This window comes from Periplaneta americana, chromosome 1 (genome assembly GCF_040183065.1).
Source record: "Periplaneta americana isolate PAMFEO1 chromosome 1, P.americana_PAMFEO1_priV1, whole genome shotgun sequence".
NCBI classification, from domain to species: Eukaryota; Metazoa; Arthropoda; class Insecta; order Blattodea; family Blattidae; genus Periplaneta; species Periplaneta americana.
This window is the reverse complement of record NC_091117.1, coordinates 72036562-72108650: the sequence shown is the minus strand read 5'-3', so window position 1 is coordinate 72108650 and position 72089 is coordinate 72036562. Positions and strand designations below refer to the sequence as shown.

Here is a 72089-nt window from a genome sequence, read left to right as displayed (position 1 = left end):
AAAGCAAAAAGATGGTGCATTCAATTGTAAACTGTGTATCTTCGATTAAAAAGTGAAAGAGAATAAAGATGACATATTCCATTGAAGAACGTGGAGCAACAATTAAAAGTCAAAGAAAATAAAGATGGCGTATTGAAATGAAGAGCGTGTACCAACAATTAAAAAGTCGAATACGATAAAAAATAATATGAATTTTTCACTGAAGGAAATTCACACAAGTCTATACGTCGATTATTCCATAAAATAGTGCAACTGAAGGGTTCAGAACCATAGTGGGCCAAGCGCCATTTACTAAAACCGTACAAAACAAAGGTTAAAGTGGAGTTATTACCATAATTCAGTGGAAACATATAGCAAGTAATATAAAGTATACACATTAAAACTAAATGATATATAAATCTTCAATAAACTACGGTATTCACTTAACTTTAACCCTTGCTTTCTCCGTTTTTAATAAATGACACTTCTCCCACTATGGCTCTGAACCCTTCAATTATGGTCCTTCATATCTAGTTCAAAGATTAACAGGCAAGATTTCATTCTCCGAGCGGAGATTGACAATAATGAATACAAGAAAATACTCACAGAGTCCACAGTGGAGAATGTTGGTGGATTGATAGAGAGAAAAAGGAGTACCTCGAGAAAAACTTCAACGTCTTTGTCCATCACGAATTCAATCACGATCTGGCAGGAATCGCCTGAATGGAAGACAAGCACTTTGAGCCATAGAGCGGTGGACCAAACAGACTCGAACCCGTGACCTAGCACAACCTTGAATCACCAGCCAAGTTCGTTACCCAGAGGTTGAATGACCCCATTTTACAATTTAAATTTATAAAAAGTCTACCTCCTGTTTATTACATGTCGGAAGAAATTAACGTCACTCACAATTTTATGGAAAAAGACTTCGCTTCAAAATTAAATTAGTATTTGTGTTATAAATTAGATTGCTATCGGGAAGCGTGCAGAATTAGCTAAATTCATGTAACTAATAACTAGTATGTTTTCAGTTCATTCTGTCATCACTACATTAACTTAAAAGCAAAATAGACATTTTTTTTTTCTGTGTTCAAGGAATTCATGTGTAACGTTCGCCTGAGGTCCCACAAGCTGTTTCTCATCATATCGTCACAACTACCACATTATGTCATACACAACGCGTTTCATAACATATGGGGCTCAATTCATCGATGGACAGCAGGCACAAAAGTAAGGTGACCAGATTCACATTGTTAAAAAAGGACACATAGCTTCAAAAAGGAGGACATCCTTCGAAAAAAGCAGACAAAAACTATGTACTTACATTTAGGCTTAACCCTATACTTACTTACTGGCTTTTAAGGAACCCGGAGGTTCATTGCCGCTCTCACATAAACCCGCCATTGGTCCCTATCCTGAGCGAGATTAATCCAGTCTCTATCATCATATCCCACCTCCCTCAAATACATTTTAATATTATCTTCCCATCTACGTCTCGGCCTCCCTAAAGGTCTTTTTCCCTCCGGCCTCCAAACTAACACTCTACATGCATTTCTGCATTCGTCCGTACATGCTACATGCCCTGCCCATCTCAAACGTCTGGATGTAATCTTCCTAATTATGTAAGGGGAAGAATACAATATGTGCAGTTCTGTGTTGTGTAACTTTCTCCATTCTCCTGTAACTTCATCCCTCTTAGTCCCAAATATTTTCCTAAGAACCTTATTCTCAAACACCCTTAACCTATGTTCCTCTCTTTAACGTGAGAGTCCAAGTTTCACAACCATAAAGAACAACCGGTAATATTACTGCTTTAATTCTAACTTTCAGATTTTTTGACAGCAGACTGGATGACAAAATCTTCTCAACCGAATAATAACAGGCATTTCCCATATTTATTCTGTGTTTAATTTCCTCCCAAGTGTCATTTATATTTGTTACTATTGCTCCAAGGTATTTGATTTTTTCCACCTCTTCAAAGGATAAATTTCCAATTTTTATATTTCCATTTTGTACAGTATTCTCGTCACGAGATATAATCATATACTTAGTCTTTTCGGGATTTACTTCCAAACCTATCTCTTTTTTTTTTTTTTTTGCTTTAAGAAAAATTCCCCTATTTTCCCTAATCGTTTGTGATTTTCTGCTAACATATTCACGTCACCCGCATAGACAAACAGCTGATGTAACCCGTTCAATTCTAAACCCTGTCTGTTATCCTGGACTTTCCTAATGGCATACTCTAGAGCAAATAGCTATTTCATTACAAAATAATTACGATGAAACTTAATAATAATGATTTTACAGTTAGCATGAAAGTCACCGGAACTATAATAATTATTTAACAGGGCAGAAAATGTGCAGAATAGACTGATGTGAGAATGCGGAAAAGGATTTACACTCGTAACCCGATGACTCGATCCCTCGATTCACTAGGTGCCTATGATGAACGACCATAACAAGAAGGTGCGAAAATAATTATGATGTTGGCAAAGATTATTGTGACAAAGCAATGCATAAAATCCATATAAATATTTGTCCCGTTTGATTTGGTTTCAAGTTATAGTCATGCTTTTTACAGGAGACACAAAAATAACATTTGTCCCATTTTATTTTCGTTCCAAGTTATAGTCACATTTTTACGCCTTAGTATCATTATAGGAAGTGCTCACAATGGCCACCTTCAGCCTGAATGCAAATCTACAGTGGTCGTAATGTACACTGCCGAATTCGTTAATAAAATACCAGGTGTTTCTCGGATAAATTGTCAGACGTCTGGGATACGTTGACGAAGTATTTAAATTTTCGGAATGGGTTTTGGAAAAAGAATTGTTTTCAAGTGTATCCACAAAGAACTCCAATGGATTTAGATGTCAGGAAAACCAAAAGGCACAACCCATAGCATACCTAGTAAACAGATAGATAGATAGCGTGTAGGTATGTACACTTCAATTAGCTTTAACTTGTTAACAAAGAAATTCGTCAAAATATGCATTACCCGACCATTCTGTTAGGGGAACGGCAGTCGCTTGTACTACATAGCGCGCCGGTGCTACGTCATCCGTGCAGTGTCATCGCTCTCTTATTCCAGACATAGACTATATCTTTCTCTCTCAAACCGAGCTAACAATACAAGAGCTGAGCGTCGCTGTTTACATTCCACATACAAAATCGTCACCAAGTATATGAATTGTTTTCAATGATTTTGTCTCTCATGTCCACCGATGAGGTGGATCCCACATATTACGAAATACCCTGTATATTGTATTATATATGATAAATCAATGATAATAATCATAATCCTAGAAGCGTTTGAAATGTGAATATGGAGAAGAGGGGGCGTGTGAAATGGCTAGACAGAATGAGAAAAGAAGTTCTGTTGGAAAGTGTTTTTGAAGAAAGAATGATGCTGTTCTGATCGGGAAGAGGAAGGGGAAGAGAAATTGATAGGGTCACTGGCTGAGAAGAAACTGCCTAGTGAAGGATGCACTGGAAGGAATGGTAAATGGGAGAAGAGTTCGGGACAGAAGAAGATATCAGATGATAAACGACATTAAGATGTGTGGATCATATGCGGAGACAAAGATTAGGCCTAAGGCAAATAATAGGAAAGGTTGGAGAAAGCTAAGTTTGCAGTGAAAGACCTGCCTTTGGGCAGAACAATGTGAATCAATGAATCATAATTATCATCATCATCATCATAATCATTTTCTATACAACATTCCTCTTTGCGTCATAACCTCTTCATGAATCCCTATTCAGTTTTTTTTTCTTCTAAGAACTTGTGTTTTACATTAATCCAGGAATTTTTGTGTCTTTAATTACGATATTTCATCTTTCCATCAAGCCTTACCTGTTCCTTTTGATCTTCTGTTCTCAACTACAGCAATTAGATTTATACTAGTAGGCTACTCGTTGTCCCGACGAAAGCCATCCGATAAGAGCTTTCCACCTCCACGGTCATTTACAAAAGGGTAAGTTTCGCTACTTTCCCTTTCTAAAGAGCTGGAGAAGGCTTGATGAGCTCGTTTGTTTCCTACTGAGCAATGGAGACCTTCAATTCCAAGTGTTTCAGAAATTTCAGATCGACAAGCAAATTTAACTATGGCAGGTATGATTTATACTTTTCGTAATTAAAGACTAAAAATCTCGATGAGTAACAAAATAAGTTTTCTCTTTCCATGAAACTTTCGTTAAACCAGACGTTGTGCCAACTCGTTTGCAATTTGAGATCGTTTATTTAATATTACATCTGATTGTGGTTCTGAGTGATTTGTATTATGTTTTTCAAATGTAGGTTCTCATTTTGAAACAGCTGTATATTCTGTACATATCAACAGTTTGATTCCATATAGGTACCATTACTGTTTAGAAGGTTTGAGTTTTTTTTTATCGATGCGTGTTTCGTTGCTATGGTAACTGTCACGCTTGTATAAATAATAATTTGTTGTACAGAATGCAGACGGCAGTTGGAGAGTAATTAATAATAATTTTTACAATGGTTTTACGAGAGATCTCGGGAAATACGGGAGGGTTGACAATCCTGGTTAGCATACAGAGTACAAAATTAATATTATACACAACGTGTAGAAACGCACTAATTTTAACAGTTACCCATTTCTTGATATTTTCAATATTATGAACATTAAAATATATAAGTAAAATCTTATCTTAAAAGTAAGACTAATTCCAATCATTGCCTAATATCAGTCAACACATATTTAGAAAAAACACTGAAAAATACCCTGACCAATCCACAAACTGGGCGAGTTTAATCTCATCCAAAGCAGAAAATCTTACATCGGTTTACAGCACTTAACTATCCTGCTATTGAATACACAGTATGTTGGCTGAGAATAGTTTCAACATTTGAACACAAGAGAACAGATAAAATATCTTTATATGCCGAAAAACCTCTCTCATTATTAATGTTTGAACATTCATCTGATTCAAATTAGCTTGTAAACTCTCCGGTGTTTGCAAAGATGTTTTAGGATCATTGTTTACAGCTGATGTAAATTTTCAAAAGGCAATCAAATTCTATTTTTTATTTTGTCTGAAATCATTATCTGTTTATTTCCGAGAGTACTTCGTGAAAAAAAAATAGTTTTACAAGTACTAATTTCGTGACTATGATGCTATATCGTTGAAATCATTAGCTTTCGCAATATTTCCCGGTAAACTTTCATTCATTTTCTAGACTACTTTTGTGAGATTTGTATGTTTTTGCGAAAGTGTTCAAACACTTTGTGCATTTCTTTAATACCAAAGAATCACATCCGTACTTATACCGTATAATATCATGATGAGTAACATTTCATACTTATTATAAACCTAGCATAGACTATGTACAGTCTTAGAAAATGCACTGAATAATAAAAAAAATGTATGGACATTTCACAGGTTACTAATCTTTCAATTTCATAAAATATCAAAAGTGTGTAACATTTTTGTAGTAACATTCTCCTTTCCTTTTCTTTCTTTCTCTTTTTTTAAATAATATTAATATCAGTGTTATAATATTACTGTTGACTTCTTCTTCTTCTTCTTCCTAATAATTTTTTTCCTGTCATACTCTTATTGACATGAATTAAAATAAATTGTATTAAAATAAAGTACACTAAAATATAAATAAATAGATGGATGAATAAAATGAAATAGATATAAATATATGTGTTATAATTTTAATCTAGTGTTTAAAAAGCTGAATTTTATTTACACCATGATAAGCTTTTAATGTTTCTACTTATTTTAGACAAAATGTATGGCAGTAAAGTTGTTACAAAGTAATTGTAGCGTTTCTGGGCAATGGTGGCAATTACCAACTGCTAAATTAAAATACACGTCAATATAAAAAAATTCGTATTACGTAAATGTAGAATAAATTCCACAACCGGAATTATATTAAATTTCTTGGATTATAAATCAAACTATTTACAATAAATGCTTGCCAATTGTATTGCCACTATTTTGAATAATTTCCTTCCATAAATACAATTTATTGCGCCGCACTAAAAAAACGTGTAAAATTAGCTTTACGCGACTTAAATTACTTATAATTAACGTAAAATATTTCTGTATTATGTAATTTACACGGCCAACCCCGATCATGTTACATGTCATACAATATAGTACTGTGAATAACAACAACAGTGACTGAAAAAGGCAGGTTCAATAGAAAATTATCGGTTGTGGACGCAGTATTTATAAAGTTGAAACAATACAATAAATGCGAAACAAGTTAGTATAAAAATTGACGTCGAATTAGCACAATCATCGAACTGGTTCTTCTCTTTGAATTCCCTTTTTCACAGCTGCTAACACAGGGCGAGGAGTGAGTGTTCCACTCTATTTTAAAACCTTTCTATCAAGTTCATTATCACTCTTGATGGATGAGGTACACAAAGGAATGGAGAACGGTCAGATAAAGTGTCAACGCGTTGCTATGTACTCTGTGTTCACCTGGCTTGAAAAAATTACACCTGCGTACTAGAACTGGTACTGCTCTGTATATGATTAGAACACGCGACTGACAATAAAGACTTTTTGGTCTAATTTCATTATATTCAATACAAAGAGCATTATTCAGTTGAGTTTTTTTTTTTTTTGCTTTTTTTTTTTCTTTTAAAAATTATTTGATGTATACGTGTCATAATATAATATAATATAATGTAATATAATATAATATAATATAATATAATATAATATAATATAATATAATATAATATAATATAATATAATATAATATAATATGCTAGCTTATCTAATAATCATTGTCTTACTGAAATAGAATCAATTTCATTTTACTAAAATAATTCTACATTGAACAATTAATTTATATTTCTTGACTAGGTGACATCTGCGACATTGTCAATGACGGCAAGATCCACCGTGCGTAATGATTCTAAGAATCGTACGGTTCGTAATATAGGAAGTCCAAATGAAGTATTATTTATAAAATTATTCGTACTATAGCAGTTACATAGTATATTACTGGTTGTTCTGTATGGTTGTGAAATTTGGACACTCAATTTGAGAGAGGAAGATATGTTAAGAATGTTTGAGAATAAGGTGTTTAGAAAAATATCTGGGGCTAAGAGGGATGAAGCTACAGGAGAATGGAGAAAGTTACACAATGCAGAACTTCATGCATTGTATTCTTCATATATCATAATTAGGAACATTAAATCCATGCGTTTGAAATGGTCAGGCCACGTAGCACGTATCGGTGAATCCAAAAATGAATATAGAGTATAAGGTGGACGATCTGAGGAGAATAGACCTTTGGGGAGGCAAACAAGTAGAAGGGAAGATAATATTAAAATGGATTTGAGAGAGGTGGGATATGATGTACGGATTGGATTAATCTTGCTCAGGATAGGACCCGATGGCGGGATTAAGTAAGGGCGACAATGCACCTTTGGGTTTCTTAAAAACCATTTGTAAGTAACTTTTATTTATTGAAATATTTGTAAGAAGATTTGTCTTTTTTTTTCTTGTGAAAATCATATAATGCGCATACTTATTTTCTCTTTGTTTCACTATATGTTTCTTTGATATCTTACATTTACGTTTATTATATGGATTACTTATTAAAAATTTCATATTGAATTGGATTTTATTATTATTATTATTATTATTATTATTATTATTATTATTAAGTTTTTATTATTATCATTATTAATTCATTTGCATTTGGAGACAACTGCTACAACTAAATTTAGAGTGTGGTAATCTAATCTAATTTAATCTAATCCAATCTACTGTAACTTCGCCAATTACATAGATATTAGGTAATCAATACGTTACATTTTCTTAATATAACTAAGAAGAACAAAAACATTGATAGTGAAAATAATGGTACATTTTTAAGGACACATAGATTAGTGTCCTGCAATGTTCGAACATGAGAGAGACAACCAATACATTACAAACTTCGTCTTATTTCATTTGAAAAACTAATCGCAAGATCTGTGCTAAGATCCTTAAACAGTTAAAACAGGAAGAGGTGGAAGTGGAGGACAGCAAATATTTTATAACAAACTGGAAGAAACACGACAGACCTACTCCTGCAGAGCGAAGAACAGCGAATATCGAACTTCATCATACTCGACAAACTTCAACCGAAAATAGTGGCTGTAATAATATATAACACTAATACAGTGTACTGTAGGAGTCATCACTTTACCAAATACTATTTCGCTACCACGTACTCCATGGACACTAAATAGTGGCGTAAACGCTTCAGCATCGTTAAATAACAATTTAAAAATGTGCCGTTGGTAATGCAACTGGCTGTGTCATCTCTTGTATATATCCGAAACTGAAAGTCCAACAGTCTCACATCTCTCGAGTGGGTGTCATGCACACAATGAATCAACTATGATCAGAGGACAGGAGGACTTCCGTCCGCCTCTCCTTAAACACATACACAAACTTGATATATTTTCTTTCAGTCAATCTAAAGACATTTAAACAGGAAAAGTCTATGAAGAAAATAGAAACACTTCTTATTCTTAGTCACTACCGATTCACCCATCCCTGACTGGTTCTCTAATTAAACAAACAGTTTTCCCTACAGATGTATTCTTTGTGTAAGCAAACGTCATTACAAGCTTACGCTCTGTTGTCAGCTGGCACGACTTGGTGACAGTCTCTTAAACACTGCAACGGGATTCTGTGAACTCCTTGTGTGTTATGGAAAGTATTAAATTCGACATTGCCTTTGTTAGAGAATAGGAGAAAAAGATACGCAAGATTTACACATATCGTCGTTGTTCCTGCAATAACTCCTATGTGACATATTTACCGATTTTTAGATTTTTGCTCTATTAAATAACTTAAATAGTGATACAGCGAATAATAAAATCTCCTATATTTTATTTTTATTGCTAGTAAGTTTGAAATTAATACAAATTAATAAGTACAATGAAAGATAAACTAGCCCACTCCTGAATGAGTAAGACTCGTGCTCACGAGGGGATTCCAATACAGACAAAAATAACATTAAAATTGAGAGTGAATACAGATTAAATAGTGTTTAATATGTTTCAACCCAAAACTATAAATCCAATACAATTTTTTTTATTAATTTGGAGAGGATTCGTGGTTGAAATATTATTGGAATAAAATTTGTTTAATAATGTGGGACCTTGACTCATGCCATGATAAAAAGCTGAATTGGTTTTACATTTTGGTTCAGACAAACGCAGAGAATTCATATTTTTATTTCTATATTTATGTATATACCTTTCAAAGTTATTAAAATTTCTATGAAAATATTTTAATAAAATAAAATAATACATTTGTTTAATGTTGAAAACTGTTAAATGTTTATACAACAATTCAGTTGGGTAATCTTTCTGCTTTTTTAAACAAAATTTTAATACTTTTTTCTGTAGTAAAATTAACGGATAAATGTTGGATTTATAAGTTCCACCCCAACTTATAATACCGTACATAAATATAGATTGAAATAATGCTAAATAAATTACACGTAAACAGTTAATTTACAAAATACTTCTTAGATATGTAATATGTAATGTATATGTATATGTATAATGTATTATATTTCTTTGTTTCGAAAATGTAAGAATTCATAGTCTCCTATGTACGGATGAATCAATGTGTTTTTTCTTCCTAGTCAAAAATTTAATATTTTGAACACAGGAGTTACAGTATTGCAGGAACAACGACGATATTATATAATCTAGATTAGCAAAGAAATACACTGCACGACAATAGCTAATAAAATACAATAAAACACACGTAACAAACTGAATATGTTTGGATACAGACTTAAGGCATGGCCATAATTTTATTGAACGCGTATATGTGAAATTTTCTCTAATCATTGGGTAGTCCCTACTACACAGAGTGATTGACGAAGTTCTCCCCCGGTTTATGGAGATGATTCCTGAGGTTATGGAACAAAAATATGAATAAATTAATGAGATCACATTCATATTATTATGGAGGAACTGTAATTTAAAATAGTAACAAAAATGTATTTCACTATCAAAAATGCATAACATAATTAAAATGCAAACCATTGATTGTTATATATCAGTCTCTTTCATTTATAGTGGATTTAAATCACATCGAAAATGCCTACCTAAATCTCAACGCAACGGTCGGCACCGGTGTGAACCGCACGTGTAGCTTTTCGCAGCTTCACAAGTTTATTCCTATTGTCACCGCGGCATCCAGAATGCGTTCAAGGTGGTGTTGGTTGAAGCACCTCTTCGCGCGTTTGTACGTTAACTTGAAAGACGATGTCCTTCATCCACCAACACCACCCCAAGATGCGACTATCAACAACGTGCACGTAGTTATGGCAACAAACATGCCTAGCACCCCATTCACTATGACGCGTTTCGAAAATGTGTTGTGACCCTGTAATTATGAACCCACTAATTTATTTACATGTCTTGTTATCTATTTTTGGTATAAATAAATTTCTTTCTGTATTTATTTATTTATTTATTTATTTATTTAGGGGAGAATATTGTATCTTTAAACGCTTTACACACTTGAGTTTTTCTTATTTTTGGGACATGGAATTTTTTGAATAAAAAATCCTTGAAATAACTATTGAAAATTCCTCTACAACTTCCTCTATGTATTTTCCTGTTTTAAAGGTCTATTAAGGATGGAACAAATAAAATGAAGGGATATGTATTGTGTTCGAAGGTACAAAAGATTCGTGTACCTTCAAACATATCCTCTTCCAAGTTGGAACACATGAAATATATGTGGTAATGTAGCTGTAAAAAAGTGACAGTCATATTTAAAATGTATTTGACATTATAAATCAGACCACGCTTCTCTGATTTAGGTTTTATTTCCTGGAGGAGCAATAACATTCCAACAGCTTTCTTCAGGGCATCCGAATCAATTGGGGGCCTCTTAAGTCCAGACGTAGTTCGTGATATGATCTTAAAATAAAAGAAAATCAAAAACCGATAGTATCATGTACCTTGGAACGCCCTTGCCTCCGCCCAGTGTTGCCAAACGTACGCATGCTTCGGCTTGTAACTGAAGATGGCTCGGGCAACACCCAATATCAACAACAGATATGCCTTACATTGTTTATCTATAATTTAGGGATTAAGCTCGTTGCTTCATGATGTCCTTATGGATGTAAAGGAACAAACACTGGAAGCTCTCATTCAAAATTGAACACGGGGTACCATACTTCCGTGAAAAAGGCTCTGGAGTTAAAACCATTGTTAAAGAAATTGTTATCCCTGCCAGTATCAATACTAGTATATTTTAATCCGCCAATTACTCAGTCGGCGATAACGTTTCAAACAATCTCATTCATCACAATCATTAATTACATTTAATCTCTCATGAATTTCATAAATCCATAATATTGCATTCCTCCGTGACGCACGCGTGTAGTTATGGACATATTGAGCTGAATTTTGCATATAGATTACGTACCAGTTTACGAACATTCAATGAAGTCCACCTGGGTAGCGGTGTTGGTATAGCGCTGGCCTTCTGTGCTCGAGGTTGCGGGTTCGAACCCGGCTCAGATTGATGGTATTTAAGTGTGCATAAATGCAAAAGGTTCATGTCAGTATATTTGCTGGCATGTGAAAGAACTCCTGCGGGATAAAATTCCCGCACACCGGCATTCGAAGAGGTGGAAAAATTCAAATATCTTGGAGTGAAAGTAACAAATATAAATGAGACTCGGGAGGAAATTAAACGCAGAATAAATATGGGAAATGCCTGTTATTATTCGGTTGAGACTCTTTTGTCATCTAGTCTGCTGTCAAAAAATCTGAAAGTTAGAATTTATAAAACAGTTATATTACCAGTTGCTCTGTATGGTTGTGAAAATTGGACTCTCACTTTGAGAGAGGAACAGAGATTAAGGATGTTTGAGAATAAGGTGCTTAGGAAAATATTTGAGGCTAAGAAGGATGAAGTTACAGGTGAATAGAGAAAGTTACATAATACAGAACTGCACGCATTGTATTCTTCACCTGACATAATTAGGAATATAAATCCAGACGTTTGAGATGGGCAAGGCATGTAGCGCGTATGGGCGAATCCAGAAAAGCATATAGAGTGTTAGTTGGGAGACCGGAGGGAAAAAGACCTTTGAGGTGGCCGAGACGTAGATGGGAGGATAATATTGAAATGGATTTGAGGGAGGTGGGATATGATGATACAGACTGGATTAATCTTGCACAGGATAGGGACCGATGGCGGGCTTATGTGAGGGCGACAATGAACCTGGGTTTTCCTTAAAAGTCATAGGTAAATAAATAATAATAATAATAATAATAATAATAATAATAATAATAATACAATGGATATTTGGAATTTCAGGGATGCCATAGTACCTACTGAAATACACGCACGTTTCCCGCATTTTGTCGCCTTGACCTTAATGAAGTTACTTTCCCCAGCGGTGCCAAATTACAATTTCCTGAAACATTGTTGAGTCTGACTTGAACTTTACCGGACATTGATTGAAAAACTCTCCTTCCGTCCCGCACATTAATTTTATTTCACGCGTAGCAAATAACAACAACAACAACAACACAAATAAAGGAATTATAAATGTTTATCTACAGCGTGTTTCAGAATTCAACCGAATAAATTTAACGGGTTGTAGAGAGGTCCTAGGTAAGTATTTTTAGATAGGGAACTAGAAAACTGAGGGTTCAAATTTGTATTTAATAGCGTGAAATATTTTCTGGATCAATACGTCACTGATTGAACCTGCACGTGGCATAGCGATACATTTGGAAATGTGTGGTATACAATACTGCTATGTCTCTGTGGTACATTCAGTAAACATTGTAGATGGTTTCTGTCAGAGGACGAGTTCCAAAGTTCAAACTTTAGCACGTACTTTTTTTTAACTTCAGGTATGTAATTTGAAACTTATGTTGTAACATTAAAAAGCCAGTTCTAGTTATTTTGTCATGTACATAATAATGACAATAAGTTTAGAAAGGTAAAGAAGCAATGTAGTTTGAGAAATGCATTTCCATTACTCCGGATAAATCACAGTAAGTTTATGAATTAATTTGTAGTAAACATAAATTTTCTTGTGCGTTCCAGTACTCTGTTTAATAGAGAATATCAAAGCAAAATAGATAAGTGGGGAAAGAAAGAAATTTTCCTTTTCGCTTTCCTTCTGAAGGTAGGGTTACACGTCGCTACTTTCGCAGCGTTGCAGTACAAAAAAACTGCGCAACTCTCGTACTGCGACGTGTGAACAACGGTGCAACCCGAAAAGTAGCGGCTGCCGAACCTGCTGCCCGCTACTTTTCCATGTTGCGCGCAACTTAAAAGTAGCGACGTGTGAACAGGGTTCTCAGGGTTGCAGTCGCAGCATTTTTGGTATCGGTTTTGTTGAAACTTTTGCTGTGGTTGCGACCAGTGTTGCCACCCAAATGTGCCAATGATACTTTTATTGTTTGCATATATCTTAATGTTAGATGTGATGAAAATAAATGATTTGTAACAGTTACATATATTTACAACACAGTCTGAGTATATTTACTGACGATATAATTATTATTTTTTTAATTTTCCGTAGCGTAGTTTCAAACAGGAGGGTTGCCAAAATTGATTACGTGAATATGCTGTTGGTTATCACTTCAAATAGGCGTTTTTAATGGCTTTATAGTAAATATAATGTCAATTTCTGAAAACTATCTAGGACAGAGAAGCAAATAATAGATAATTAAGCTATCGCATGAGTTTCATAATAATGCGAACATAACCACAAAATGTATATTGAAAAGTCAACACGAAGATGGAAACCTGCAGCTAGACTGCGGCTGCAAAAGTATCGCCTTGTGTGTGAACAGACTCGCAATTTCCAGTTGCAACTTTTGCAGCGCTCAGATTGCGCAGCACGAAAAGTAGCGTGCAGAGTGCTGCTTTTGGCTTACGTGTGAACACGACACGCAACTTTTGCAGCTCCAGTACAAAAGTTGCGCAGCAAAAGTAGCGGTGTGTGACCGTACCTTTAGACAAAGTAAGCAATATTCAGGCATTACTGTACACTGCAGTACGTACGTATACTGTAAAAATGAAAACAAATTTTTCATTCACTACTCACTGTCAGTTGCAAAACAAGTTACAGGAATTATTCAAAGTAATGCCTCCGCCTTAAGCACAGTACTTTCCTGCAACAAATCAAGTACTTCCTCTGAAATTATTCTGGCTTAACCATTACAAACTACGTACGACAAATGTCATAGAACTTAAACATTAAAATGGGACAAAAATGCATGAAAATAATACTACACAACATGCACTCGTCGCATTTACAATCAAACGCCGGCACGTTTCTAACAAATACCTAAGTGAGCTCTATATGAGTCCAATATGGCTTACTTGATCTAAAGTGAACTTAATGAACCAATGGCTAGTACAATTCACTATACTCTTGCGAAAGTGAATGAACGAACGAACGAACGAACGAATGAATGAATGAATGAATGAAATAGCCTTTGGATTTCCCGTGAAGGGCTATGGCCTCCTAAAAAGGGGAGCTCTTTAGAGATCAACAAAATGGAATGAGGGTGAAATAAGCATTGCAGTGGAGTGCTGTCAAATTATTAGCTGGAAATTTTATAGGTTTTGTAAAAGCTAAATTTTGGAAACGTGGTTGATTACTTCTAAACAGTTTGGCTTCATGCACCACTAATAAGGTCCGAAACCATCGCATAACATTATGCACCTCTATTTCATTTTAATACTGGAATATGAGTATCAAATGTAAACAATTTTAATAACTGATTGCTAGTTCTGAAGAAAAGTATTGCTATCAGGATAGTAAATAATTTCTATATACATTGTTTACAAAATGCGTCACGTCGCCGGGTGTCTCTACTGTCTAAAGGAGCAGAGAGAGTGAACATCCGACTCTCCTCAATAGTATACCTGCTTAAGTGGCGTGAGGTATCAGAATGCCTAAACAAAAATCCAACAGAGAACAGATAATAGGAGGACTGAATTCAGAGCACGGGGAAATTATGTTTGACTTAATTGATAATGATGGTTTTTTGTAAATTTAATATTTGTTCCGAGTTAATTAATTTGAAACATAAGTAATCCTGTAAATGTAAATTCTATTACGAGTTCATTCATACGGAGCGGACTGTACAAGCAGCCGCTACAGTAACGAGTCGCGCGTGCACACAAGCATTTTGTAAACAGCTTTACGTACGATGCAGCGTAGCCTATAACCAATACTTTTTCTCAGACCTACTGATTGCTCAGATATTTTTCTTCGGAAACCCTGGTTTCTTGATATCAAATTTCTTGTCTACAACCCCTCTATAACCATATAAATTTCTTCGGTTGAATTCTGAAACACACTGTACATTTTATACTGCATATATCTGTGCAATTCTTATTTCTAATATCAATCTTCCGCCTGGCATTATTCATCCCCACAGAACAGACCACAAATATAGCTTCTGCCAGAAGCTCACATCCTCTAGATGCCATCTATTAGACAGACAGACAGACAGACAGACAGACAGACAGACAGACAGACAGACAGACAGACAGACAGACAGACAGATAGACAGATAGATAGATAGATAGATAGATAGATAGATAGATAGATAGATAGATAGATAGATAGATAGATAGATAGATAGATAGATAGATAGATAGATAGATAGATAATCTGGGTATTTATACAGAGTGATCCAAAAGTCACGCACATTAAAAGTAGAGTGTCTATATTGAGTAGTACGGTTGGAAAGTGCTATCTCCTACCGCTATATAGCATCATGGGTATTAACAGCAACAAACCTAGATGTCATTGTGATGTGTATGTATACACTGACACTTGCAGCAGTCCTTGGCTTATTGCTCGGCAAACATGTCGTTTTCCCAAGAGCAACGAGTTTTCATTGTTGAACATTATTTTTCCAGTCGTTCTTATGCACGTGTTGTAGACGAATTTCGTAGGAATAATCCAGATGTGGTAGTGCCCAACAGTTCGATCATAACGAGATAAATCGCCCGTTTTAGGGAATGTGGCTTAGCGCTTCTTGACAATGATGAACGTGATTGTTGGTTCCAGCAGCACATTTCCAAAGTCACACATATACAAAAACCTTGCACTTTTTGCGCGAGTTTTTTGGTGAACGTATCATTTCTCTAGGATTATGGCCCCCATGTTCCCCCGATTTGACTTCCCTAGATTTTTTTCCTGTTGGGTTATCTTAAAGGAAGTGTATATAAAAACAGGTCGCACACTCGGGAGGAACTAAAGAGGAACATAACAACGGATGTTAACAACATCAGTGTATGCGTCTTAAAAAAAGTGGCCGCAAACATGGTGAAAAGAGTTCGTACATGCATTACTGAACGGGGCTGCCATTTTCAGCATATGTTATGAAAAACTACGTAACTCATATGAAAACTGATGTAAGTAGGGGGAAGTCTTGCAGTACCGACCGCTTAAGGTTTTTGGGTTATAAATAAGAAAACATTCAACTTTTTTACACATTCTTTTGATATAATGTAAGTACATATATTATTTAACTCAATGGTAATTACAAAAATAATTCAGAAATTAATATTAATACAAAACATAAACAAATTAAATGTCCATAAAATCGATACAATCAGAAAATTGGCAGGCAGTACCGGTCTCACATTACTTTTGACAAAAATCACATTCATACGTGTCAGATTTCTCAGGAATGCTGGCACAGGCTTCGTGAGCCCACATTTGGCATGAAGAACATTGGATCCAATCTTCATCATGAGATTCCCCGCAAAAAATGCATGTAGTTTCCTCCTTTTCGTCATTTTTCTAAGTTGTTGAGATTTTTGGGAAGAATTTTCCTGATAGGGGGCGTTTCCCACACACTAGGCTCTTGACTTCTCTCTTCAACTTTTCATTATTTTTTTCTTCTAGATATGTCTTGTAAGGACTGGATGTCAAAACCTCACTTCTTTCAGATTTTCGGCGTCGGCTAACTTCTCGCTTCTTACTGGCATCCGGAATTGGGCTGAGCTACTGAATTGTTTCCTTTACAACAGTGATATCATTAGGCCTATCAGTAGGAGTAGGCCTATTAGGACTAGTCTCATGATGTGAACTTGCCTTAGGTGCAGAAGTCATGTCAGGGAATGGAAGCATAGGCCTAACTGTTGGGCTCTCAGTTTGATCCACGTTCGTTTGAGCTTCACCTATGAGGAGTCTTTCATTTATGCGTTGTCGAGGAAATATGAAAAATGGTGGAATGTACTGACCCCCAGCATTCATACAGAATAGTACAGTAACACTTCTTCCCCTTTCAGCCGAATTCAGTTTACCCACTTGACGGTTCTGTTTCAGCGAAATAACTTTGGAATGTTTTTGTACAGTAATGACACTAGTTTCGTCACAGTTATAAATTTTATAGGGTGTGAATTCATATTTTTCCATTAGATTTTAAGACTCTCAAAGAATCGATTGACTTGTGGCTTGTTAAACCCAATTGATCTATTAAGGTTTGTCGATTCAGGAGTTGGGAGAGACAAATTCGGGTGCCGTTTCATGAATTCATAATAAAATTGCTTACCAGCAGTCTTTTTGTCACGGTTGAATTGATGAGGAATTTTTAAGGCCTCAGCAAGTTGAAAAGCTAGATTCAAAAACTCTTTTCTTGTGAGTGGTAATAATCTATCAGATATATCTTTCAAATGATCCAATAGAACTCCTTCGAATTCGGCATTGAACGTGGGTTTAAAACGGCCAAGTGCAGGAGTGAATAATTTCCTTACCTCTTTTTACGGCAGAAACACGCTCAATCAACGTACTTTTGGGGATATTGTCTATTTCAGCAGCTTTGCGGATAGAAAGTTGGCCAGTTAACACATTCTCTACAGCTTGTTTCATAGAATCTGGATGTCATTTTCCTTTGGAAGGTCTACTTATCACTGTAGGCATCATGAATGTCTTATAAAAATATTAAACGAACATAATTTACATGAAAGAATATGACCGGTACTGCAAGATCAAGAGGTGACCGGTACTGGCTGACACAGAACGAAACATATATCTTTTTCTATAGCACCATTATGTTATGTAACATGGATCATGCACAAAAGTAATTCATAAATCATGACTGAATCGAATGAAACAAGATTTATAACGATAATTACCGAATTGCCTTGGTGTCAGTCAATTTAAATTTAGTCGATTCGCGCCACAGCAAACAGAAAAGTCTTTCAACGGACTTTATTAACGAATGAATGTAGATTTAAGTTTTAATTATTTACCAGTGATTACTGGCTGTTAGAAGCAACGTACACTACATTTCGCGTCTTGCTAATTGTTGTCGGTATTTAAAAACAGACACTGACCGGTACTGTATGCTGACCGGCGCTGCAAGACTTCCCCCTAAGCGTAATAAATTCATCTTTATAAATATATGTGAACGAATTATTAAGATATGCGCGACTTTTGGATCGCTCTGTATTAATGAAAAAGCCTGTACGTTGGTTCTAATACACTCAGCATTGGATCTATCTGTAAAGTAATAAAAAGGGAACGTAGAAGAAATAGAAATAAAAATTGGTGTAAACATCTGCAAAACAAATGTATCGATTACAAGACTAAAGTTTGTGCAGAATAATTAACATTGTTTACACTTTTTAGACATAATTTTTACAAAATAAAACTTAAAACGCAGAAACAAACGAAATGTTAAAATGTGTTACATAGTGTAATTTGAAATTTAACTTTCACTCTCTTAATTTTGTACACTCCATCTTGGAAAAGTGTCATTATGAGAGTTACAAATTGAATTCCTCTAACGAAGAAGTAGACGACGTAGATAGTAATGACTATGATAGCAAACAAGATGAAGATGATATTCAGATGGAGACGAAGAAGAATACTTGGCTGAAACAGAACACTCCCTTTATGTAACTAGAGGTTTTGAATGACAATTCTGTAATGTGAAACCAAGACTGCAACTAGATATCGACCTGCTTCATTGAGAAACTACGTGACGTTCCTTTATTGTGCACTAAATAACAGTTGTAATTGAGGCATTGCAACCAAATAACCTAATAATTACCACAAATGGGATACACAGTAGTAATAATAGGTTCGCATGTCTGCCAATAAACCCACAGTCAGTCGTTTAAGGGTTGTTATGGGATACAGGAAACTTCTTCCTCTATCGAGATGATTATCGCAGAAAGTAACGTCAGAGGAATACGACATTGGATGCATCATTAGTCGAACAGCTAGGATGTCTGCTTTACAGTCAGATATATGGGTTGAAACTAGGCCAATCAAAGTGAAATTGTCTTACTCCGTTATGGAAATTAAAGGAGGATGACACTGATATATAGGGGTTTCAAAATATACTTCAGACTTCTCCTTTTTATTTTATTACAGGCTTACAGTCTGCGTTTTAAATTAGGAGCCGCGCCAACTTTTCTTTGGCCTTCCCAGCGATCTTTCTTCCTCCACCTCGTAAAGCACGCACTACCTGACCAAATGCTAACGGGTTCATCCCATTCCCTCCATCTCCTATGCTTCGTTCAATAATGTCTGACAGGAGAAGTAAACATTACTCACTCCACGCTTGTCTTGAAGTTGGGCAGGGTAGAACGCCTCAAACCTCTCAACTTCAAGCCAAGCGTGGATTGAAATCTCTGCCATTGGTTGAATAGTAATACTTCCCTCCTCTTCTGTTGGTAATGTTTACTTCTCTTCTCAGATATTATGAAACGAAGTATGTATACTCATTCTCTTATCCCTCGAATGTTATATAGCTCTCTGCCGTCTAAATTCTTGTATGATGGAGTTTTGTTTTCCCAACAATTTATCTCGAAGTGTTCGTGTCTGCTGTTTCTAGTAATTTTTGGGCTCTTACAGAATCTGCTCGAGTTTCTATGGTAGAGTTTTGTGTTAGTGTTGTAATAACACTGACCAACAAGAATTCTGCTCCAACTTAAAACAATGTGTCCCTTATGGTTTGATGTGCGCTGAATCCGAAAATGCATCTCTTTTCTTCGTATCACTTAAAGTTTTTAAGATAATATACTATGATTTCACTTTTAAATAAGCGCTCTCCCACTGGCGCGGGTTGAGGGTATAAACCAAAACAAAAGCTAATGCATGTTTTGAGTTTATGACTTATTTCCGATTTCTTATGGTTGGTGGCATGTTATTTTGTACTTCTAATAAATATACAGATATTGGTAACTTCCATTAACCCCTTACCGCATGGGACAGTCTTGCACACACTGGTTTAATATTCAAATAACTTAAGTAGTTTTTCCCTTCTGAATTGATGTTACATATCGTCAAATCCAATTCTTGACTGTGTGCCATATCTATATTAGTATGCAATTTGAAATATTATATGCTTATATTATAAATTATATGAATATAAAACTGTATGTGCCATATCTGTCCCAGAATGCGGTAAGGGGTTAAGTAAATTTCATAAAAGTTCAAAGTGAGTTCTATGCATTGAAGAAACAAGGGTGTGCCTTTCCGTTTTTAAAGGAAACGTTTACCAGTTTGAGTGAAGGCAAATTAAAAAAGGGCATTTTCATCAATCTAAAAATTCCCAAAGTTATGGCTGACCCTTTCTTTGAGGAAAAAGCTTTCCGTTACAGAAAGAATGGCATGCCGCGCTTTCAAAGACGTTTGCTCGAATTTCCTTGGAAATTCTAGGGCAGAGAACTACATAGAACTTGTTGTTGAAACCATGTTAATTGCATAATATGTGACAAAATGGAGTGTAATATGTCTCTCAAAATACACTTTATACATTCTCATTTGGATTTCTTACCTCCTAACTTTTTGAGCGACGAGCATTGGGAAAGATTTCATGAAGAAACATCTAAAATGGAAAGGCGATATAAAGGAAGATCATCATCCAGCATGCTTGCAGACTATTGTTGATTCCTTGTAGAATACAATCCCGGGTGTAGTTATAGAGAGAAGTCATCCAGAAAATTATTTTAAATGTAAGTTCAAATTCCGAAATTTTCTCATTATATGCAGGAATTATTTTTGTGTTTTAAATTATGTAACATCATTTTTGTATCCAGTACACATTTTCAAAGTATTATGAGGAATTTTGTATCCCTAGTGCGTTGTAATTTTATCAGTAGCAGTGAAAAATTAAAATACAAATAAGTTGCCATAAAAAATAAATTTACTATCCCGGAAAATGGTACGTGATGGGGCAATTTGGATTTTAATTAAGATTTAGGGCACACATATTAGTAATATTCAGTTATTTTTATTTCGGAGCAACACAAAAATTAAAAAATTTTCTTCAGTGTAATTAGTAAAGTTGTACAATTATAATATCCACTTTACCTCTGTACTCAAAAATAAATCATTATTACTAGTAGAAACAAATAAGAAATATGTGCCCAAGAAATAAGAAAAATGTGAAAGAGGAGGGATGGTGGCAAGAAGGGGAAATATAGACAATGTGAATCGAAAAGATAATGAGAAACAAACGGGTAGTAAGACAGAAATACAATATACAGAGTATATAAAAAGGATGGTGAAAACTTAAACGGTTGAAAGTACATGATAGTAGGAGCAAAAAAGTTCCAGCAAACATGACCGTTTGCGGGAGAATTACGAATGTATGGTTACAAGCCGCCACTGATGTCTCTGTAACTTCGTATGGTTTACTCGAGACCTGCAGAACTGTAGCTCCTCAGAGCGACTGCTTTACTCCCCTTTCTTACCCCACCCACCTTTTCTACCAGTGCGGTCATGTCATTCTAGTCACGCTCGGCTGCATAAACATTCATTCTCGCGGCGGCTAGTATACAATACGCTATCAAGAATTACAAATGAACAGATAATAAAATCCTTAGTAACATACTTTTAACATACTTTTTAGAAAGTAGGAGCAAATGAATGAGGGAAATAGGTAAATTAAAATTAATAAGTAAATAAATAAGTAAATAAATATAAATAAATAAATATAAAATACGCGTACTCCATTTTAAAGAGAACTGGAAAATGGCAAAATCTAAACCCGTGAAGAAATACTTCTTCCAAAGGAAATGGGAATATGATTATTTTGTTGTTGAAGACGAAAGAATTGCTTGTTTACTGTGTTTCATCCAATTTATTTCTATTCTTCATTTCAGTATTAAACCACATTTCAACAAAGCCCATATTAAGAATTACGGAATGCACAAACTTTCGGGTACGTTCATTATTACGAACTGTATATTGATTATTTATTTATATACTGTGAAATTAAGGACGTCACTCGTTGTAGTCATTTTGAATTGAAATTAATAGTGACTTTTCAAGGTTCATTACTTAAATGCTATAAATTTATGTTTCCGTAGGTGATGATAGGAGGAAAGTTTTCGAAAATCTAAAGCAGGTAGGTGCAAAGAAATCTCAAAGAAATTACCGATAGCAAATCTAGCATAATTCTAAACCTTGAAAGGAGATAACGCATTACAAAAACAATGAATTTATTACAATCATTTTTGAAAATTACACGCCGCCACTGATGGATCTTTGACGGCCAGACAATGTAAACAACTCTACGCGGAAGTCGATTATCCCCAATAGAAGTGGAGTGAGGCTAACGTCATATTTCCCCTACTTACGAGTTCTGCAGGCCTGTTTTAGTAGAAATTTATAGTAAAAACGCTTTGTGGTTAGGCAGGTTAAAATAAAAAAATTGCCCATCATGAGTGATTTGAAAGGTGATAGCAATATATTTTACGAAGAAATAAGTTCGGAAGATGAATATAATTTTAATATGAGAAGAAACTCCGAAGGCCGTGAAAGAAGAGTTCAAGAAACGTTCTAAGAACGTAAAATCCCAAATTAGTCCTAACACCGTACAGAACTGGCGCATGCGTCGAAAGAATTAGGTATTACCACAGTCTAGTATATACAGTCACGAAGCTCAATACGTAGTAAATATGCATCCATAGATAGCTGCTAACTACTAGGATCGTTACTATCGCCTCATTACAGACAACGCGAAATTGTACCGGCACAGTCTATTGTTCCAAGTACCCTCAACAACTCAAGCTTCGTAACTGTATATACTAGACTGTGGTATTACTGTCTTCAGAACGCGTTCTGAATTACTTGCTGGAACAAACCGATTGTAATGATATTGTTATACTTAAAACCAAAAGCTGTCCTGTCTCAATGGATATAATCTAGGCCTCATACTGATGCAAAAGTTCTTAGCCTTTTATTCGTCATCACAACATTGCATACGGGGCCAGAATCTCAATCTAGCTGGAAAAAAAATATATTTTTTTTTTTCAAAGTCACTCAAGTTCGTGTTTCTACACTGTAAACACTAACCAGATGTGTGCACTCCAGAAATCCGCAACGCAGAAAGGGATTCGGAAAGATTAAAAACTGTAAATACATAGCGGAAGTTGATAAATTCCGCCTGTAAAGTCTGCCCAAAGGTCTTTTGGTCTATATAAAGTTAGGCCACCGGCGTAGCTTAGGCTACTGAGGCGCTTGCCTGCCGATCCGGAGTTGTGCTCGGGCGCGGGTTCGATTCCCACTTGGGCTGATTACCTGGTTCGGTTTTTCTGAGGTTTTCCCCAACTATAGGGCAAAAGTCAGGTCATCTATGGCAAATCCTCGGCCTCATCTCGCCAAATATCATCCAGCTATCATCAATTCTATCGACGCTAAATAATCTCGTAGTTGATACAGCGTCGTTACAGTTAAATCTTCAAATAAAGAGTGATGGCAAGAAATGGGCTGATCTTGTTGACAAGTCAGAGATACTTCCTGACCACCTCCATAAAGAGACTGTATCTACCATAAGGAATGCCACAGGACACGACTGCCTGGCGGAATATTTAGGCCTATATAAACTGGGTATTTTATCATCACCTCAGCGTGTCGTTTATAATGAGTAGTGCTGCTTATGATTAGGTTGTTTGCGCTTTCAATCGGAGACCTCCGGTTATCTCCGGTAGAGATTCGAGTGCGCTGACGTCCGCGTATCTTTTAAAATAAGTTCTAATTTGTTGTTGTTTAATCTCTCTTTTATGTTAATCTCTCTCTATTTCTTCGGCTCTTTTTTGTGTTGCTTAAAGTGCTACGTTAGCTGACAGATTTTTTTATAGTTTTGAAATTCATAGTATATGTGGAAAGCCGTATTAGTTTTATGTCATTGATCAAATTAATAACATTCAATCTAACTGCAAAACTAATGCAGAAGTAAAGCTTTTCAGTAGCTAATGTAAACATTTATACTTTAATTCTCCTAGAAACTCTCGTTTAATCGCAAACAGGGTTTGTCAATTATTATTCTAATCGGATTAGTTAACGTAAAATATATTAAGGGAGCTTCAGAATGAAACAAAATAAACGTGGGCTATCAATGGGATAACGTTTACTGGCCAACATAATTTATTTAGATTCTTCACCGGACGGGATTGTGATTATTGTGTTAAAGGGTGTCAGTATTTGAACTGCCTCTTCTAAAACGCGCCACTCCTGCTCTGTAATAAAAATATAAGTGGATATCAACTTAAGGATAATTGTAATTATATTATTGCCATATGTTTCTTTAATTTCATTCAGAAATATTTTAATCCAAACAGTAAAATATAACTCAAGTTGTCTAAACAGTAAAATATAACTCAAGTCGTCTTGTAAATATTTCATTTGTTTTTTATTGCCTCGAAAGTTACGTTTCAGAGAAATTTCAAGACTTTTTCATAGACTGTGAGCGTTTGGGAACAATAGCAGTAAAAAAAATTTAAAAATAAATCGTATCAAATGTTTTGCGTAATTGATTTCATCAAGTTCGCGATTGTGTGATCGCTTCAAATGGTCTAACAAACTCGAAGTTCCACCACTCTTAGAGTAAATTCGCCCACAAAGTATACAGTGTGCGACTTTATTATTACCTTCAACTAAATTAAAGAATTTCCATGCGACGGATATCCGATTTGGTGCCATTTTATTCCCCTCACAACTACCGTCAGTCCGTACGCGCCGGTCGTCCTTGAGCTAACTGTCGCTTCGCTCAGAACCCCCGCATCCCTCCGTATGTCCCCTGTTCCACCTATGGTAGTATCGGAGATCACCGGTGGAGAGCTTTATTCTTAATCTCCGATTCCTCCGCGGTAGTAGCCACTCCAATGAGCAGCACTGATAATGAGAAAAATTCTATTATGAATTGGGAACATTTAAATTTTTGTAAAAAACTTGTAAATTTTAAATCTTCTATGAGGACTTTGTACTGGTCTGCCAGAAACCAAATGATGTTGAATTAATCTTTGTTGACTATTAAATATATACAAATAAAGTTAAATTAATTTATATCATGTCAATACTGTAATAATAATGTTTGAAATTACTGAATTGAATATTGTATTTTCAGTCATGTAGTTTATTTTTATACTGAAATTGAAAGAAATCGGCACATACTCATATGGAATTTTTTTTACCAAAATACAAAACAACATTTTGGGATTTAAGTCGCACATTGCGGTTTAATGGTATACCCTCGCCTTTTTTTATTAATAAATTATTTTATTTTAGGTGACGGCCAGCAAAAGCGGACTTCGATGACTGGTAAGCAGTGATATAAATTAGTGCCCGAGAATAAAATTCTTCAGAATCATCATATGAGTATGTTTTGACTAGATTATAAACATGGAATGGTTCGCAGAGCCTTTTTTAAGGGAATTAAGACATCTATTTATTTTGTTATCATAGCAACGTCTGTTGTATAAAACAACTGATAGCTTGTGTAACCATGTCGAATAATACAATCTTTCAGATGGTATAAACAAATACTACTATAAATAATACCGAACAGCTAGCAGTTCTGCGTGCGAACGGCTGAGGTGCTGCAACCTAGGCGGCAGGGTGTGCTGAAACTTGCGAAACAAGCTATAATCTACTACAATGCAGACTGCTGCTGGGCTAGGTAATATTTTTATTAATTAGTGTTGTGTTAAAATATCAGGGTGTTTATGTGCTGTTTATAACTACTACAATTACAGCATTACAAACTGCTCCAAATCGTACTTTCGATTTCCGAGGGATTATAAAAGAATCAACAGCATTCTTTGTTAGGCCTAAAGCCTTCGTCTTTGTGTTGGTAAAACAATAAAAAAATCAGCTTTTTTTATTTAGGCCTAATAAATGAATAGAAGTTAAAATGTAATTAAAATTTTAAGGTTTTATAAATTAAGAATTATTGTTGTCCACATGCCTTTATTACAAGCACCACATTACTACCAATTTTATCTTTGCAGCTGTCAGCAATGAGTATATAAAGCGTTATTGTAAATTCATTCTTAATGTCAGAATTAATTTTGTCTGACTAAAGCAAAGAAAAAGTATGTAACTTACCGGTAACAATTAATTACAGAAAATAATAAGAACTATGCCATATTTATCATAATATGCAGCTTTGACATAAAATAATAATGTTACATTAAATACTATTCAACATTTCTTAAGTGTCTCATATATTATTCCATATTAGTACCTCACGTTTTAAACAATAGTCCGATTCCCGCTATGTTAATATTTGTATTTGTGAATTTAAATACTATTATAGTCACAATCATGCCATGGTATGAAAGACAACAAATGCTAATGGTATGTCACATCAACGGACGTATATACGTCATACAACATCGTAAGATGAAGGTTACATTTGTATTTGTGATCGTAATACCACACCTCTCCGTTAGATGTCAGCTCCGCAACATTTCGCACTCACGTGAATGCTGCTAGTATACAGTTGTCCGGTATTATTATAGTAAGGTACTTGGTTTGAAGAAAAATATAGGATGTCATTTTAAAATGTTTCCGATGACGTCATACCTCGCACAAAAATGATATTAAGAATGGTTCGTTTTTGTGAAAAAATGTGTTTTAAAATATAGTCTATTGTTTGACACGTCCGAGCTTTTTTCGAAAAACATTTCCATTTATCTACAAAACAGAAAATATGCGTGACTTTTGAAACCCACTGTATATTAAAAACAGTAGGTGATAGTTTTTATTTTTTCTGTTCTTTTAAATCCTGTATCAATGATTATATTTGCTTCTTCATATAATTTACATAATGTACCGTAGTTTAGAAGTGATGCTATACGGCGTTCAACTATTCCCTCCGCAATGCACCGCCTGCTCGTAAGGACGATACATGTCTCTTTCTTCCATCCTCACCCTTGTAGGACTAGACTCAACGCGGACACGCGAAAATGAACTTTAAGATCTACACTTAACCTGTGGATGGATTAGTTGATTACACCGTTTTAAGATAGTGTAGCACATCTAGTACATATTTTACAGTCCCATTTGATTTAGCAGTCTGTTCAACGCATATCAGCCTTCGTTTCTCTTCCAGAGAGACCATGCTTGGTTCCCAAAATACAGGAGCGATTTAGCCTTTATTTTATATAGGCGAATACGTGTTGTTTCCCCTCTTAATGAAGGGAATGGAGCTCCCTGCTTTCTTGACCTTGACAGTAGAATTATGTGTAGCCAACATCACGCTTTCGCTGCGTTTAATTCTGGGAAAGATCCAATATTCAATTTTACAGGAGACTGAGTGGCCTTCCCGAATGTTTTGGCAACGAGAAAAACGACAACCCGAAACCTTTCAGTGCGTAGGCATTTGATTCCCTACAGCGGGGTGTAAATAAATAACTTCTCCGAATTCCGAAAGGACTGTAGTGAAGGAAAAACAGATATCATATCATTATTATATACAGATGGCCTGATTAAGTTATCTTCATATTGACAGTAACAAATTATGAAAAGATACTGATCGAAGTAACAAATGTATTGCATTAGCTGAAAAAAATTCTAGCAATGTTTTAAGTTCGATGCATTATCTCTTATGTGTTATCTATTATTTGATCAGTAAAGCTGTTAGAGGTGGTGGATACCAACATTGGCACCGCCACAAGATCTGAACCTACAAAACAACAAGACTTTTATTTGAACTAATGTATATATAGTAATTCAAAAGTCACTTAAACAGATAAAAGTAAAGTTAGGAGGGTATGAAAAGATGATGATCAGCCAGAGAACTTAACTATCATATATCGAGAGGGAACTCTAATGAAAGTAGATAGCATTTGAAGAGTCCACTGTAAGAATGATGGATGTCACTTTCTTGTCGAAAATGAACCAAGACTGTCAATGCATAGCTTAAGACATGTAGAATGTACATAGAGAGTTATATGGCATTAACACTGATAGTCATTGTCCAGTAATGATCGGAAAATCTCAGTTAAGCTTTGAGCGCTAAACATTTCAAACTTTCAATTGCGTCTCCTGCAAAATGTGTTCCAAATGACATCCATCATTCTTGCAGTGGACTCTTCATTTAATATCTTGGCCAGCTGTGACCAAACTGGGTATCGTGATTACATCGGGTAAAAAAAGATATTCATACAGGTAAGGGGAGTTTCCTGTACATTGCTCTGTCTCGCTTACGTACTGAATTTAAGCAGTGTCGGTATCATGTCGCTCTCTGCCTCTACGAGCAGGAACAGAAGATTTCGTACAGAATGAGAAGAGTAATTTATTCGCTGTTTTGTCGGAGAAAATGCAATATGTTGCTTTTCTCAACTGTTCAATTGGTAGTAGTATAATATAGAAGCAACATTACAGGGCGTTAAGCTGAATGCACAGGCATAACAGTTATCATCATTGTTGTTGTTATTATTATTATTATTATTATTATTATTATTATTATTATTATTATTATATTTATCTTCAAGTGTTACCATAATTTTTATGTACGTGCCTGAATATGTAGGCCTACAGTACATCTTCCCTTGAATGATAAAATAATTACTACGCCATATATCAATTTTAATTTTTTTTAATCTCTTGATGACTATTATCAATTATTTACTAGTTACTGATTTAATGATAATAATAATAATAATAATAATAATAATAATAATAATAATAATAATAATAATATGGAGAAACTGATTGAATATTACGTGTTAGTGTAGTATTGAAACGAGCTATTAAACTCCAAGAACTGAAATCACCCATAAATCATCGTCATGAAGAGAAAGATGACATAAATAAAATGTAGGGAAGCCAGCTATCTAATGGCGAACGGTATGGTTTGAAGAGTTTTTTTAAAAGGGTAATGATCAAGGTGGCTGTAATAATTTGTCCAATTAAAGTTGTTAATTAATTTTGAAAAACTGCGCTTTCTCTATTAAATATCAAGAAGAGAATTCAGGACATTTCTGATTGTGTTCATTAGGAATATTAAAAAAAAAAGAAGAAAATTCATATATATATACTTATTTACTGGCTTTTAAGGAACCCGGAGGTTCATTGCCGACCTCACATAAGCCCGCCATTGGTCCCTATCCTGAGTAAGATTAATTCAGTTTCTATCTTCATATCCCACCTCCCTAAAATCCATTTTATTATTACTTCCCAACTACTTCTCGGCCCCACCTCTGGCCTCTCAACTAACACTCTATATGCATTTCTGGATTCGCCCATACGTGCTACATGTCCTGCCCATCTCAAACGCCTGGAATTAATTTTCCTAATTATGTCAGGTGAAGAATACAATGCGTGCAGTTCTGTGTTGTGTAACTTTCTTCATTCTCCTGTAACTTCATTCCTGTTAGTCCCAAATTTTTTCCTAAGTACCTTATTCTCAAACATCCAAGTTTCACAACCATAAAGAACACCCGGTAATATAACCGTTTTATAAATTCTAACTTTCAGATTTTTTACATAATATACTAATGTTAATAGTAATGGTAATAATAATAATAATAATTTTATTTTATTAATTAATTTATTTATATTTATTTAATGTGCTTTACAACAGCCAGTGGCCAATTACAGTTCAGCACAAATATAACAAAAACATAAAACAAAAATAATTTTTACACATAAATATAATTACAATTAATTACAATAATGAAGATGAATGTATAACTAAGAATACTATGAGACAATGATAATTGAGTATACATAAATGATAAATCTTTGCTAAGAGCAAACTAAGTCTATACATTGAAGGGGTCGAATTCGCAGCCATGCATGTTGGCATTTTTAATGCATCTGGAGACTGGCGAAAGAAATTTCGAATTTCTAATATAGAAAAGTTTGTGGGCTCTCATAACTTTTGTTGGAATACGTAAGGTAATGTTGTTTAAGAAAGATAATAATAATAATAATAATAATAATAATAATACATTATTTATTGGGTTACAAAAAATGAAAAAAATAAGAGATAGAATTGGAAAATGTGATTGCAGAAACGAAAAAAATGTCTGGCAAACAGGCTAAATCACATACGTAATGAGCTCGTGTGCCAATGTAATAGATAAAACAAATACAGTACAATAATTGTGTTTCTAAAGGAAGAAGACCTAACTACCATAATTGGACGACCAAATAATGCTGAAGAGATAAATTCTCTTATAAGAAAGAATCTTTTAGACGATATGTATTATACCACAGATCATAGTGCTTGCTAGCTTTCTCTACAGTATGAACTGTAAGTAATGTCATTAATTGCATTAACAAAAAAGTTTAATACAATTTTGTTCGTTCCCCGTCTCATTATCGAGGAAAAGATATTGTTTAATTCAAATATTTCATAGCAGGTTTTGAGAAAGTAATTAATTTAATTTCCAATGTCTCAGTCAGTTTAAGAGAGCAGTTTATTGTGACTATTACACTTTTACTACGTCATAATACTTTTGACCGATAAAACGGTACGAAAGGATGTCTTTCATCCAATCATGGCTGCTTATCGCACGATTTTATCGCGTTCCTAGCATTTGTTTATTTTCATCACGACCCTAGCATTTGTTTCTTTTTTTTGCCAACATTTCAAACTACACTGGTCTGGACGTCAAAAATTACAAACCACACCAGTCGATGCACAGCAGTTTCAAATATGACTCGCATTGGCATTCAAGAATAACAGTTAATAAAGTTCACTGGTCATAGCTATGAATCTTCCCTGAAATCTTATTTACAAATAAATGAAGAGCACCATTCGGAAATCCTGAATAAGTTGAGGAATACATCATGTACATTAACGAGTTCCACTTCTTCTACGCACACGTCCAATATAACATCAACTGAACCACCAACCACTAAAACATTCAAATTTAATAATTATACTTTCAATTATTGTTTCTTTTAAAATTATTCATGTTTATTTTTTATGTCATCATCGTTAATGAAAACTTTTCTTGTTTATGTCATCATCTCTAATTAAAATTATTCTAATATTTGTTTATATTATTTAGGTTATGTTATAGCTTCTGCTATATGAAGTTATGGATAGTCACGTATCAGAGATTGCTTAATACTAACATTTATTCAAAATCATCTGTCAAGTGACATTGATTACTGGGATCCGGATAATTGAACTTGAATGCAACTGTTTTAATAAATATGAAATTCAATCGACAAAACCTTCTTGACTAGTAACCGTCTACAGAGTTCAATGAAGATTCCATTGTTGGCACAAACAAGAAAACATCTAATCATTTCACACTACTGCCAATTAGCGTGATATTTATAATGTTGAGATGGTACAGGGACATCATTTTATTTTTACTAACATTTTTAATATTAACCTGGCTATACCTTTAGAGAACCGGAAAACCCGTTCGCTACCTCCTTCCACAACTGGAGTTCGATGATACTGGCGTAAAACACAAACACATCACTTTACTAGGTATAGGAGGGAAGAAAAGTACTTCATCCATTTACGTAAACTAGGAAATATCGCGATTTTGATTCGATAATTTTCATTAGGATTTTTATTTAATCAAAATGCAGTACTTTATTAAGAATGAGTGTTTTTACTCACGAACTGAGCTATCCATGCGAACGTGTTCATTATGTAGTGTATATTATACTGTCTACAGTGCATTAGCGTACAATATAGAGAATAATGAAGTTCAATTGAAAAATAATCATAAAATGGATATTTAAACACATTTTTGAAGATGGTAGCCATTCATTTCGATAGCCTATAGGCTTCAGTTCTTTTGTGCATATTATCGCACTATAGACTATTGCATCTAATTCCAATTACCAGTTTCGTCCTTCGTACTAGTAACTCATGTTGAAATAATTCTGTACCTACTCTATGAAAGAGTACCTTATGTAATGTAAATTCAATCTTCACTTCTGCCCGACCAGCATAGATAAAATTACTCGGACATGCTATCTACTCTCCGTCCAAGTGGTTATGCCGAAGGATCGTAGAAAGGAGGGAAATCACGTGACAGTTAATTACTTAACGAGGCCCTTTTATTTATGTTATTTTAAACAGTTGTATAATATTACGTAAACGTCCAATTCCTAAGAGAAATTAATGTTTTCAGAAAAGAGCTAAGACAGCCCTGCTTTTACAGAGGGCCGTGCAGAAGCAGGTGGGGGAAATCGGGATGTGACGTAGGCAAACGGACAGTACCTGTGCGAAAATATGATTCAATATTAAAAGTACGTTCATCACTGGAAAACGCGAACATATTTCTGGAACGTACTATACTCAGTAACTCAGTGCTGTTTACTATAAGCGGCCTTGATTCTGTCTGGAAAACAGTTGAAACTTCATTAATAGAAGGGGTGGGAGTGAAGTACATTCAAAAAATCAGGTACAATAAAAATTGAAGTAAAAATAAAATGATGTCCCTGTATAATAATGCATTTGAAGAAGTTGTATTTTCGTAAGTCAATTAATATTTTATTGTATTGGAGAACTTCGTTACTTCTAATCGTGTAATAGTCAATTAAATCCCACTCGAGTTTTTAATTTTCTCTAGATAAATCAAAACCTATAGTGAGGCTACTGCTTATAATAAAGGATTGAAAGGAATTTAATTTTTTCCTTTAAATGTGCAGAAATTTGATCCGAACAAATTTAACTTTTCGTTCCACAAAGGAATTTTAAAACGTTACATTCGTCTTGATCAAATTTCTAAACATTTAAAGGATAAAATTGAAATTTTTACTACCTAATATATTTTCATTATTCACTCCCAACTTAAAGTGAATGAGCATATTGGGAATTAAATTAATGGCTTTTCCAAAACACACTATGAAATATTCCATTATTAAATCAATTTTTATCTCGTAAAGGAAGCAAAAAACGAGAAAAACTATAAGAAACATTTTGTTTGAAATATCTCAAAGAATAAACCCTTGAAATTAATGACTTCACTTACGTTTCACCAGTATATATAGAGGACAAACAGTTCAACCCGCCAACACTAACATACTGTATTGCATTACAAAATAAACGAAGATGTAAGACAAGAGCTAAAGGTGGAAAATGTAGTTTAAGGAATAAAGAAGTATCAAGAAAACAGGCTAAATGAAGTAACTAAAAAAATTAATTTAGAAATAAGGATAAAAGGCAAGAGTGAAAAATGCGATTAGAAATATATAAATGCCAGAAAAATTCAATAGAGTTTATTTAATGAAGTAAAGGGAATACCTAACTTTGCACAATAATCATAGACTTCAAGGTATAAAATCTACTGGCCGATCAATGAAATGCTCTTCTTTCAACGTGCAAGCTTACACCTCCGACCGAACAGCAAACAAATGAATTTTCTCGACTCCACCTGCACTGCGAAATGACAAAGTTCCTTTCAATGTGCAGACTTACATCTTCCGCCATTTCTTCTTCGTCCTGTCTCCTGTCCTGTGATCAGTTTGATCACATTCCCCTCCCCTCGCGTATGTGGTACCTAAGAGGTTACGTCCATTTTCAGCTTTTTCCCTTCAATTGTTTGTATACATCTGAAGTTTGTTTAGTGTAATGTTACTGACAGCGATGTATGCAATGGTGGGGAAAAGAAACTGGTCACCCCACTCCTTTATCTCCTGGCTTAGTTTCCTTATGAGTGATGTCTTAAGGTGTCACTTATAAGGTTCAGACTTGTCTTCGGACAGTTGACTAAACATATTTTCTTGTAGCCTATCATGATTTTAATTAATAAACAGTGAATGCCTGCTGGATTGCGACCAGACTGCACGCAACACACCAGTGTCAAAGAAGTTGTCTACTTCTTATGTAGGCGATTGTATATAAACTACACAGATTATAAAACTAACATCATCATGTGTGAGGAAGTTATTAGTTTCTAAGTTACTATGTATTTCAATAAGATTTTAGTATATCTCAATTCACTATTTGCTGGAATTAAATTGTAAAATGTGTTAAAATATGCATCTTAACGTAACTAAAAAACTGAGATGAATTTTATTCAACTGAATTTCTTAACTCCCGCTAATGATTTCCAGCCTTCATAAGTATAAGTTAGCATATTAAAACAAGTATATTATTGTTATTATTGTATTTATCTGCCAGTGTTACCGTAATTTTTATGTACGTGCCTGAATATGTAGGCATGGATAAATATATAATAGGATGCGAAACTGCGGACAGCACGATCTAGAAGCGGTATTCTGAAATAAGGTGATCAGCGCCCGACGTCGTAGGTGGTAAATCATAGAACTACGTGAGGACCAGCGTTCTCCACTGTCCGATACGAAGTAGTCAGAACGTTGGCCGATGACTAGCCAACAGCGTTACGAAGGCAAGATGGATTCGAGGAAGATGCTCAGCGCCTGGATGCAAGACTGTTAATACTGTGGGAGGGAAGCATTTTTTCTATTTTCCTCAGGAACCTATGAGGTAAGCTTTAGTATTATTATTGTGTCTTGTGTAGCCTAAACCTTACACTTGAAAACAATGTACTTTTTGGTGAAGTAGGTTAGACGAGCTGTGCATTGCTTTCTGCTAATTTATTTAGGATTATAGTAGGAGTATAAATTTAGATGGTTCCGAAATTCAATCAAACTGTAACGAAATGTGAAATATTGACGAAAAAGAGCAAGAAGGCTGAAAATGAAACCTCGTAAACCTGAATTGTAGCATTAGGCCACATGGCTGCAAACTAAAGCCACGTGGTTTTTAGTATAAACATCTCACAGTTATGGAAAATAAAATTATGCCTTCTTTGATGTAGTTAGCCATTCTGGAGAAATTCTCAATCATGTGTAGTAATAATAATAATAATAATAATAATAATAATAATAATAATAATAATAATAATAATAATAAGCTTAGGCCTAATATTTAATTTAGTTTGTACCCAATATCTGTTGCTGCTACCAGTTTTCCTATGGTCACTCACCACCTAGTGATGCGCATTAGACATCTCTTAAAATAACACAAATGCAGCAGATAACTTATTATTTTTTTCCCAAATTTTTGCATGATTTCTATTCAATATTTCTTCTACTTTATCTCATTAGTAATTGTAATCCATTGCTTTAGGTGTTGGAAGTGGCTCCGATTTTGTGGGCTATAGAGGACCGGTATCGAGTTGCCGCAGATGCCACACACAGGTTGAGAATCTGCATGGACCACTTCATTGAGTCTGACTATTATAGCTCTTCACAAAAAGTGATACTTAAGCAAACTGCAGTGCCCACTGTTCATGCTAATGGATTAGTGGTGCCATCAAACCCTAAAATCCGGAGCCCACCATCTAGCCCAGTTATGCCTCGAGCGACCTTATCACCGGGGTCTACCCCAACTTTCAGGCATCACAAGACTTTGCGGACGTATGCTAGGAGGGCGAAGATTGATTCTGCAGCTGCTGAAGGTAATTAGTACACTAGCAATGTTTTTATGTCATTCATGTTTAAAATTTCCGATTTCATTACTCTTTTCTTTATTTTCAGGTACGCGTAGTCTCATAGGTTTACAAGCTGCAACTGAGTAGGCTGCAGGCTTGGCAGCTATGCCTCAAACAATTCCTGCTCCTATGAGTACTCCAGCTTCAAAGATTACTGCTTCGACGGCATATGCCGGGATGAATAAAGATGCATGCCAACAAGGTAATTATTCCACTTAGTCAAGTTTATGGATTTCAAGGAATGCCTTAGTTTCTCATCAGCTGTTCTTACATTACATGTTTCAAAATACATAATTAATTATGTTTCGTTTTTTTTTGTGATTATTACAGGGAACAGTATGATTGGTGAACAGCTGAGGGGCTATCAGCAACCATCGCTCCTATTCAATGTGGTTCCCACAGCTGAAGGTAAGCGATACTGTCTTGTGAGCCTGGTAACATGCTAGTAATCATTTAAGTTAATTGCCCCCTGCCATATGTCTGCAGTTTTCATACTTCATTCTTTTACAGTAGCGAATAATAACAAATCCTCTTAACTACAGGGCAGGGTGTTTATCTTGTTATATATTGATCGTCCAGTTCAAAAGTGCGACAACTCCAAAATTGTCATTTTTTACTTATTTATACTACTGAAAGCCCCTTTCGGAGCTCTTTCCAATTCAATATTGAGATAAGTCATATTTACAACCAAAAAGAATAAAAACGAAATAAACTGCTTTAGAAGTAATTATAACTATGGACTTTATTAATTCATTATTACTACATTTCGAAATCTATTAATAATGAACTGGAAGATCGTGATATACTCGTCCTTAATACTGACTCAATTCTAATTGTCGTGGTTATGAACCACAACTCTGTCCCTTTTTAGGGGATTTATTTGAAACTTTCAACTGAAGATATCTCAAAACTTGTTTTTTTGTGTTGTCGCACTTTTGAACCAGACGATCGATATTGCAACTGATATCCTGACAAGTCTCCCTGGCACACGAAGTACACTATCATTCCCTCTTACTGACTTCTCTTTAATATCCCAACACCTCTGCTGATTATCCCTTTCTGTTAGTGTCAGTTGTCCTCTATAGCCCAGCCTATTAGCAAAAAAATATTTTATATTACATTACAACGAACAATTCAGATTAACACAATCAAATTTGTTGCAGCATTAAACTTTTGGATTGTTACTATTACTTAACATTTATATGAGTTATAATTTGTACAGTTAAGAGCAGTTTGAAATGAATGGAGCACAAAGTCTGTTCAATTCTTGCTTCAATTTATCATTTATTTCCTTAGATACTGACATGAATACATCCAAGATGGAACAGTTTCCTTCAGCTTCAGCTACACCTCCTTTTGATGTATTGTCAATTTTGTAGTATGTTATATAGCCTATCCATAGCTTGCATGCCTTTTGTTAGGCCTACATTAACTCAACAAAGCTAAAGGTGTTGTCACGTTTCATTTTTTAAGTTAATTTCGTAATCTTTAGGTCCTGGTGTTGCAAAACGAAAACTTTTCTCGAGTCCTCACTTCTCATCTTCACCCAGGAGCAACAAACTAAAAATGGCAGCTCTGAAAGCAAAGGTGAAGAGACTGGAGAAAAAATTGCAGTGTCTTTAAAGTAGTGTAAATAGCTCATATTGTGTGTAACAAAAAGGTATAATATCATATTGGTGGAAAGTTCATAGCTTTTTTTATTATTTTTTTATATTTTTATTTATTTTTTTTGCCCCAGAAAAAAATGTTTTTAGCAAATGTTAAATATATTGTGTAATTATAGGGAGCAAAGTTACAGTATGTGGTACATGTGTGCGTATGTAAGAGAGATATTTGACTTTGGAAGTTGGGGGTTAACATACCTTCAGTTCACCTAGTAAACTTTTTTGCCCAACATAATGCAAGTAAGTGATGCAGCTCATGTATTTCACTCTGACCCTCAGTACATACAACATTTTGGTATATGTTACCGTTATGTGTATGCCAAACAACAATGTCTAAGAACCTTAGATGTGATCCTAGAAAAGTGTTCTAAAATGTGTTGCAAAATAGTAGATAGTAATATGACAGTTTCAATTATCAAACATTTTTTTTGTAGTATCTGAAATCCGATTAATGTAATATGTATCTAGTCAGCGATGTATGCAACGGAGGGGAGAAAGGAATTGGCCACTCTTACTCATTACCTCCTGCTCTGATTGTCCCATGAGTGTTACTTGTAGGGTCCAAACCTGTTTTTGGACAGTTGACTAACCAATAGTTGATGGGTCCAGGCAGACAAGGGGACAAACCATAAATTTCGATACGTAGGATATCTCATTGGAATGTGAAGAAATATGTTCTGACTAAACTATATGACAACACATTATTCAAATGGTATCATTTACATCTGTAAACGAGCACAGATGGCAGAGCATTCCAAAATATAAATATATAGATGTGGCTTTTTCTCTTATCCGACTGGGCCCCACAATTTCAATTATTCAATTTGTTGTACAGACTTTACCAATGTACTGCACACTAAATATGTAAGTGTACCTGTGTGTATAGGATTACCAGATGTTCTGGATTTCGCTTGACATGTCCTGCATTCTGCCAGGGTTCGTAAAAATCAGAAATTGTCCTGCTTTTCTTTCTTGCCAATTCCCAATGGACAAAAGAGAGTAACTATTGAGTTGGGGTCCATTAGAGGAATTATGTTTGTAAAATCCTTGCTCAAACAAGTCGAGTCACCAGAGAAGTATTAACAATCCGAAAATTAAATAAGGTAAAAGCTAATTTAGAATCCGTATACTTCAATTCTATTCATGATAATAGTTTTGTATCAGTTTTATTGTACAAAGACAAACAAATTACCTAATTATATAACAGAATGTAAAAAGACGTCACGTCAAGTATCAAGTTAGTCTATTATGCCCTGCTTTTATATGGAAAATTCTTTTTCATTTAAAATGACCTGCTTTTAAATTGTTACAACCTGGTAACCCTAGTGCACATGTAGTGTATGTTAAACAGTGATATGATGGACCTTGTCAAAATTGTGTTGTTGAATGTATTGTAAAATAGTATACAGTAATATAGTAATTTCAATTATGTAACTAGTTTTTGCAGACTTAAAGTGCACTATACACTATTACCTAAAGAATAAAATCCCAATTATCTAACCTTGTTTTCTTTTATTTTCTGTCCCTGTTTGGCTGTATTTTAATTAGTTACATTATAAGGTAGTGTAAAATAGACCGTCTCTTCCAACTATTGGCTCCAATAACAATTTTCAGTGAAAGATGATGTGAGGAATAAAAATTTTAAAGTTTTACTTTAAATTGAGGGTTTGGGGCGGGGGGGGGAGGAATATTTACTGCATATAGTTCAACTTTTCGCCGCCAGGCGCGCTGCTAGATACGCGGAGTAATTAGTTATTATTTTCGCTACTTGGGTGCGCTGCTGGATGTACGGAGTAGTTACTCTTTTCGCTACTTGGTGCGCTGCTAGATGTAATAACGCCTCTAACCGCATATAGATGGCAGCACGATCAATTCTACAACAGCGCCTCTAGTATGTGTTACGGGCAACTCAGTGAGTTTCGCATCCTATTATATATTTATCCATGATGTAGGCCTACAGTACATCTTCCCTTGAATGATAAAATAATTACTACGCCATATATCAATTTTATTTTTTTTAATCTCTTGATGACTATTATCAATTATATACTAGTTACTGATTTAATGACAATAATAATAATAATAATAATAATAATAATAATAATGGTAATACTAATAACAATACTGATAGCACTATCAGTAGCAGCAATGATAATAATAATAATAATATGGAGAAACTGATTGAATATTACGTGCTAGTGTAGTATTGAAACGAGCTATGAAACTCCAAGAACTGAAATCACCCATAAATCATCGTCATGAAGAGAAAGATGACATAAATAAAATGTAGGGAAGCCAGCTATCTAATGGCGAACGGTATGGTTTGAAGAGTTTTTTAAAAGGGTAATGATCAAGGTTGCTGTAATAATTTGTCCAGAGCTCTTGTCTAGAGCTCCTTCAGAGGAGCAGCGTAACCCGGAGTGAGACTAGTGGCCAAGAGGCTTGGAGCTCACATATTTAGTTTTGTACAGCCCCCAACCCCTTGCAAGGACGCGTTTTGCGTACCTTATAAAATTTTCCTCCCAATTCTCCTTCGATTTTTCGATTTTTCGAAGTATAAGCAATTTGTATTTATGTTACTGGGAGAGTTCTGTTTTGAGATTTCGATAGTGGGTGAAATACATTAAAGTTTTGAAGTAATAATAATAAGTAATAATAAAAAAAGCTATGAACTTTCCACCAATATGATATTATACCTTTTTGTTACACACAATATGAGCTATTTACACTACTTTAAAGACACTGCAATTTTTTCTCCAGTCTCTTCACCTTGAACACTAAAAATAATGTTGCCTAGAATAAGATGTGGGATATACTGTTCTTTCAGAGAACTATTTCATGAACGAAGCTGTTCCAAATTAAGAGTTTCATAAGAATATGTTTTCAACATCAGTGTCAACTGTTTCATCTCCTTATCTGCTTCGGGAACATGTTTCAAAGCCCTAGAGATGGAGGAAATAATTTAAATACGGATATATTGATATTGCAATATATTGCAAACCTAATTTCGATAAACAATATACAGGGTGATTTCGTTCAAAGTGTACAGACTCCAGGAGAAGATTCCTGAAAGGATAAGGAACAAAAATTGTATAATGAACGTAGGTCGGGGAATGCATGCTTTCCTCACTAGAGAGCGATACTGTTCCCCATGACTGTAACGAGCACTTGTATCGGTAGATTACGTAGACATCCGCTTCAGTAGTAGTGCCGACTAAACCTAACGTGGACGTGTTTGTGTAGGTAGTGCAGCGCTAAGTTACGATGGTCAGATACACCAATCGCGAACAGGCTGACATACGGACAAGCACATGGTAATAGGCGGGCGGCTGCACGTCTATATCGGGAAAAGTACCCCCATCGACAGCACCTGCAACATACAACGTTTGCAAGAAATGTTCGTCGTTTGGGTGAGACAGGCTCGTTTACGGGACTGGATCACTATAAAGGGCGGGTGCCCCAGATACGCACCCCAGCCTTGGAGGAAGATGTGACAAACGCTGTGGAACAAGACCGCCGTATCAGCAACAGGCAGGTGGCTCGCCAATGTGGGGTAAGCCAGACGACCGTGTGGAACATTCTCCATGAGAACTGTGACTACTCTTATCACGTGCAATGAGTGCAGGATTCGTTACCGAGGGACTTTCCTCTGCGATAACGGTTTTGTCGCTGGTTACTTGGATAGGTCACCCGTAATGGGAACTTCCTGTCATCCATCCTATTCACAGATGAGGCCACGTTAACGAGGGGCGGCTTCATCAATCTCCACAACAATCATGTATGGGATATGCAGAATCCCCGTCCTATGATGGAAGCGAACCGTCAGCACCGTTTCAGCCTCAATGTGTGAATAGGGATTATTGCCGACAGTCTCGTTGGACCAATCGTCCTTCCAGGATGCCTCACAGGCGAGACATATCTCAACTTCTTGCGGGTGACCCTTCCTCCCTGCTGGAAGACGTTCCTTGTGCAGTACGAATGGTTATGTGGCTGTTGCATGATGGTGCTCCAGCCCATTTCCGTATTACCGTGCGGAGGCATCTCAACAATATCTTCCCCGGTCCATGGCCTCCTCGGTCACCTGACCTCAACCCGTTAGATTTCTACCTGTGGGGGCATCTCAAAGCAGTCATGTGTGCTGAAACCATCCCGGATGTGCAGACACTGGAACAACACATTCGCGCTGCCTGTAACGCCATGCAGATGCAGCCTGGAATATTTGAACGTGTGCAGCAGTCTCTGCTACGGCACGTACACGCATGCCTTGAGGCCCGTGGGAGTAACTTCGAACACCTCCTCTAACTGTGGCCTCGTACATTGCATTGTAGAATTGTTGAAGGAATAAATAAATAAATACTTATAGCACAGAACCTATGCATTTCCGGACGTATGTTCATTATACAATTTTTGTTTCCTTATCCTTTCAGGAATCATCTTCTGCAGTTTGTACACTTCGAACGAAATCACCCTGTATATTGCAGAAAATATATGGGTATACCGAAACGATTAACGATATATCGCTATTCCCTTAGCAAATTAATAGATACTGATGCAATTCCTTTGCAGGTGTACATTTATTACAATGGAATTTATATAAATAAAATAGCTTATTCCTTATTAGCATTGAAATTAAGATAACAGTCGAAAGATTAAATGTAAAATTGCAACGATAAACAATGCACTTTCAATGCCATAATTATTATGCATTTCCTAATCTAAATCAAAATTATGGTAGAGGTAAGATGAGCTTAAATGATACAGTGGGGAAGTGTTAAGTGAACTCTATATATGCGTCAGTATTTGATATTGAAACATCCATTCATTCATAGTATCCTGCTCAAGAGCAGATCTGCAAACCCAGCATTCTCCAGTTTTTCCTACTTTCTGCCTTCCTCTTTGTCTCCGCATATGATCCATATATCTTAATGTCGTCTATCATCTAATATCTTTTGCTCTTTCCCAAACTCTTCTCCCGTTCACCATTGCTTCTAGTGCATCTTTCTCATCCAGTGACCCACCCAATTCCTTTTCCGCTTTCTGATGAGTTTCAGCATCATTATCTCTTCATTCATTCTTTCCAATACAGCTTCGTTTCTTACTCTGTCTGTCACTTCACCCGCTCCATCCTTCTCCATAATCAAATTCGAAATGCTTCTATTTGCTTCTCTTCACTTCGTAGTAATGTCCATGTTTTGCCCCATAAAATGCTACACTCCACACAAAGCATTTCACTAGTCTCTTAGTTCTTTCTCCAGAGGTCCCGCAGAAGATGCTCTTTTTCTATTAAACGCTTCCTTTTCCACTGCTATTCTCATTTTGACTCCTTGACAGCAGCTCATTTTACTGCTTATAGTACATTCCAAGTATAGCTGTCCACTGACTCTCCTGTCTCATTTTCTTCATATGACCATGGTTTTCGTCTTGTTGGCATTTATCGTCATTCCATATTGCTCACAGCCGTCATTTAGCTCCAGTAGCTTATCCCTTAGTATTATCTAACAACGTCGTATCAGGAAAACAAACTTTTTATTCTTCTTCCTTCTCCTATCACTCCTCCCATGTTCTGAAAACAGTTCTTCACTAAATCCTCCAAGTAGATATTGAACAGGTTAAGTGATAAAGGGCATCCTTATCGTACTCCTCGCCCTATTCTTCTTCCTCCTACTATCACTCCTCCCATGTTCTGAAAACAGTTCTTCACTAAATCCTCCAAGTATATATTGAAAAGGTTAAGTGATAAAGGGCATCCTTGTCGTACTCTTCGCCCTATTTCACTTGCTTCTGACTAAATTTCTTCTCCTTTGACTCGTTGTTTCATTTATAGGTTACTGTAAAGCCTTCTATCTTTCCAATCCACGCCAATTTTCTTTAGGATTCCAATCAGTTTATTACAATCCATGATTCAATTATTCTAATTTTATTTAGGATTCAATCCAGGACACAAATATAATACTCTTTTCTAGATAACAATGTAATCATTTTTAAATGTAAGTAAACAGTATTTGTATTCATTTTAAATGTATATAAACAGTACTTAGAATGTTACAAGTTTTAACAAACTTTACAATTGATTTGATACAATCATTCTATAGTTAAGTTCCCATTGCAAGTTACTGCTATATTCCAACATTCCAAACATCAATGGTGATGATGACGATGGTGGTGGTGGTGGTGGTGGTGGTGGTGACGATGACGATGACGATGGTGGTGGTGGTGGTGGCAATGATGATGATGATGATGATGATAGGGATAGAATTTTTTTGCACTATAATGTATAAGAAAACAATGTTAGTATTAGGTTATGGATAGAAATCGTAGCCGTAAACAAATCTCAAACCAGTATTATATCCTTGTTTCTCTTTCCATTTCAAAACATAGAAATAAAGGTTTTGAAATCAGACGGTTCCTTTTCAGAGTGGCAGTTGCTCCTGCTTTGGAGAACATTAATATGAAACAGTAGCAGATAAACCTCCAGTCTCAATCTCACGTTTGCATACGTTGCATTTTGAATTTGGTACTGCATATTACACAGTTTGAATTCGAATTCCAGACCAGCCAATCAGAGAAAGGCCTTGATTGGATTACATATTTCAAGGTTGCACAATTATTTAACTGCCCACTTTCACTAACGCCATCTCTCAGGGAATTATCGGAGTTAACTAGCGTGGATTTTGTTGTTCATAATAATTCCACAAAACAAATACAAAAAAACGGTAAATTTATGAGAAAACCGATATATTATACGATATTGTGAATCAAAATTTCGATAGCGACATATCGATACATTGAAACAAAAATATCGGTATTTCGTAAAAAACCGACATAAGCTTATCGTTCCCATCTCTACAAAGCCCTTGAATCTTCTTTAAATCAGCTGCTCATTTTATAATGACGACGAAAATCATTTTTCGTAGGTTACTGTTAAGGGTATAGTAAATAAACTACAATTCAAAATGAATCGATTTTAGTAAAAATAGTAAAATAGTTTATTAATAATAACATTAGCCGATATTTTTCGCGGCATATTAATAATTAACACTATCTTAGGGCACCATAAACATACTCTCCATCAATGCACAGCTAATAATTAATATCAGATTTATTAGGGAATTTGATTCGTACAGTTAAATTGCGCGATCCTACTTAGGTTACTGTTGCACGAAGGCCGTGTGGAACATGGATAATAATTAATATGTCTACTTTCGATTGGAGGTCAATGATAGCGCTACAGTGGCATTTGCAGACAGCAAAGAATAGGACAACTATGCAAATCTAGTTTTTTAGGTGAAGCTCCCTGTAAAGCAGATTTGAATAATTTTAAGGGAAAATATTTTTCCGGGGCCGGGTATCGATCCCGGGACCTCTGGTTGAACGTACCAGCGCTCTACCAAGTCACACAGAGATTGTGTGCACTCGTTGTGAGTCTCTGGCGTTTCGTCAGCCCACGCGAGTTGTGTGGATATAAAGGGAAAAGTTGAGACGGTGTCGGGTGGAGTTCCCGGGTAGCTCAGGGGTAGAGCGCTGGTACGTTCAACCAGAGGTCCCGGGATCGATACCCGGCCCCGGAACAATTTTTCCCTTAAAATTATTCAATAGGAAAACTGTTTAGAAATTGAACTGTTTCTCTCTTGGAACCATGAGGATCGTTGGAGCAGTGTAACACTATTCGGAATAGTTGGAACAGCATATTTGACGAAACTATTTCGTATGGAAACAGTTTCAACTGTGAAACAGTTTCAAATAAACTGTTCCAGCTTTTTTTTTACCCATCTCTACCTATAACCATAATTGTACCTATTTTCAAAATGGGGGACAAGACTAACTGTGATAACTTTCAAGGAATAACACTTTTGCTGACGTCGTGTAAAATTTTGTCCAATATTCTTTTCAGAAGAATAACTCCGTACGTAGATGAAATTATTGGGGATCATCAGTGCGGTTTTAGGCGTAATAGATCGACTATTGATCAGATTTAGGTGCTAAGACAAATTTTGAGATGTGTCCTAAAATAAATGGGCCACGGACCTGCACTCACTTCCCCATGACCTCGGTAATTCCTCTAATTTTAATACAGCCAAATTATTTTATATCTACGCCCTCTCTCGTATCTCGTCCTAATTGAGTCACCATAGAGCCAATTGTCTGGTCTCTACATGAGACGATTCATCAGACTCAAGTCTTTATTCAATCGATCCCTTACCTAAGAGCGAATCGGCAAGTCTTTTATATTGAGACAACTCATCCTGCCTAAGGTATTTACGTGGTTTTCCTAGGGCGCTGGGGCAAGTGTCGGGATGAGCCCTAAGAGAAATGGGCCAAGAACCTACATGCCCGTCCCTGTAAAGTTCTCCAATTTCCCATACTTACTTACAAATGGCTTTTAAGGAACCCGAAGGTTCATTGCCGCCCTCACATAAGCCCGCCAGCGGTCCCTATCCTGAGCAAGATTAATCCAGTCTCTATCATCATATCCCACCTCCCTCAAATCCATTTTAATATTATCCTCCCATCTACGTCTCGGCCTCCCTAAAGGTCTTTTTCCCTCCGGTCTCCCAACTAACACTCTATATGCATTTCTGGATTCACCCATACGTGCTACATGCCCTGCCCATCTCAAACGTCTTGATTTAATGTTCCTAACTATGTCAGGTGAAGAATACAATGCGTGCAGTTCTGTGTTGTGTAACTTTCTCCATTCTCCTGTAACTTCATCCCGCTTAGCCCCAAATATTTTCCTTAGCACCTTATTCTCAAACACCCTGAACCTATGTTCCTCTCTCAGAGTGAGAGTCCAAGTTTCACAACCATACAGAAGAACCGGTAATATAACTGTTTTATAAATTCTAACTTTCAGATTTTTGGACAGCAGACTGGATGATAAGAGCTTCTCAACCGAATAATAACAGGCATTTCCCATATTTATTCTGCGTTTAATTTCCTCCCGAGCGTCATTTATATTTGTTACTGTTGCTCCAAGATATTTGCATTTTTCCACCTCTTCGAAGGATAAATCTCCAATTTTTATATTTCCATTTCGTACAATATTCTGGCCACGAGACATAATCATATACTTTGTCTTTTCGGGATTTACTTCCAAACCGATCGCTCTACTTGCTTCAAGTAAAATTTCCGTGTTTTCCCTAATCGTTTGTGTATTTTCTCCTAACATATTCACGTCATCCGCATAGACAAGAAGCTGATGTAACCCGTTCAATTCCAAAGCCTGCATGTTATCCTGAACTTTCCTAATGGCATATTCTAGAGCGAAGTTAAAAAGTAAAGGTGATAGTGCATCTCCCTGCTTTAGCCCGCAGTGAATTGGAAAAGCATCAGACAGAAACTGATCTATACGGACTCTGCTGTATGTTTCACTGAGACACATTTTAATTAATCGAACTAGTTTCTTGGGAATACCAAATTCAATAAGAATATCATATAATACTTCCCTCTTAACCGAGTCATAAGCCTTTTTGAAATCTATAAATAACTGATGTACTGTACCCTTATACTCCCATTTTTTCTCCATTATCTGTCGAATACAAAAAATCTGATCAATAGTCGATCTATTACGCCGAAAACCGCACTGATGATCCCCAATAATTTCATCTACGTACGGAGTTAATCTTCTCAAAAGAATATTGGACAAAATTTTGTACGACGTCAACAAAAGTGATATTCCTCGAAAGTTACCACAGTTGGTTTTGTCCCCCTTTTTAAAAATAGGTACAATTATGGACTCCTTCCATTGTTCTGGTACAATTTCCTTTTCCCAAATAGCAAGTACAAGTTTATAAATTTCGCTATATAATGCACTCCCACCCTCTTGTATTAATTCTGCTGGAATTTGATCGATACCTGGAGACTTGTACTTTTTCAGATTTTCTATCGCAATTTCGACTTCTGAAAGCGTGGGTTCGGGTATAAATGACTCAGCAGTTTGTATTTCAATTTCGTCCCGATCATTTCTATTTGGCCTATGTACATTTAGTAGTTGCGCAAAATAGTTTTTCCATCTGTTTAGGATTGATGGAGAGTCTGAAAGCAAGTCACCATTCTCATCCTTGATCACGTTTACCCTTGGCTGATATCCGTTCTTAAATTCCTTTATACCCTTATATAAATCTCGAATGTTTTTATTCTTACTATTTGTTTCTACCTCATTCAGTTTTTCCTTCAAGTAACCTCTCTTTTTATTCCTAAGTGTACGACTTGCTTCCCGTCTTTCATTGAAATAATTATCTCTCTTCTCCTCAACTGGATCCTGTAAGAATTTCAATTTTGCCTGTTTCCTTCTTTCTACTACCATGCAACAATCTTCATCAAACCACTGTTTCTTTTTCTTAGTTTCATAATAACCTATGCTCTGCTCAGCTGCAATTTTGATACTATCTCTGATATTTTCCCACACGCTATTAACATCTAATTCTTTCTCAACTTCGTCGGAACTTTCTAAAGTGGCAAACCTATTCGAAATTTCGAATAATTTTGCTTAGCTTCCTCGTCATTTAATTTCAAAATATTGAATTTAGTAATATTAACTTGTTGCTCTACTCGCTTGGCTACTGATAATCTTTCTCTTAATTCTCCAATCACCAAATAATGGTCAGAATTACAGTCTGCACCCCTGAAAGTTCGAATATCTACTATACTAGTATGTCTCCGTTTATCTATCAAGATGTGATCTATTTGGTTGTGTGTCAATCCATCTGGAGAAGTCCAAGTATATTTATGTATATCCTTATGGGGGAATGTTGTACTTTTGACAATTAAATTTTTCGATGTGGCAAAGTTGACTAATCTAACTCCATTGTCACTACTAATTGCGTGTAGGCTCTCTTTTCCAATAGTTGGTCTAAAAATATCCTCCCGTCCTACTTTAGCATTGAAATCCCCCAATAAAATTTTCATGTGATATCTAGGGAACTGATCAAAAGTATGTTCCAATTCCTCATAGAAGCTATTCTTTATATGGTCGTCTTTCTCTTCTGTAGGGGCGTGAGCATTTATGACTATGATATCGCACCATCTACCCTTAAGTACTAAATATGATAACCTGTCACTGATAAATTCGACCTTTTTTACTGCTGATTTTATTCTTTTATGAACAAAGAATCCTGTTCCTAATTGGTGATTATTGTTTCCTTCCCCATAATACAACAAGTAATCTCCTATTTGTGATATGCCATTCCCATCTAACCTAACCTCTTGTACTCCTACGAAGTCTATTCTATATCTAGCTAGTTCTTTTGCTACTAATGTTACCCCTCCTGTTCTATAAAGACTAGTTACGTTCCAAGTGCCAAATCTCAAATCCTTATTCCTTTGCTTTGGTCGTGCCAGAGAATCAGTCCTATTCCGAGGCTTATTATAGGGATACGTAACAAGCTGTTTTTTTACGGTGATGGGTTGTTAGCCCTTCGCCCAACCCCCAAGCTGGAGGACCACCCCTTATCGGCTGTCCACGACTGCTTATTCAATATATTCGCAGCTACCCTCCATATCTGGAGGCCGTCTCCTCTATCCGCAACCTGAGGACGCGCCATGCCGTGGTGATAGGGACCCACAATACATGGCCAATTTCCCATAAAAAGACATAAATTATCTGGCTCAGCTTCTATAAAATACCCGTTACATGGGCGAGGTTACTCGTCTCTAGTCGCATTGCGAAAGGAGAGAGAACCTTTCATTCTGCCTATTTACAATTCGCGGCGTCTCTTCCGACGGCTTTCACTTGCCTTAGTCGTCGAACAGCAGACGAATGAGTCTTCTCGACTCCAACTGCACTGCGAAATGGCAAAGTTCCTTTCAACGGGCAGACTTACACCTTCCGCCATTTCTTCTTCGTTCTGTGTTGTGATTAGTTTGATCACATTCCTCTCCCTCGCATATGTGATACCTAAGAGGTTACGTCCATTATCTGTTTTCCCCTTTCAAAATTTTCTAGAGCTCCTTCAGTGGAGCAGCGTAACCCGGAGTGAGACAAGTGGCCAGCAAGCTTGGAGCTCACATATTCAGTTTCTTTCAGCCCCGAACCCTTTGCAAGGACGCTTTGTGCGTACCTTTTAAATTTCTCCTCCCACTTCTATTTCAATTCAATTAAAAATGAAATGCTAGACAGTTAAATTCCATTTACAAGGAAATTGGAGCCGCAAAAGGCTATAACTTAGGGTCGTGCCTTGGTGGTTGTGGTGGTGGTGGTGGTGGTGGTGGTGGTAGTGGTGGTGGTGGTGGTAGTGGTGGTGGTGGTGGTGTAGTGTGCTATTGATGATTACAACAACAATAATAATAAAATAATAATAATAATAGTAATAATAATAATACTACTAATAATAATAATAACACAAAAGTTTGCCTTGGTAGCTAATCGGTATAGCGCTGGCCTTCTGTGCTCGAGGTTTCGGGTTCGATCCCGGCCCAGGTCGATGACAGTTAATCGTGCTTAAATGAGACAGGTTTATGTCACTAGATTTAGTAGCATGTAAAAGAACTCTTCAAGGACAAAAATTCCGGCACACCGGTGATAATGATATAGCCTAACCTCTGCAGTTGCGAGCGTCGTTAAATAAACCACAATTTCTCAATTTTTTAAACAACATAATAGAACTCAAACACATTAACAATATACTGCATGCTGTATTATATTACAAAACAAATCAAATTATAAATAAGATCTAAAAGAGTAAAATGTAATTTGAAAATAAGGAAATACCAGGAAAACTGGCTAAATTACGCGTTGGGAATGAATCACAACAAGAATCCATAAGAAAAGGACACATATCTCGCATTAGAATTTTAAGAGACAAAAGAGGTCGTACATTATGACTCATGTCTTGGAATAATAATAATAATAATAATAATAATAATAATAATAATAATAATAATAATAATAATAATAATAAAGAACTCAAACAGAATAACAATACATGTTGTATCACATTACAAAAAAATGAAATGCGAAATTACAACTTTTCCAGTTGCATTTAAACAACTATCAAATGTTCTTAAGATTAGTCAATTTAATTTCAGAAATTATCAATTGTATTTCAGCTTTGTCAATTCAATTTCAGATAGTATCAATTGTATTTTAGATTTGTCAACCGTATTTCAGATTTTATCAAATATATTTCAGATTCGTCAATTGTATTTCAGATGGTATGAAATGTATTTCAGACAAAGGTAAAATAGGGTTTCAATATTTGGATAACAATAACAATAATAATAAATGTATTTCAGACTTGTCAATTATATTTCAGATGGTATCAAATGTATTTCAGATTTGTCAATTGTATTTCAGATGGTATCAAATGTATTTCAGATTTGTCAATTGTATTTCAGATAGTATCAAATATATTTCAGATTTGTCAATTGTATTTCAGATGGTATGAAATGTATTTCAGACTTGTCAATTATATTTCAGATGGTATCAAATGTATTTCAAATTTGTCAATTGTATTTCAGATGGTATCAAATATATTTCAGATTTGTCAATTGTATTTCAGATGGTATCAAATGTATTTCAGACTTGTCAATTATATTTCAGATGGTATCAAATGTATTTCAAATTTGTCAATTGTATTTCAGATGGTATCAAATGTATTTCAGATTTGTCAATTGTATTTCAGATGGTATCAAATGTATTTCAGATTTGTCGATTGTATTTCAGATGGTATCAAATGTATTTCAGATTTGTCAATTGCATTTCAGATGGTATCAAATGAATTTCAGATTTGTCAATTGTATTTCAGATGGTATCAAATGTATTTCAGATTTGTCAATTGTATTTCAGATGTTATCAAATGTATTTCAGATTTGTCAATTGTATTTCAGATGGTATCAAATGTATTTCAGATTTGTCAATTGTATTTCAGATGGTATCAAATGTATTTCAGAAAATAAGCAATGCATTTAAGATTACATAGTCACTTTTATTTCACAAAATAACAAATGTAGGCCTACTTGAGATTTTAACATATATTTTAAAAAATGGAAAATGGATTTTAAAAATTCTGAAATTTATTGCATTTTAGCGTCCGACAGGCATATTCACCATAGCTAAAGCTGCAGTTTGATGAATTGTACTAGGTTGTACTGCACGAGTACAATCACCAGAAACAATATTATGTGTTGCTTCATCAGTTTTACTCTCTACAGTAGCCTACAACACCAGGAGCTATGACGTCAGGAATTCCAAGATGGGTTTTTACGTATACCTTATTTTATTTCAAGGAGTGCAGTTCGGTGGCTTATTTGAACACCGAACTGCACTCCTTGAAATAAAATAAGGTATACGTCTTCACTTTACACTAAATGATCTCGATTGGATTTCACATTGGAGAATAAAGTGCCAACCGTAACTTCTGAAATAAAAATGATAGTTTCTGAAATACAATTGACAAATCTGAAATACAATTGATGTTTTCTGAAATACAGTTGATACTATCTGAAATTGAATTGACTAATCTGAAATACAAATGATACTATCTGAAATACAACTGACAAATCTGAAATACAATTGATGTTTTTTTTTTATACAAATGATACTATCTGAAATTCAATTGACTAATCTGAAATACGAATGACAAATCTGAAATACAATTGATATTTTCTGAAATACAACTGTAAAAGGTGTAGAGCTAAAACTGTAAATTCAAAATTAGGAAATACCAGGAAAACTGGCTAAATCACGCATTGAGAATGAATCACTTCAAGAATTCCTAAAAAAAAAAAAAAAAAACTCGCATAAGAATCTTAAGACGCGAAAGAGGCCGTACATTATGACTCGTGTCTTGAAATAATAATAATAATAATAATAATAATAATAATAATAATAATAATAATAATAATAATAGCCTATACATTAATAATACGCAAATGAAGAAATAAGACAGTAGCTAAAAGTGGAAAATGTAATTTCAACGCAAATATCAGGAAGATTGGTTAAATCACAATGTGAAAGATTTCCAAAGTAATGCCTAAAAAAAAATAAAAATAAAAACCCATTTTCTCATAAACACCTTGCAGACGAAATAGTCATACATAGAATGCAGACCTTGATTTAATTTTTTGGTAATAATAAAATATCACCATCATCATCATCATCGTTACAGAGCACTAGCGACGAGACATTCCTCTTTTGTTTAAAAATTATTGTATCGTCGTGTCAAATGTTATATAGAAGAAGCTATGGCAGAAGATAGTAATAACATTTACTTTTGTTGACGCATCTACTTTGATATCCATATATGTATAGGTTAGTGAGAGTATCGGGCATTTTATTGCTCTACAGATGAAACATCTAAACTCTGCTCCATTTACGTAACTCGTTGCAAAATGCACGGACATTTCAGCACACAACGACAATGTTCGTGGTTCGCGTTTTATATCTCTCGTATAACCCTCAGAAGGTTACGACTTTAAACACACAAAAGTACTGCAAGAAGGTCAAGAATATCATGACTCACCAATGACGGTCGCCAGTATCACAAGTCCAAGGACGAAAGCGGTAGCGATCATGGTGATCAGCTCCATCGTCGCTTCGTGGTCAGCTAGGGCAGATCCATCTTCCGTGCCGTTTGTTGTGGCATCGAACTCAACACCACTGCCTGGCGGTCCCAAGATAGATGGCCAATCAGTCCCGTTGAAAGGAAAGTTTGTGAAGTTCCCTTCTTCCATTGTTAAGTTCGCAGAGTCAGTATCCATTTCAAAGTATCCAGTATGTAGGCCTATCCAATATTCTCCGATGTTAGATGTCTGAATACTATCATTCTCTGCCGTCACAAGTTTTGTACTCGCTGGTACAGACATGTTTACGTTGTTCAAACGCTCCATTTATGTTCTTATTTACGCAGAGTTACTTTCTTAAATAAAATTTTGTTCTTGAATGAAATCTTATGTTTTATCACAAATATTAAACCGATATTGCTTTTAACTATAACCTGTGTCTATAAGCAAACTTAATTCGTAGTCAATTAATTTTGATAATTTTAGAATTACACATGCGAATTACTAGAAAGAAAATTATGTAGAGATTTCGAAGAACACTAACAGTCTTTTAAAGTCATCACATATTTCAGAATTTTTTTATACCCGATTATCCAGTTTTTGCACATTAAAAATCTAACAAAAGATACAAATTAACATCACAAAAATGTTGGCTACATTTTCTATTTTCAAAACTTGTATTTCAGGCAACCTCGTATTATTTGATATACGTCTTTACAATTCCTATTGCTATCCATCACACACACTGTCAGTCTTTTGTTCCCTATTTCCGAATCATTTGTTTAAGACCAGACTTCCCTTGAGAAATACAAGAAGATACCTTCCTCTTCCTGGAACAGAAACTCCACTCTCCAATCTCCATGTCTGTCTTCAACAGACTCTGCTTTCATTCGTCCACAGATACATCCACTTTTCTTCTTCCTTTCAGCGTTATCAGTCTTTGTTCCTCGACGCTATACTAGTCCAAGTGTCTTGGTTCTTTTATTTTCCAGGTGTAATATATAGTCACCATTCTCACTTCGGTAATGGAAAAGCAGAAAAAAAAACTCGAGGCTTAAGAATGAACTATGTAACACTCAAATAATTGATTGGTCTATCATGAAGGAACTTCGTTCCATGCTTACATCTTACGGCAACGAACTGTCACCCACACATAATCGTAAAGACGCCACAACAATACAATAATACACTTAAATTTTTTGTAAAAAATTCATAAGAAAAATTTTACGTAAGTTCCACTACCTTTCACGTCCATCAACATTGAATTAGTTTATAAACAAATAACATCAGCTGAATTTGTGAAAAATTAATTTTCATTAATTTAATTGCCAAAAATATCACGTGATGTTAAAGAATAGCTAATGATTGTTTTTCGTTTATGTACGTCTTGATTCAAAGCACTTAGCAATATCAATATTTTATAAAATGATAATTAAAAAAATTATAGTATCGACACCATTAATTACAATAAAAATATTTATGACACTTAACACTTTAATAGTTTTAGTAGATGTATTTTCGAAGTTTGTTTTTTACATAACTTTTTTTTTTATTTAATACGATTGTCGCAAAACAAAAGGATACCGGAATATCGTTCGTTAAGTCGATTGATAATAAGTTTATGTTTCTTTGTTTTTTTATGAAACTTTTAGAAAGATAAAATAAAGTAATTACACTTCAGCCTGTTATCTACTGGAAATATTTAAACAGCTAATTTAAATGTATTATTTGCGAATTGTATTTTTTCTGGTCACACTGGTAACACTAGCAACAGTAAACGCAAAGGTTGGCATGGGAACTACAACACGAGTAGCAGACGAGTATCTTTCGAGTTCGTAGTGACGCTAAGTGATCCGGGTCTGTCACGATTGGTCCACCGACTGACTGCACGCACGCTACGCGGCACAACAAGTCTTCACTCCTCCCGGGCGTCTAGTACTCCAGACGCTGCGGGCATGCGCCCAACTGCAAGTGCATCGCGTCCCGCGCACGGCCAGGCAACTTAACTCCAGACTCTCTCTTCCTGCGATCATTCCCTGCTTGTTTACGAATGATACGTTTCATGCTTTCGTTGTCCATTCATTTCTTGCCGTTTCATTTTTCCTTTACTTATGATCGGTTGTATAATATCACATTTCTTGACGTCGTACAAAATTTTGTCCTACATTTTTTTTTTTTAGAAAATTAACTCCGTATGTAGAAGAAATTATTGGGGATCATCAATGTGGTTTTAAACGTAACAGTTCGACTATTTCAAAGTATATTACATAATTAAATAAATAAATAATTTATCTATTTATCTATTAATTAATTAATTAACTAATTTACTTATTTATTCATTTATAAATTTATTTATTTATTTTTTATTTATTTATTTTTTATTTATTTCTTTATTTATTTCTTTACGTATTTACTTACTTATTTTATTTATTTATTTATTATTTCTTTATTTATTTCTTTATATATTTACTTATTTACTTACTTATTTTATTTATTTACTTATTAATTTTTATTAATTAATTAATTAATTAATTTAATTATTTATTTGTTTATTTATTATTTTATTAATTTATTAATTTGATTGTTTATTTATTTATTCATTCATTCATTCATTCATTCATTCATTTATTTATTTATTTATTTATTTATTTATTCTGGTAGAGTTAAGGCCATGAGGCCTTCTCTTCCACACTATCAGAGGTAAAATACATAATAAAACAATGACAAAAATACGAAAGTCATACTTAAAAATAGAAATAATTTCCATGCACATTAACAAGCTTACATGGGCCTTAATGAAAAATTAACTAAACATGATACATAATTAAGTTATTTACAATTCATATCCTCATTCTAATTTACGATAGACCTAAATGACAATTTATATACACACATAGAGTAATCTATAAAAAATCGGCTAACACTCACAAATCAATTTCATGTAAAAGTATGTAATTCTTAATTTAAATTGATTAACCGTTCTGCAATCCCTGACATGCCGAGGTAAGGAGTTCCATAGGCGACAAACTGATACTGTGAAAGAGGATGAATAGAAAGAGATACAATGACGAGGAATGGATAATAAGGCCTGATGTTGATTCCGTAACGTTGTAAGATATTCAAAACGAGTTCTCACATATTTTGGAGTAGAAGTGAATAATATTCTAAACAGAAGAGATAACGAATGTGCTATTCTACGTTCCTTTAGGCGGACCCAAGAAAGAACTTCAAAAGATGGCGATATGTGGTGAAATCACTATGGAGAATAAGGGAGCCATGAATTAAACAATAATGGTCCCTTTATCAATAATTGTGATAAATTGATATATGAAATGTATAATTTATCTTTGTTATGTACTCTAAACGTACCGTACATTGGGATCATAATTTAAAGGTAATTTGTAACAAAATAATAGTTAGGATGCGTACTTTCCGGGCTAGAGGACCGTGGTCTGTCGGTGTTACAACCAAACGTTTCGTCCACTACTCCGGTGGACATCTTGAGATGTGAACGAAACGTTTGGTTGTAAAACCTGATAGACCAAGGGCCTCTAGCCCGGAAAATACGCATCCTATCAACGCCGGCCGTGAAAGCCTGCATTCTAAAATAATAGTTTATAATAAGATTGGTAAAAATGTGGTCGTGTACGTTTCGAGACAAAAAGAATCCATAAATGAAAAAGTAAATAAATTGTGCCGTTTAAAAAAACTTAACACCACTCTTTAGTTTATCACCCTAGCAAATGCCATAACAATGTAGGAGTGTGATCCGTTGCTAAGCAAGTGACGTCAGGACAGCGTGACGTAATAAATTATTGATGTTGCTAAGGATCTTAAATAGATGTAGAAATTTTCATATAAAGTGTAAACTTAGAAATAATATAAAATTCTTTGCAATATGTGAATCTAAATGCTGTATAATAGAGAATAATAATAATAATAATAATAATAATAATAATAATAATAATAATAATAATAATAATAATAATAATAATAATAATAATCTTAGTATGCAGGCTTTCACGCCCGGTGTCTAGTTGAAACGGAGCTTTCGGGCTAATATGCCGTGGTCTACTGGTGCTGATGTTCCCAGACGTTTCGTCTACTATTGCGGCAGACATCTTCAGTGGTTAGGTATCCTGTTCCCAGACGTTTCGTCTACTATTGCGGCAGACATCTTCAGTGGTTAGGTATCTTGTTCCCAGACGTTTCGTCTACTACTGCGTCAGACATCTTCAGTGGTTAGGTATCCTGTTCCCAGACGTTTCGTCTACTACTGCGTCAGACATCTTCAGTGGTTAGGTATCCTAACCATTGAAGATATCTGCCGCAGTAATAGACGAAACGTCTGGGAACATCAGCACCAGCAGACCACGGCATCTTAGCCCGAAAGCTCCGATTCAAATAATAATAATAATAATAATAATAATAATAATAATAATAATAATAATAATAATAATAATTTCTCAAAAAGAAAGGAAGACATTTGCCTGACAGATCAGGTCACCATTCAGATCCATATTACAAACATACAAGAATTTAATTTAATTAACATGAAAACTATACTAATTAGAAAACTAGTATTACCAACTATAAAAACTACTATAAAATTATGATACAGTCACATTAATATGTAGAATCCAAAGGAGTATTTAGTATAAGTAGGAGAGTCCTTAAAAATTTGTAGACAAATGTTTTCTATATCATGATGCAGTATTCCTAGAGATTTCAAATAATTTAGTATATTTAAAACAACTTCCCCGAGCACCGAAAAGAAGACACTTTACCTTCCTTGCATGTATAGGTATATTATAACTCTCACTGAAGTGAGGGATATATGGACGATAAATTCCCTCCTTTTCGTCGCTCAATTGTGTTGGCTGTTGTATGTGCTCCTCCACTCTTACGGTGGGATCCAGAATAAAGCCTCTTTCTCTCTGCCTGTCGATCGCTACAATATCAGCTCGTCGGTGGCTGCTATCGGTAGAAACGCAATGGACTTCTTCGTACATTTAGCTTTCTGTAGGGATGAACGCACACGATGGTAACGAGTGTTACGAAGGAGTTCTCCCTTTGGGTAAAATCCTATACTAGGGGCAGAAGAAATAGGCGGGTATGGCGAACCCCTCATTCATTACCCCGAGTCCTATACCCCTCAGAACCTGCTTGGTGTGTGGTCCTGTCCCAAATAACTTTCTCCTCCATTCACACGTTTTGCACTATAGGAAAACTTAAAAGAACAAATAAAAAATGACGTGATTTCTACTAATTACAAATACCTGACTATTGAATATTGTTGTTTTGTTTAGTCAACTGTCCGAACACAGGTCAGAAACTCATAAGTGACAAAAATAAGGCATCACTAATGAGGTAACCAAGCCAGGAGATAATGGGTTATGGTGACCAGTTCTCTTTTCCCCTTCTATTGCATACATCGCTGAATAGTAGACTAACATATTACACTAATCCGACTTTAGATGATATTATCATTTATAATATTTCGCAAGTTAGCCATTTCACAGATGTAATAATTATTATCATGTACTTTAACCCTAATACGAGAAATCAAATATTTAGCATTACACACATTACATGTGTTTTCAGAATATTGAATTGAAATAGTAACTACTAAATAATGTTTATACAGTTACCAAACTTCGTGAATCATGGGAAATTAAAAATTAAAGTACGAAAATTAATATATTTCTACTATGTGTAGAAAATGTACACGTTACTGTAACATGAACGAGTTTCGTAATAAAAATACACACACACACACACACACACACACACACACACATATATATATATATATATATATATATATATATATATATATATATATATATTAAAAGCACACTTAAGAATGGCTTAGCTTAACAAAACAAATGACACAATAAGTATGACTAAAAAATCGTTCTGCACGTTCTCTTAACCGACGTAGAGAAACACTACACGCCTTGGCAGTGGCTGTCTGCGTTCATGATAAGACACTTTTAATGTCCTCACAAACTTTAAGTTCTTTCAAGAAACAACAACCTTGATAAATAACGTCTTTAATATGAATTCTGATATCAGGGCTTGACTGAGACATGATAGCTATTATTTGGATGATTAGTATTTAAAAATACTGTTTATTATGTTATTATGATATATTAGCGAACAAGCTATAACACTAATACCACAGACGAGCACTTGTCAACAACTAGCATTCGAACGCAGCGACAGGAAGGTCTCTCTGCTCAGGTCATAAACCGCTAGAGAAAGTGTGGAGTGAGTAGTTTCCGCACAAGACCAAAAAACCCGCCTATTTCTTCTGCCTTTACTATAGTTCAGTCTCCATCATTTCAGTGCCCTACAGGGCTTCACATACTTGCCTCGCTGCCCGCACGAGATGGACAAATCTAGGGCTGACATCGTTCGGCTGTCATCTACAGATACTCCTACTATTTCTACACAACGTAACCTCCCCTCCTTTGCCCGCTCACTGCTGCTCGCGGAGGGGAAATGTGCCCGCTGCCCAGAATCGTGCTGTCTGCAGGTGATTGTTACATTAACTAGAGACTCTCTAGTACGGTGCATGGAGTTAAACTCTCGATTAGGTTTCACTTCTTTAGATTAACCGTATTTATAATACCGGGCCTTACTAAAGGTGGGAAATAACGATATGTATTAATCTTTTATTTAATTTGCAATATGATCTTTCATTTCATTTAAAAACTGAAACGGGATAAGTAACTATAAAAATTGGAAATTTATCCTTTGAAGAGGTGGAAAAATTCAAATACCTGGGAGCAACAGTAACAAATATAAATGATACTCGGGAGGAAATTAAACGCAGAATAAATATGGGAAATGCCTGATATTATTCGGTTGAGAAGCTTTTATCATCCAGTCTGCTGTCAAAAAATCTTGTTAGAATTTATAAAACAGTTATATTACCAGTTGTTCTATATGGTTTCGAAACTTGGACTCTCACTTTGAGAGAGGAACACAGGTTCAGGGTGTTTGAGAATAAGGTGCTTAGGAAAATATTTGGAGCTAAGAGGGATGAAGTTACAGGAGAATGGAGAAAGTTACACAACACAGAACTGCACGCATTGTATTCTTCACCTGACATCATAATTAGGAATATTAAATCCACACGTTTGAGATGGGCAGGGCATGTGGCACGTATGGGCGAATCCAGAACTGCATATAGTGTTAGTTGGGAGGCCGGAGGGAGAAAGACCTTTGGGGAGACCGAGACGTAGATGGGAAGATAATATTAAAATGGATTTGAGGGATGTGGGATATGATGATAGAGACTGGATTAATCTTGCTCAGGATAGGACCAATGGCGGGCTTATGTGAGGGCGGCAATGAACCTCCGGGTTCCTTAAAAGCCAGTAGGTAAGTAAGTAAGTAACGGGATAAGTAATGCCTTATCAGCGTCTGTAAGGATAATAGTAAATATCAGAACTGTACGGATAGTAAGCCTACTTATCGAGTAAAGCAGTGTTAACATTTAGGGGAAAATTACTTTTCTCTCAGAAAAGTATCCGAGACAAATATTATATTATACTTTTTTGTTGTAGCTACTTTATTCAAGGAATGAGGCGTTAACTACTAAACAGTTATGTTACTACCATTCTTTATAAACAATTGAGAATATGTTGTAAATATTGTTATTGCTATTTATCCAACTGTAGGATTTGAGCAATTTCAGAATTGTACTAACTGTCAATAATTAGTCATGTATTGTCCAAGCGTTTTTTCTCGTCCATATCAAAGCACAACTGAATAACACTCTTCTCAAAATATTTTCTCATTCCCATGGATTGTGATAAACTCTTTCAAGTAGTTCAATTTAAATACAAAAAACACCTGAATTTAGATACTGAGGAGAAAGTCTGAAACCAGGCTTAATTGTATTTTAGATTTCACGTCCACCCTAGCCACCCCACTTTCAAATTTCAATTGGCACCCCTATATTTTTTATACTTAAATATGAAAGAGTATTCAACTGTTTATAGCCTAGACCTCATTAATTTATTTTCGCATCTTTTGTTTTATATCGTCGCCTGGCAAACGGGAGTGTTGTTATTGTTGATTAGAGCTGAAGAGAATAAAGCTAAAAAAACTTATTGAGCATTTCATGTAATAATTGTGTTTGTGTATTAAATTATTTTAAAATGGTGTATACTCTTCCAGAAAGAACATAAATTATCCTTATTGATTAACGATGAAAGAGTAATGGAACGGAGAAAAATTCTCTCCGGCGCCGGGATTTGAACCCGGGTTTTCAGCTCTACGTCCTGATGCTTTATCCACTAAGCCACACCGGATACAACTCCGACGCCGATTAGAATCGTCTCAGATTAAGCTCCAAGTCTTGGGTTCCCTCTAGTGGGTTCAAATCCCGGCGCCGGAGAGAATTTTTCTCAGTTCCATTACTATTTCATCGTATGATGACGCAGAATATCTGCATGGAAACATCATATGTACTTCGGTACATCAAAATAACTTATTGATTAAATTTAGAAAATTACACAAAATAAGCTGTGTTTTCATCCTAAAATCAACTGATAGGCCTAATAACAAAAATACAGGTTTCCAGGCGACGATATAAAACAAAAGATGCGAAAACAAATGAATGAGGTGTAAAACAATTCAATGCTCGTTCATGTTTAAGCATAAAAATATACGGGTGTTATTTGAAATTTCTAAAAGGGGTGGTTGGAGGTAGGAGTGAAATCTAAAATGCAATTAAGGCTGGTTTCAGACTTCCCCCTCAATATCTAAATTGAGATGTTTTTGTTTAAATTGCAATCAATTTAAATAATTAGTTATTTTGACTGGGAAGTTTTTAAATGAAAGATCTGTATGTTGGTTGCCCTTGTTTACAGGAATCGACTAGTTTGACATTATATCGGATATGAAGTATTTCCATGGCAACCGCAATCGAATTTCCGTTCCACAAAAGCCTTTAATTTTGTCTGTTAGTGTAGGACGAACAGAGACATTACACGTCAAAAATAAATTATTTAAATAGAAAGATAAGGAATTTTATTAAATAATTCAAATAGAAAAAGAAATGAAGCTGTGTTGGAATGATGCTGGAAATGATCAGGAAGAGGTAAACGAATTGATTGGATCACTAGTTGAGAAGAAACTGCCTTCTGAAGGAGCATTGGAAGGAATGAAGAACGGGAGAAGAGTTCAGGGCAGATGAAGATATCAAATGATAGACGACATTAAGATAATAGGTATATGGATCATAAACGGAGACTAAGTCAAAGACAGAAAATAGAAAACTGGAGAATGCTGAGTTTGCAGTGAAAGACCTTCCCTTGGGCAGAACACTATGAATAAATGAATGAATGGATATACTGTTTACTTGTCTTGACTTAGAAAGTGTGATAAAACAGAACCTGTTATAATATTAGTGTTATATTTTGTGAAAGGAAACTTAAAGCCTGTAATATAACGGCTCATGTACCTGTATCTGTGTGTAAGCTGGATTATTGTGCAATGTGGACAGAGCACTTAATTGAGTGCTCAGGTAATGTTATTGCGAGGGCAGTAATAAAAGTGTTAGAGAAGATAATCCACGATCATCCAGAAGTGGAGTGTATATAGTAAAATGGAATGACTGTGTGTTCAACGTAACAATTCGCTCATTTGATTGCCAATGAAAAGTTTGATGCAGCTGTAAAATCAAATGTAACTACTCGTATACTTTCTACTTGCGGATATTCTTGTATTCGGGAATTATATAATATGTATTCTAACACTGGAAATCATTCCAGTTTTATGAAATGTCACCACTGGGAATACTGCGAATGCTGATGACTGCTAGCCACAAGAGGCCTAACAGAATAATTCAGGTGTTACCTTAGAATTTTAAGCAGTACATAAAGACACTCAAAATTATATAAATACTTAAATTAGTAAAAGAAGTATTGGGCAAATATTTAAGCCTTATTGTAAAATATTAAAATCAATTATATTTGCTAACCAACTGTAAAATTCATGTTATGTTACAATAACTTTGTAATTTTGAGCCCGAGAAATTTTGAATAACTGTCTCAGAGAGGAAAAAAAATGGACTATTAAAACTTCCGATTATTAAAAAAATAAAATAAAATAAAAGTTTGTACGCCGGACAGTTCGTATAGGTCAGCTTCTTTTCCAATTCACTGTGGGCTGAAGCAAAGAGATGCATTATCACCTTTACTTCTTAACTTTGCTCTAGAATATGCCATTAGGAAAGTTAAGGTTAACAGAGAGGTTTTGGAATTGAACGGGTTACATCAGCTTCTTGTCTAGACGGATGACGTGAATATGTTAGGAGAAATCGATAAACGATTAGGAAAAACACTGAAATTTTACTTGAAGCATGTAAACCGACAGATCTGGAAGTAAATCCCGAAAAGACAAAGTATATGATTCTGTCTCGTGACCAAATTTTTGTAAGAAATGGAAATATAAAAATTGAAGATTTATCCTTCGAAGAGGTAGAAAAATTCAAATATCTTGGAGCAACAGTAACAAATATAAATGACATTCGGGAGAAAATTAAACTCAGAATAAATATGGGAAATGCCTGTTATTATTCGGTTGAGAATCTTTTGTCATCTAGTTTGCTGACAAAAAATCTTGAAGTTAGAATTTATAAACCAGTTCTATTTCCGGTTGTTCTATATGGTTATGAAACTTGGACTGCCACTTTGAGAGAGGAACAGAGATTAAGGGTGTTTGAGAATAAGTTGCTTAGGAAAATATTTGGGGCTAAGAGGAATGAAGTTACAGGAGAATGGAGAAAGTTACATAACACAGAACTGCACCCATTGTATTCTTCACCTGACATAATTAGGAACATAAAATCCAGACGTTTGAGATGGGCAGGACATGTAGCACGTATGGGCGAATCCAGAAATGCATATAGAGTGTTAGTTGGGAGGCCGGAGGGAAAAGATCTTTGGTAAGGTCGAGACGTAGATGGGAGGATAATATTAAAATGGATTTGAGGGAGGTGGGATATGATGATGGAGACTGGTTTAATCTTGCACAGAATAGAGACCGATCGCGGGCATATGTGAGGGTGGCAATGAACCTCCGGATTCCTTAAAAGCCATTTGTGTCTTGGTTATCAAGTAATTTTGTGTGCCGGAACGGACCTTCTGGTCTTGAATTATAAACATTGATAATGCTGATTATTATTAGTATTATTATTATTATTATTATTATTATTATTATTATCATTATTATTTGTAGTTTGTAACTCTATTACAGCTACTGATTCGGCAAAACTACAAAATATGGAAAGGAAATTTATTTCATTATATTCCTACAGATTTCTGCCTAAATGCGGGTATTACTATGAGCGAATATATGACTACTATAAATGTCGAAGCTTGTTTGCTAGACGTCATGAACTCGATTACTTATTCTCATGTAAAGTCCTTACAGGTAATATTAATTGTGAATTTTTCCTAAACTGTGTCAGTTTCCGTATTCCGATGAAGGACATGAGACTTCACAAACTGTTCAATATTAGAAATTCCAAGTCATCCTCTCCAGAAATGCTAAGTTGCAACTTCGATCCATTCAATGTATAGAAGTATTAAATCATGGCAAGATAAATTGCTTTTATATTATTTGTAACATTTTTCTACAGAAACCGGTAATATTTTCTGTAATATTTACATCCTTTTTAAAATTTAATCGTAGACTACTGTTTGTTGCAATTTAATCATTGACATCCTTGTTCTTAACTGATTGTTATTGCCACAGTTAGGCCCTATATAGTTAATTTCTGTCACTGTTGTTCATTTTATTATTGTATTATAATTTATTGTATCACTGTGTTGAACTTTTCTTGACCAATGGCTGTTGTACCGCACATAAATTAAAAAAAACGAATAGATAAAATAAATAAGTAAATAAATTATTATTAATATTATTATTATTATTATCATTATTATTATTATTATTATTTGTATGGCTAAGAGAGAAGTATTATATAATATTCTTATTAAATTTCGTGTTCCCATGAAACTAGTTCGATTAAATAAAATGTGTCTCAGTGAAACGTACATCAGAGTCCGCATAGGCTAGTTTTCATCTGATGATTTTCCAATTCACTGCGGGCTAAAGCAAGGAGATGCACTATCATCTTTACTTTTTAGTTTTTCTCTAAAATATGCCATTAGAAAATTCAGGATAACAGACAGGGTTTGGAATTGAACGAGTTACATCAGCTGCTTCTCTATGCGGATGACGTGAATATGTTAGGAGAAAATTCATAAACGATTAGGGAAAATATGCGAATTTTACTTGAAACAAGCAAACAGATAGGTTTGAAATTAAATCTCCAAAAACTAAGTATATGATTATGTCTCGTGACCAGAATATTGTACGAAATGGAAATATAAAATTTGGAAATTTATTTTTTGAAAATTTGGAAAATTCAAATATTTGGAGCAACAGTAACAAATATAAATGACCTCGGGAGGAAATTACACACAGAATAAATGTGGGAAATGCCGGTTATTATTCAGTTGAAAAACTTCTGTCATCCACTCTGCTCTCAAAAAATCTGAAAGTTAGAAATTATAAAACGGATATATTACCGGTTGTTCTGTACGGTTGTGGAACTTTGACTCTCACTTCGAGAGATGAACAGATGTTAAGGGTGTACGAGAATAAGGGGATTAGGAAAATATTTGAGGCTAAGAGAAATTAAGTTACAAGAGAATGGAGAAAGTTGAACAACATAGAACTACAGGCATTGTATTCCTCACCTGACACAATTAGGAATACAAATCCAGACGTTCGAATGGGCAGGACATGTAGCACGTATGGGGAAATCATGAATGCATATAGAATGTTAATTGGAAGGACGTAGGAAAAAAGATCTTTGGGGAGGCCAAGATAATATAAAAATGGATTTTAGGGAGGTGAGATATGATGATAGAGACTGGATTAATCGTGCTCAGAATAGGGACAGATAGTGGGCTTATATGAGGGCGGCAATGAACCTCCGGGTTCTTAAAAGACATTTGTAAGTAAGTAATTGATTAATAATAATAATAATAATAATAATAATATTAACAATGATGACTTATTTAACCTGGCAGAGTTAAGGCCGTACGGCCTTCTCTAACACTCAACAAGGAGTAAAACTGCGTTTAAAAAAAAACACTACAAATTTACAAAGTAAGTAGAAATCAGACATAATATATAACATACAGAAAGAAAGGAAAAAGCATAATAAAATGTTAACAGCAGGTCAAAATAAATTAGACATACAAAGTATAAAAAAAGAGAATTATTGATAATAATAATAATTATAAAAAATAAGAATAGTAATAATAATAATAATAATTATTATTATAGTAATAAAATAGTGAAGTACAAAGCATACAATGAATACAACATTTTTAGGTACACACAGTAAGGAAAATTATGATTATAATATAGCTCAACTTATCACATTATAGATATACCATTATCGGAAAATATGAAAATAAAAATATAAAATAAGTTAAATATCACTTGAACATAAAAAAATATGAATAGGTGGAAACATGCAATACAACACTTGTCATAATAGTAAGTTAGTTTGGTAACTCGTCATAAGATAATTTTCTAACTTGGATTTGAAAGATTTCAATGTTCGGCAGCCCTTGACTTCAGGCGGCAGAGAGTTCCAGTGACGAGAGGTAGTAACAGTGAAAGATGAGGAATATAGAGATGATGTGTGAAGTGGAATTTCTTGCGTGTTATCGCGTTGTGATCGAGTATAAATATTATGATAGCGAGAGAGAGTACGAAAACGAGCGAATAAATAAGAGGGGGGATGAAGTGTGCATAATTCGATATAAGAGACAAAGCGAGTGCAGATTTTTCCTCTCATGTAACCTAAGCCATGATAACTTCTCGAAAGAAGGTGAGATATGATCATAGTATCGAACATTACAAATGAAGCGGACGCATGCGTTATGAACACGCTGTAGTTTCTGAGCGGAATCAATCCTGAGATCACTGAACAAAACGTCGCAATAATCGAAGTGAGGTAGAATGAATGTCTGTACCAGCTTTTTTTAATTTAGATGGATAATGAATGATACAATCTTTTTAGTGAATGGAGAATAGAGAATGCCTTCTTACATGTATATTTAATATGCGTATCCCAATTGAGAGTAGATTCGAAATGCATTCCGAGATTTTTTTACGGTAGAGCTGAACGGGATGATTGTTTTATTCAGTTTCACAGGTGGAATATTCAGGTCGTTGACATCAGGAATTAATCTACGGTTCGCGAACAGAACAGCCTGTGATTTACATGCGTTTAGGTTAAGCCCAAATTGTTGATACCAGGAAGAGATGGAATCAAGATCTTCATTAAGAATAGGCCTATTAATGCTATCATTTAGTGCATCAGGACGGGCTGAAATATACAATTGAACGTCGTCTGCATATATTTGATATCTGCAGTGCTTAAATGATTTAGAAATAAATAAGTATTACTATTTGTATTTCATTTAATTATTCCTCCAACTTTATTATTTTTCATTTCCCCTTATCGGAAAGAGTTTCCTATCTTTCTGTGATATTCTTTATTCTTATTTTAGTTGCCAATTTCTCGTTTTCTTCCTCTTCTCTTCCTCTTTTGGTTCCCTTTCTCCATTCCTTTGTTTTTGTTTCGTTTCGAAGCTTTCTCTCTATTTATTAATGCATATCTATTTATCACATTCACAATTTCTTTGGTATATTTTTGCTTCCTTTCTAGTTCTCTTGTATGTTCTTATTTCTCTTTATATATCTGGCACTTCTAATTCTGCTCCTATTAAGCCTTGGTTTTTCTGAACCGACGCATGCGAGGTGCGAGGCCTGCCTCGGAAAAATCCGGACTACACGAGAGACAGTGAATGGTTTCTGTAACTGCGAGGTGCGAAAGGGAGTCGGAGCTCGCACCTCGCATGCGTCGATTCAAAAAAAAAACAACGCTTTACACTACCACTACCACGACTATTAATTTACTACCGTATTACTACTACTACCGCTACCGTTGCTGTTACTACTATGAATAGAAAATTTAGAAATCATCTCTTCATTCGTGAGCTGTCACAAGGGACAAAGAGTACTTAAGCATATAAATGTTTACAACTTCATTGAACCATTGATTTTGTTGACAAATGAGACTCCTACAAGTACAGAGCTGCAAATACATTTTTAGATTAATGGAAATGTACATAATTTTAGAGAGAGAGATACGTATTACAAAACAGTAAAGAGGGGTAATGAACTTAGTTTCATTTTGAATATAGGTGATGCTTTAGTAGCGCAATCGATTCTTTCAATGCAGCTAAGGTTACAATCGGAATAATAGATGCACGTATTCCAAGCCACTTAAACACATCTTTCATGAAGAGAGTAGCGGTACCTCTCGCTCCAACCAGCAGTCCGATTACTTCAAGCTCTTTTAGCCAGTAGTTTTGAAAGTAATAGGGAATGGTGAGATTGTAGATATTATTTTTTCCTTATCCACTTCTTGTGGGTCGGCCTGGTTGGCACAGTTGTTATAGCACTGGTCTTCTATGTCCGAGGTTGCAGGTTCGATCCCGGGCCAGGTCGATGACATTTAAGTGTGCTTAAATGCGGCAGGCTCATGTCAGTAGATTTACTGGCATGTCAAAGAACTCCTGCGGCACAAAATTGCGGCACAAAATTCCGGCACATCGGCGACGATGATATAACCTCAGCAGTTGGTAGCGTCGTTAAATAAAACATAACATTTTAACTTCTGCTGGCTGTTCCTCATTCGTTTTGAAACGTACAGTGGGATAGATTATGAATCCACATCTTGTATCGAAAATCGAAAAATCGAAGGAGAATTGGGAGGAAAATTTAAAAGGTACGCAAAACGCGTCCTTGCAAGGGGTTGGGGGCTGTACAAAACTAAATATGTGAGCTCCAAGCCTGTTGGCCACTAGTCTCACTCCGGGTTACGCTGCTCCCCTGAAGGAGCTCTAGAAAATTTTGAAGGGGAAGTCGAAATTGGACGTAACCTCTTAGGTACCACATACGCGAGGGGGGCTGAGACTGATCAATTGATCACGGAACGGGGCGAGGAGGAGTTGGCTGGTGTGTGCCGTTTGGATGGCAAGACGCCGTCATCTGTTGTTCGATGACAAAGCAGATTCCTTGAAAGCTATTATATCTATGCGCCGTATACTGCCAGTGATGGATAGACCATGTAGTTCTTCAAATGTGTTTTAATGGGCATCTTTAAGGGTAGTGGCTATAATTGATCGTACTTGGTGGTGTTTAGCGTTTCGCAGAGCTTCGCCGTGTGGACAGGATCCCAAGACGTGTGCAAGAGTTTCAACCTCGTTGTAGCAATGCCTACAACGGTTGTCCTGAGATCTTTCCGGCACAGCACGTACTGCAGCAACATTTCTAACCATTTTAATGCCATCGGTCCATTCACTGTTGGAGAGTTCTTCGTGTTTGCATCCATTTGTTTGCAAAAGGATATTGTTTAAACAAAACTACGCCTTTTCCTTTCTTTGGATGACGACATAAAATATAAAATTCTCTGTTCCTCAGAAGGTTACGAATCTTTGTAGCATTCGACAAATGTTCATGCTAGTGATAATACTATCACTGTTGATACCATCATTACTACTTCTACTACCACCACTACTGCTGTCAGTTTCTTTACTACTTCTCCTGCAACGTTAATGCTTCATATACTACCACCACCACCACTGTCTCTCCTACATTTTAGCTTTAGTTTCTCAGTTCTTCTCTGTCAGTTTTTTTTTTTTTTTTTTTTTTTGCCTTTCCATGATTCTTGCTCTCTTGCTTCTTTCAATTCTTCATTCCCGTACTTCTTCCTCTTCTTTTATGTTATTTATTTTCTCTTTTCATCCTTTTTATCATTATTTACTGTCCTTATTCTTTATCCTTTTCTCCTTCGCTCTAAACTCCCGTCAGGAATATTGGAGTTTGGCTCCCATTCAAAGGGAATACATCTGACTGTCGAAGTTGTTAATGAATCTTATGCAGACACTCGTGATGCCCCATTTCGATTACTGTGATTCCTTGTTAACAAACTTAAGTTCTAACTTAAATGAGAGATTGCAACGTGTTCATAATGTATGTATAAGATTCGTCTGTGACATTCGGAAATTTGACCATGTAACACCATCTCTTGAACTGCTCTCGTGGGCTCGTCTAAAGGAACAAAGAATCATACACGCTCTTTCACTTCTTTACAAAATTTTAAATATAATTCTTCTCCAAATTACTTGTCTTCGCGCTTTCATTCCCTCAATACTTCAAGAAATCAACATTTATCTCTTCTTTCTATTCCTCGTCACAGAACTTTCCTATACTCATCCTCTTACACTGTATCATTGCCTCGCCTCTGGAATTCGTTTACATAGTGACATCAGGTATTGCTGGACACTGTCACATTTAAAAGTAAACTAGAAAATTATGGTTTATCTCACGAAATCCGTTTCCGAAAAGTTATTCCGAAGTATCTATCATTATTATTTTGGCAATAATTTTCATTTGTTAGATTAACCTTTTGTCTTGTATTTATGTCAGGATACTACAACAGCTTATTGTCCCTTGGTTATTATTATTGTTATCCAAATATTGAAACCATATTTTACTCTTTGGTATATTAGGGTTGTAGTTTGTTACATGTGAAATACATTATGTAGAGATAATACACAATTTTAAAGAAGTAGTAGTAGGTATGAGTCATAGTTACAATATAAATACACTAATTAATAGACAGTAAACAATACTAAATACGTTATGCAATAATTACATTCAGTTAAAACAAAATTAAATAAAATTAGAAATTGTAATCGAAGGTTTTATAAATTAATAAAATAACCTATACAGTAAAAATAAACTATAGGCCTAATTGAAAAAATTTAATCAACAAAATATACAAAAACAGTAAATTAATTTTAATATAAAAATAAAATAAAATAAAGAAAATAATTTATATAATATTTCAGATTATACCGAATTGCACGATAAAATTATTCTGTTGTCCCTTGGTTAATAATAATGATGCTGAGTGTCACTGTTCTTTTGTGTCTGTGTTTGTTGTATATGTTTTCACTTTTGTTTTTTTCTTCTTTTCTTTTTTGCATCATTGCTCAATATGTTAGTCTAATTTTTATTATTTTCAATTTCTACTTGTGCCTTCAGTTTTTTTATGTCATATTCATTCCTGATGGCCTTAACTTCACCAGTGTAAATAAATAGATAAATAAATAATAAATAAATAAACAAATAAATAAATTAATTAATTAAATTATAATAGTTGTATAATAAATTATAACGCTTTAAATGAAGTCATGTCGAAACCTCTCCTAAATTCTCTCACGTTGTTACATATACATAGTAAATGAAAAACACAAAATATTACATGTAGGTCTACCATCCTAACCTATTGTCTTCTGGCTTGGTTGCCTAATCAGTGGTGCCTTACTGGTGTCAGTTATGAGGTTCAAATCTGACTTCGGACAGTTGACAAAATAACTACATGCAAGTTTGCGAAATTAATGTTTGAACGTAAGAATAACGAAAAATTGAGTTTTCCTCGACCTTGAATAGACAATGCACATTTAGACGATGCAGTGAGTTCGGTACACGTGACAAGATAATAACACAGTTTAGTATATACAGTTGCGAAGCACAATACTTACTAAATATGCAAACATAGAGAGTTGAAATATGCATCCATAGATAGTTGCTAGCCACCAGGATCGCTACTATCGCCTCATCACAGAGACTTTCCCTAGCAGACGATAAAATGTATTGCACTTTTGATATCGTGTTCTTTTGAAAAATTAACACCTTCCTTCCACTATTGAAATACGAAATACATAAGGTTTATATTTTCATAAAGTAATATTATAGTTTATAAACTCACCTTCCTGGATCTTTCGGAGGAAGGATAACTATAACCTGTTATTCTTAGAATTTATAGTGCTACAAACGTCTCCTTGTCCCATATTATTATTCAAATTCTTGTATTTTAGCCATTTACATTTATTACAACCGATAACGAACATTTCACAGTTTACACAAATTTTCACAACAACGCGAAATACGGCACAGTCAATGCTTTTTCGATCTAGACCGCCGTAGTATAATATGTTCGGGTTTTCTATTTCAGTGTATGGAGCTCAGTGAATTATTATATTATAACTTTAT

At 35.1% G+C, this 72089-nt stretch overlaps 1 protein-coding gene across 3 annotated transcripts; it reads left to right on the top strand.

Annotated features, from left to right (window-relative positions):
- The first annotated feature begins 34587 nt into the window (after positions 1-34587).
- Positions 34588-38849, top strand: LOC138696671 (uncharacterized). Of its 3 annotated transcripts, none has more exons than XM_069821913.1 (4): positions 34588-34676; positions 35732-35887; positions 36016-36093; positions 37178-38849. In XM_069821913.1, the coding sequence occupies exons 2-4, from the start codon at positions 35791-35793 to the stop codon at positions 37306-37308; spliced, it is 306 nt and encodes a 101-aa protein (XP_069678014.1). In that variant the 5' UTR covers positions 34588-34676; positions 35732-35790; the 3' UTR covers positions 37309-38849. The 3 variants fall into 3 exon arrangements, 2 of the variants coding, with proteins under 2 accessions (XP_069678014.1, XP_069678005.1); XM_069821904.1 differs by lacking the exon at positions 34588-34676 and adding an exon at positions 35359-35652; XR_011331439.1 differs by lacking the exons at positions 34588-34676; positions 37178-38849 and adding an exon at positions 35359-35652 and having other exon boundaries at positions 36016-36220.
- Positions 38850-72089: the final 33240 nt, after the last annotated feature.

Bases quoted from the DNA above. Each gene is read 5' to 3' on its own strand.
- LOC138696671 (XM_069821913.1), top strand. From the start codon at position 35,791: ATGCCTCAAACAATTCCTGCTCCTATGAGTACTCCAGCTTCAAAGATT. The intron at 35,888-36,015 runs GTAATTATTCCA...TGATTATTACAG, and splicing joins TAAAGATGCATGCCAACAAG to GGAACAGTATGATTGGTGAA. The intron at 36,094-37,177 runs GTAAGCGATACT...CGTAATCTTTAG, and splicing joins TGTGGTTCCCACAGCTGAAG to GTCCTGGTGTTGCAAAACGA.